Source organism: Anopheles ziemanni, chromosome 2, assembly GCF_943734765.1.
Source record: "Anopheles ziemanni chromosome 2, idAnoZiCoDA_A2_x.2, whole genome shotgun sequence".
NCBI lineage: Eukaryota > Metazoa > Arthropoda > Insecta > Diptera > Culicidae > Anopheles > Anopheles ziemanni.
The window spans coordinates 4957934-5026244 of NC_080705.1; the positions used below are offsets into that span (position 1 = coordinate 4957934).

General features: G+C 46.6%; 9 protein-coding genes across 9 annotated transcripts in view; 3 read left to right on the forward strand and 6 right to left on the reverse strand.

The window, feature by feature from the left end:
- Positions 1 to 7098: 7098 nt before the first annotated feature.
- On the forward strand, positions 7099 to 29239 carry LOC131291882 (developmental protein eyes absent). The gene is made up of 7 exons (XM_058320753.1): positions 7099 to 7179; positions 13023 to 13069; positions 26455 to 27985; positions 28058 to 28253; positions 28521 to 28638; positions 28732 to 28976; positions 29058 to 29239. Exons 1-7 carry the CDS (start codon positions 7099 to 7101, stop codon positions 29237 to 29239), a joined length of 2400 nt encoding a protein of 799 aa, XP_058176736.1.
- A 2144-nt stretch (positions 29240 to 31383) lies between these two features.
- Positions 31384 to 32297, reverse strand: LOC131283163 (testis-specific serine/threonine-protein kinase 4-like). The gene is made up of 3 exons (XM_058312745.1): positions 32170 to 32297; positions 31671 to 32100; positions 31384 to 31602 (listed from the first exon to the last, which is right to left on the reverse strand). The coding sequence occupies exons 1-3, from the start codon at positions 32295 to 32297 to the stop codon at positions 31384 to 31386; spliced, it is 777 nt and encodes a 258-aa protein (XP_058168728.1).
- A 4793-nt stretch (positions 32298 to 37090) lies between these two features.
- On the forward strand, positions 37091 to 38363 carry LOC131281641 (cytochrome c oxidase subunit 4 isoform 1, mitochondrial-like). The gene is made up of 3 exons (XM_058310991.1): positions 37091 to 37158; positions 37631 to 37842; positions 37917 to 38363. Exons 2-3 carry the CDS (start codon positions 37636 to 37638, stop codon positions 38241 to 38243), a joined length of 534 nt encoding a protein of 177 aa, XP_058166974.1. The 5' UTR covers positions 37091 to 37158; positions 37631 to 37635; the 3' UTR covers positions 38244 to 38363.
- A 181-nt stretch (positions 38364 to 38544) lies between these two features.
- LOC131282616 (protein shuttle craft) lies at positions 38545 to 41894 on the reverse strand. Its single transcript, XM_058312126.1, has 3 exons — positions 39344 to 41894; positions 38919 to 39270; positions 38545 to 38840 (listed from the first exon to the last, which is right to left on the reverse strand). Exons 1-3 carry the CDS (start codon positions 41845 to 41847, stop codon positions 38712 to 38714), a joined length of 2985 nt encoding a protein of 994 aa, XP_058168109.1. The 5' UTR covers positions 41848 to 41894; the 3' UTR covers positions 38545 to 38711.
- A 660-nt stretch (positions 41895 to 42554) lies between these two features.
- LOC131282371 (alkaline ceramidase) lies at positions 42555 to 44169 on the forward strand. The gene is made up of 5 exons (XM_058311809.1): positions 42555 to 42641; positions 42747 to 42888; positions 43178 to 43434; positions 43520 to 43657; positions 43721 to 44169. Exons 2-5 carry the CDS (start codon positions 42781 to 42783, stop codon positions 44037 to 44039), a joined length of 822 nt encoding a protein of 273 aa, XP_058167792.1. The 5' UTR covers positions 42555 to 42641; positions 42747 to 42780; the 3' UTR covers positions 44040 to 44169.
- Positions 44170 to 44493: 324 nt separating this feature from the next.
- On the reverse strand, positions 44494 to 45543 carry LOC131282372 (6-pyruvoyl tetrahydrobiopterin synthase). The gene is made up of 3 exons (XM_058311810.1): positions 45303 to 45543; positions 45152 to 45231; positions 44494 to 45081 (listed from the first exon to the last, which is right to left on the reverse strand). Exons 1-3 carry the CDS (start codon positions 45368 to 45370, stop codon positions 44702 to 44704), a joined length of 528 nt encoding a protein of 175 aa, XP_058167793.1. The 5' UTR covers positions 45371 to 45543; the 3' UTR covers positions 44494 to 44701.
- Positions 45544 to 50488: 4945 nt separating this feature from the next.
- LOC131280930 (uncharacterized) lies at positions 50489 to 54051 on the reverse strand. The gene is made up of 5 exons (XM_058310553.1): positions 54036 to 54051; positions 53308 to 53494; positions 51594 to 52378; positions 51175 to 51522; positions 50489 to 51099 (listed from the first exon to the last, which is right to left on the reverse strand). Exons 1-5 carry the CDS (start codon positions 54049 to 54051, stop codon positions 50489 to 50491), a joined length of 1947 nt encoding a protein of 648 aa, XP_058166536.1.
- A 1546-nt stretch (positions 54052 to 55597) lies between these two features.
- On the reverse strand, positions 55598 to 59574 carry LOC131281949 (uncharacterized). The gene is made up of 10 exons (XM_058311704.1): positions 59481 to 59574; positions 59218 to 59413; positions 58607 to 59153; positions 58422 to 58541; positions 58203 to 58329; positions 57943 to 58106; positions 56531 to 56729; positions 56188 to 56415; positions 55867 to 56097; positions 55598 to 55758 (listed from the first exon to the last, which is right to left on the reverse strand). Exons 1-10 carry the CDS (start codon positions 59572 to 59574, stop codon positions 55598 to 55600), a joined length of 2067 nt encoding a protein of 688 aa, XP_058167687.1.
- A 4954-nt stretch (positions 59575 to 64528) lies between these two features.
- LOC131285323 (uncharacterized) overlaps positions 64529 to 68311 on the reverse strand; it is a 5473-nt gene continuing 1690 nt past the window's right edge. The window contains exons 2-10 of the mRNA XM_058314533.1: positions 68226 to 68311; positions 67802 to 68136; positions 67404 to 67615; positions 67176 to 67292; positions 66200 to 66329; positions 65735 to 66115; positions 65067 to 65297; positions 64752 to 64970; positions 64529 to 64683 (exon numbers count right to left, since the gene is read on the reverse strand). The exon at positions 68226 to 68311 is cut by the window's right edge and continues 89 nt beyond it. Coding sequence (XP_058170516.1) covers positions 64529 to 64683; positions 64752 to 64970; positions 65067 to 65297; positions 65735 to 66115; positions 66200 to 66329; positions 67176 to 67292; positions 67404 to 67615; positions 67802 to 68136; positions 68226 to 68311 — 1866 coding nt within the window. The remainder of the gene's footprint in view (positions 64684 to 64751; positions 64971 to 65066; positions 65298 to 65734; positions 66116 to 66199; positions 66330 to 67175; positions 67293 to 67403; positions 67616 to 67801; positions 68137 to 68225) is intronic.

Consider the following 68311-nt stretch of genomic DNA (forward strand, 5'->3'; position numbering starts at 1 on the left):
GCATTCGGCAGCGAAAAGCCCTTCGTAGAGCGGGACGGACTTTCGTCGAGCATAATAATAATAATAACAACAATAACGGCAGCATAAGCCACTTCGCAGCCCGCGCATGCTACGATTTCCCTCACTCGCGTGTTGTGCATGCATCCTTCACACACACACTTGCAGATATCGAAGGAGCGCCTGCACATGCCGTGGTTGGTGAATGTGTGTGAGCGCGTGCAATGGCGTCGACGAGCGTGGAACGAGAAGATAGCGAGAGCTAAGAAAGCTGATCGCCCTGTCAGACCTCAGTTGACATTTAACTCTCCGCCCGAGAGGATCGTCCGTAGGTCGTGTGCGTGATTCGGCGTGTTTTTTTTATGCTACGACCGCCGCCCGTGTGTGAGAGTTGCGTTACATGTCGACGAATTGCGTGTAGCATAAATCTGCACGATTGTAGAACACATTAAAGGGATACATAAGTTTTAGGGCAAGTGCATCAAAGTGATAAATGAAACAGAAACAAAGAAAAACAACTCGGAAGATGATTAAACAAAACCAAAAATCAACTAAAAAGTGATTAAACGTGCAAAAGCTAACGCTTTCAACAAATAGTGCTGCAAAGGTGAATTCAAATTTAGTGTATAAAACAAGACATGCAACTTTTGTTAGGGTTTTATTTCTTCAATCGGTGAACATTGAAAGATCGAAAATTCGATTGAAAGCAACACAATTTGCCCAATCGAGGGAAAATCTTTTCCAAGCGGATGAGTGTACAATTACAACTGCTTAAATCTTTCACAAGGAAGATGAACAGAGATTTTTGTGCTTTTGCCTGTGTGCTTGTTTCGATTGTACGCGAGTGGTGAACGAACCAATGCATGTGTGTGTGTGTGTCAGTGTTGTTGGCAAAAGGACGATTTCAATGCGATCGGGATAAAGCTTTTTTTTCCTGTTAAATAGTCTTTCGCCAGACTCTTTATCCTTGCGCCAGCGCGAGAGGACAACAATAATGATGGGCGGGCTTTGAGGAGACACATGAAACCGATGGAAAGCGATGGCGACAAAGGGAAAAGGACACGGGAACAATCCGCTGTGACAAGCCGCTTCCCGTGCGGAGGATTGCCGTCTGCCCTTTTTCCAGGGAAAAGATAATCCAAATGTTAGGAAAGCATGAGGAATGCGTTCGGAACACAATTTCTTCTCCGGCTTCAAATGGATTGTGCTTGCAGTTGGATGTATGGCTAGTGTGTGTGTATGGCTTTTAAGTGTACAAGTTATGTGAAAAGTCTTAAGAAATGCCAAATAAGAAGATTTGTTCTTCAAACTGTACTTAAAGTACATTAATTTAATATATCTGTTAGTCTAACGAAAAACACAAACAAACATAAAACATTACTATTCAAGACACGTTAATACCACATTGCTTACGTAATACTAACTCAAACAACATGGCAAAACATGACAAATCCCACCGTTTCACCTGTAAGTAGAAAGGGGCACAAAGCTCCCGGAAATCGGTGCAAATTGTCTGACCACGGCTTCGACAGCTCCCCAACGATTGGTGACAAATCGCGCCCTTTACTTCGCTCCAGTCAAATGGGAAGCCTTTGCTTTCGCTTGCGAAACCTTTCCGACAGGCCGACAAAAGGGTAACCGCTTCAGAAGGGCTTCACCGTCGTAAGCTAGCTGAACCTTATCACCGAGCCTACGCAAGCCTGCCCCCCCGTTTGGTGGAGTAATCGTGACAAGGTGGCAAAGCAACCGTGCGTTGCACTGGATTAGCGATAAATGCACTTTAAATAAATGCATTTAATCGCACGTACGCGATGCTGCGCTTGAAGCTATAAACACAAGCGATAAACGGAGAGAAATAAAAAAGAGAATAACTAAATGTAACATTTTAGAAAACCACTTTCGCCAGGTAAATGTAACCCATTCCGAGAAAATACTACACGCGACGTGTCAAAACGCCCCAACAACGGCGATTGTTTAAAACACCCACAACTGACCCGGTTTTAGTTGGGGCCGGACCTGATGTTGTTGGTCATCGGGTCGTGTTTGCATATACACGCTGGACATGGACATTTCGGACACGCACAATGAAAAGCATGTATATACTAATAATGGTTGACACGATTCGAAACGTTTTCGTTTCGAAAAGTAGCATAAGTTGAGGTTTTTGTTTGGGCTCGAACGAATCGAGCACTTTGCAAACATGTTTGTGGCTGTTCGATCAGCTTTGTCTAGGAAAGGATCATGTAGAAAGTGGATTAATACAGCAAAAAAAAAACATGAATAAAAGGTTCCCTTATGCCATATAATAAACATTTGCTCTCTATCAGCAACAGATAAATTGGTCTGGTATTTGTCTCTGCATCTGCAAGTTGTAATCAAATACGCCCCTCCGGACCAGACGACCTATTTCTGAGACCACGAGGGAAACATTGGATTAGAGTACGTGCAAGATAATTACAATGACCAGTTGGCAGTTTTGGTGGAAAGTGAATGATGAAAAATTTATTATTTTGTGATAAGAAACATTTTTGTAATAATGTTTGACATATCTTGTTTCCTAATGTTCTTCAGGTCAGAATCAGAAGACTTTTTGAAAAGATATATCAAGAAACTTTGTGCTAATTAACTGTCTAACATGGGACAGACGGTAGCTCTAAGTATGGCGCCAGGAATGTGAACTTAAAGATAAACCAAAACCAGCAATTCGGTTCCTCCGGAGCCGACGGATTTTTCTCTCCGTTTCGAAACGAAGGGCTTATCCAGTTTTTCGGGTTGAACTCCCGGAAGCGGTTCAGCAGATCCGCTGCTGTTTACCAATATTGAACCGAACTGCTGCCGCTCGACCGCAGTTAATCCTCTCTGTTGGGAAAAAAAGGGAAGCCGCCGGTGGCCGAGGACAAGTAAATCAGATTTTATGAATCACTGCCTTTGATCCCTATTTTCTTCCCGTTCCACTCTCTCTCTCTCGAGAGCAGCTCGCCTGGCTTGGCTTGGGTACCTGGAACTAATCCTTTAGGAAATCCGTTTGGAATGAAAAATACCAAACAACGGAAAACATGCCAACGGGGAAAATCGGGAAGCGAATTTGCCGAACTGCCCGACTTCATCAGACGCGTCCGGAGATAAAGTGGTTCATCCACAGCCTACGGACATTCCTGGCGTGCTTTTGCCGATCCCGACGGCCCGAGACCCTCCACCGGTTTGCTACTGCATTTCCCGCCCACCAGCGTCGCCACCAGACCAGACCGTCGACCAACCCGAACCCGAAACCGTCGCTAGTGAAATTTCACGGTTCACATTTCAAAGCGCTCGCGCTGTAATCGGAGTGCACGCGCGCACGGACCGCCGACGTTTTCCCTCGGTGGTGGCAGGAAGTGACGCGAAAAACAATATTGGAAAAAAGCAAACACACACGCACGCACACCGAGACGAAAGGAGTTTTCCACGTGCACATTTGTCGTCACTCGACGAGACGACGATCAAAGTTTTCTCTGGGGGTGGGGAAAGTCAAGGAGCGACACGCAATTTCCACACTTTTCCCACCTTTGTCAGCTAGCGGCGCCCTAATGATGGGCAGGAATGTCAAACATTTTCATTATCGCCGCCTAATTGTTCGATCGATTCGTCGTAGGGTTCGGTTCTGGTTGTCGGTAGTCTTTGATCTGCGACCGGTTGACGTTCTCTAGCAAATTAGAATCCATGCTTGAGAGATTTTCTAAAGTCCCGTTGAGGCTTAGCTATAAAGAAATTCCAACGCATTCTACTTTAGTCTGATGTTTTACTGTTGATATTAACGATTTAAGAGATTTAAATGTAAAGATGACAAATGATCTGAGGAGTGTGTGAAACACTACAAACATGTTGTGTGTGTGTGTGCTTGCAGGCTGGATTGATGCACCCAGGATAAAAGGGACACACTTTTCCTGCCCATTGGTCAATTGTCCATAATGTGCACTCGACACCGGTAATGACTCAGGCACGAAATGTAAAAATCTTCTGTCGCCGTGCATTATCGTACCGGAAGGATCTTTTTCTCCGATTTCGCCCGCGAGAGCAAAAGGGAGACCGATGCGAAGATCAACCTATCAAAAACTGTCAGCGGGCAAATTTATTATTTCAACAACCACCCCCAACGGAGTGTCATCCTTCCCCGATGACGAATGATACCTCGCGATCGCGATCGATCGAACCGACGTTTCCCACCGAACGGGGGAAAAGCGTAAAATGGGGAGGAGAAGAAACAACGTCCGAAAAGGAGTCTGAGGAGGGAATTCATCTGTTCAGTGCCAGTCAGTTATTTTTGTTTTTTTGTTTTCGCCAGCCCAAGAAAAGAAAACACAGAAACATTGTCACGCTGATGTATGGTGCATATTAATTTGCTCCACACCTCAGAACGATCCGTGGTACTCCGGTCAAGAAGAAGGGAAGATTCTTCCACCGACGATGAAGGAGGGTGGAGGGTGTTTGCTTCCCGGAATTGGGTCCCATTTTTCATTTGTTTGATTTTCGTCTCGATGTTAATCAACTGGAAATCAATTATTTGATGATAATTTTCATCAACAGGTTTCAATTTGTCCACCGGGTCGGCCTCCGATACGGGTCGAGAGGTTGGTGAAGGTGGGAGGGGGTGGATACGGTGGACATGGAGACTCCCAGACGGTCCAGCATCGTGCCGCCAGTCAAACACTGCGACTTGCAGACACGAGGAATGAAGGCTCAACTGTGGCTTGTCTCCAGACGAGTCGTCGACGGCCGCCGGTGGTAGGACCGGTCTTGCGGACATAACCCTACGAATATAGGATAAGAAAAACAACGGCACCAACGAGCGGCCTTCGGAGTTCGGAGAAACTGCCCGGAACGGAACGCGGCGGGCTCGATCGGGTTTTTAGAGGTTAGAAAGCGATCGGTGGTGAAGGCAAACAACGAGCCGGGGCTCCTCGTGGTTGAGGGCAATATCAGGAACCCTCTACCTGGTAGGTAAGCTTGTCAAAGTCCACCACTTAGACCGACGCTTGGAGCTGGCGGCTGGCGGACGAAATCGATAATGTCAGTGACAATGACGACGACAGATTGATTTGAATGTTTTCCTGGGCTGGAGATGTTTTTCGTTTATTTTTATCGATCAGACTTTTTCTGTCCGCCGGTCGAGCAACTAGTCGAGGATCGATAAAACGATCTGCCGATCTACATTTGGGCCACGTAAAATGGAAATGTTTGACAAAGTTTTTTGATGGACGGACTAACAACGAAAGGCTCTCATCAAAGGAATTTATCAAAGTTTGTGTTTTGACGTTGTAAAAGAAAGCACGCGACTATTGGTATGATTTATATCGATTCCGTAACACTTCTTCTAGTTCCACTTTAAGCATATATTATATTGAAACAGATAACCCCAGATGATCGAGACAATCTCCTATAAAAAAGGGTAACGGAAAGAATGTAATGAATACGTTTGCAAGCAATGTGGTCTGATAATCGGTCGAAAGGAAAGCGTAATTACCCATCGCCAACCGCAAGAGTTGACAAACGTCATAAAAAGAACTAATTGCCTTCCGTTCCATCCGGGAATCACCGATCGCTAGTCCCGTTCTCAATGTTACAAAGGATTCTTCTACCAGCTTCCAAAACGGTGGTCGCTGGTTTAAATGTACACCGGAATTACAGTTCAGACTAACGCGACTCACTTCCGATTTCAAGAAGGAGTTAGGAAGCGAACTTCCGTGGACCACCATAACTATCTCGGCCGTTTCGGAGACGATGACGATTCCCAGATTTGGTTTGTTGGATGCTCCAACTCCAACTCCGCACCTTCATTACTTCTCCCGTGTGCCAAAACGGCGTGTGGCGAAATATGGAAGATGACGTTTCCGTTCGCGAGATTCCGCGTCTCGAAAACGGTGGGAACTGTTCGGCGCGATCATAAATTTCGAATGATACATCGGCCCCGGTACCGGCGGTCCTCGAGGGAGACCAATTGACACGCAGTTAGTGTCTGTCACACTGGGTAGGGGTTAAAAATGCAAAACAGTACTGTCGCTTATACGGGTCGCTTCTCCAGCGCAGTGTCTCAGAGTGTCGCCAGACAGAGGTGGGTTCGGGACCGGGGACGATATGCCAGACACTCCGGGCGAGGGAATAGGCACATGATCAGTTGGTTAGATGGTGGCCGGAGGATGGGCGGTGTGTTGAGCATAAAATCTCAAACCAGCGGGAGGTCCCGGAAAGGGAGTCGTACGAATAAAAACAAAAAACCAAAACCCAAAAGTAGCATCTAAGAAACGAGAAACACTAAACAAACCTCGCATTAAAGCAAACGAAACTTCGGCTTCTTTTTAGGAAGAGATGCTGACAAGGTGGAAGACAGAGTGAAGAAGACAAGAAAGAGGGAGAGACAAGCATCGGGATAAACGAGCATCGGAAGATCAGCAGGTTACGCGGCACATGATCTACATTTCGCGGAATCGCCTTGCACCTGAGCCGGGCCTGGACCTTCAACCTGGACGAGCGGTAGTCCCGAGGTCCCGCGTAATTGACAACTCCTCATGGACTGCGCCGTGGTTGCCGGTGCCGTAGTTATGGTTCGTGTGCGTCCGTGTGTTAATGTGTTGCGGTTTTGAAGCGCAGAGTGGATGTTTGGCCAAAGGCCCGTTTGAAGTGCATCCAATGAGCCGTTGCGACGCAGAGAAGAGTTTCAAAGTGAACCGGCAAACCTTTGCGTTTAAGCGCTGACCTAACCTCAAACAACAACAACAACAACGGAGCGGTCCGTGTGCGCGCGCGCGGGGGCAAGAACGGGGGCACACGTCAAATTGTCCATCGGAGTTGGAGCTGGTGCGTGACGTGTTGTTGGTGCGGTTCGAGTCGATCGAGTCGCTCGCCTCAGTCCGCCTCACGAGACGTCATCCAGAAGTTCCGAAGGAGATCCCCCGTCCAGTCTCAGTGCTTGAGTCAGTGTGCATGTAAGTGTTGTTCTTGGAGTGAAATTTTCCCGTCCCGTTTTTTTTTCCGGACCGTGCATCCGCAACTGCCGCCCCGGGGCCCGTGTTTTGTGTGCGTGTGTGTGTGTGTGTGTATCGATTCTTAATGTGAAAATCGTATGCAATGGTGACACTAATGCCTTGTAGTTATATATCTGCCCCCCGGATCTCCATCATTGATAAAATGATAGAGATAGAACCAAAGGTACAAAACTAAACAATCCAAAATCTCGTCCATTTATAAAACGGTGGTAGTGGTTGATAGAGGTAGTGTCCCTCGCTTCACGACTAGCCTTAAACCCCACTAACCTAACGACTTAGAACTAACGTTCTATTCATCCATGGGCTTTTTCTTTTTCCTCTAACCATCCCACTATCGGCTCCAATCTACGGAAAAGCAAGCAAGTATGTGTCTTGTTGTGATCTTGTCCTTATCTTCGGTACGGGTCTTCTCCATCTCTTCTCCGTGTCTCACCTGTTTTCTAACCAGTTTTTATCTATCGATTTGCTGCCGGGTTTTCCTCCTCCCTCCACGTTTCATCTCTTCTCTTCCTCTATCCTCTTTCACCCTTGAGTTGTGTGTGAGATTTTTACGTCGATTTGATTTTACAACTCCCAACTCCCTTCTCGGGTGCTTCGCTGCCACCAACGGGTAGCCCCCAGAAGGAACCACAGGGAAAAAGGAAGGTTCTCGACACGAGTTCGGCAGGCCATAAATTTGTTTAGTTTTATGGCTGTTTAGAGATACAAATTATTTAACAATTTGTTCCCCCGTGGGTATCCTCCACATCCGATGCATCATATTAGAAAGAAAGGGGACTCGAGGGATGTGACGCTCTATGTTCGCCTATGTTTCATCCGATGAAGTTCCAATAAATTGTGTGGTGATTTGGGACTAAATTGTTCATATTGATTTGCTTTTAAACACCCCTCACTGATTTGATTTTCTAACCACATTGAGAGCGTTATAGCTATATCGCTGTAACTGGCTTCAGTTTGATTTATGGATGTTCTAACTATATATTGCTAAAGTTTGAAAAAAAACATGTTTAAGGGCTTAAAAACATTTTAAAATGCACCGTTAAAAATCTTCGCGATTTTCGCCACGGTAAATTTGCATTTCTGCACCTTCGCTGGTCGAAGTCCTTTCGTCTCCTAATAAGCATACGTACACATCGCACCTACATACACACATAGTGCACACGCACACCCCATTGGTTTATGGTTATTTTTCAAATTTTATTTGTCCGATCATTTCTCATTCCTGCGAGGTTCGTTCGCTCGTTTTTCCCAAGCCTCCCAGAGGCTGCCATAATTCTTCCTTTCTTACGTTCTTACGTACACTATCGCCCGGTCTGATCTCTCCAAGCCATCGGTCCAACCCCGGGGAGCTCCACGTGTCTCACTGCCTGTGCGTGTGTGTGCCTGCTAAAATATGCCGTGTTAATGTTGTGTCTTTTTGTTTATTAATTTAATTTACCTTGATCATTCAACCCGGTGGGATTCCACGGTGAATTCCTCGTTGCCTTCTCACATGGGGTGTGTGTGTGTGTAAGGTCCTGTGCTTGGATGCCCAAAGTGACAAATAACGGAGGCCGGGTCTTTTGTGCACGATGCTTCGAGGCCTTTAAGGTTGCATTTTTATCTCCGATTTTGCACGAAATTGTGCATCATCAAACAAATTAGTCTTCACTGGGACGGTCGAACAGTTGTGTTGAATGATGTTCAACATTTACCAGAATAGGAAAAGAAGGAGGCCATACGACATAAAACATGTTTAACATGTTAAATATTTTCTAAACATACACTTAAAATTTAAGACATACACTCAAAAAATTCTTTACGGTCTAAAAAAGCTAAACTTACCTCTAAAATGTGAACATTAATCACCACAAAGTTTTACATCTACCAGTTTGTGTGGATTCTCCAAGCAGCGCTATCGGCAATCAGCCATAAAATACGTCTCGTGAAAATCTCCCTAGACGTCGGGGGGACTTTACTTCTGACAAATAAAATCCCCAACCCAACCCTTGGCGATAAAAACGCAAATCCTATTTCCAAACAAACCCCAACCTGGGTGGAATGCTACAGTTCGGTGATAATGATAGATGATTAGCGCACTAGCACACGCCAGAAAAAGCGTAGCTTCAGCGTTTTAAATTAGTCGGAAAAGAACACCCTGGCGAGGAAACCAACTTGGTCGGCCTGTTGCCAAAGTCCTAAAGATCACTATCGGGGACACTGGTGGGGAATGGAAAAGTGCCGCGTGAAAAATGTGTCCCCGACGCCAGGGAGGAGGAGGTGGGTCAGGGACACGGAGGCGACGTTTGGTGACACATGACGAATTAAATCAAAACAAACACGCGCGCTCCTGCGGGGCGAAAGGGGAAGATAAATTAAAAAATAATATAAAATTAATTATGTTTTAAATTATGTTGCGAGAAGGACCGTCCCCCCATCCCGCCCTGCGCCTGGTTAACGACCCCGCACTCACCCGGCGTACGTGATTTGATCGCCGAATGGAACCCGGGGCGACGTCGTCGTCGGAGCCCGAGAAAAAAGGGGGAAACCCTCGCCGGGCGCGACGGAGAGAGCGAAAAGCAACGAATAATAATATTACCGGCATCCTCGGTTCGCCTTCGGCCACAAGGGGAGAGAAATTCCTGGAAAATCTTTCAACTAATATTTTAAGCAGCGTTTGGTCACTTTTCAAGTAGATTTATTAGAAGTCTGTGACCATTCCACGGAAAAGGTCTACCGGGCGAACGGCCGGGGTGTCAACTTCTTACCGTACCGTCGTGTCCACATTTGCCACACAAGGCGCAGGGTCCCGAAACTTGGCCTGAGTCCTCCTCGGGTTGGCCTGGTTTATAAGCTGCAGCCCGTCGCTTCGGCAGACTTGAAGGCTCGGTCACTTTTTGGTCAGCGAAAAAGGAAAAGCACATGGGAGTAACAGATTCGGTTTGAAAACAAGACGGAAAAGTAAAGAAAAGTGAACCGATGTAATGATTTCCGTCACTTGACACTTTGCAGCCGCGTAAGAGCTGCAGGAAAAACGGACCATCCGTTCGTACAAATGTGCTTCTTTTTTCGTTTTCGGTGTGCCCTTGGTTTGCACGAGTGTGTAAGTTCAAGTGGCTTTACCCTACCCAACCCTGCCTAGCTAACTTCTCCATCCGGATCCGGACACATGTTTTAGGCGTGATAAATGTGTGTCCCAGCGTCCAAGCAACAACAGCGTCTCGGGACGGTTGGTTCATTTTTCCCATTTGCACATTTTATGCTCACCGACACCTTCAAGAGCGTCAAAAAAAAAAAAACAACAGCATAAAGCTGGGGAGCACAAGAACTGTTCCTCCAAAGTGTACCACTGGCGTAATGCACCTCGTAATGGGGTTCGCTTCGGTTGCCGTGTAAGGTTGACTGCTCCTTCAGAACGAGATCGTGTGCTTCGACACGATCTTCGGCATCGGGATGTGGTCCGAAAGTACATCGAACAGCGAATGATTATGTTTGCCATATTTCACCAACCGTTTAAGCCCGCCCGTGTATTGTGCTAACAGTTTGCAACACTTTTCTGTCTTCGAATTGTGCTTTTTATTTCGTTCAGCTTTCGCCAGAAGGAACCATAACAAGATGGGGAATGGTTTTCGGAACGGATTCCGGGTAACGTGTTCTCCAAAACGATCGCCAAAAAATGCCATAAACGCTCATAAGCGAGCGAGAGGAGAGGTAGAGAGCCAGGTCCGCCAGAAATCGATACGAGCTTCTTCAGATTCCCCAACATCAACTGTACGCCGGGCGCTAAACACGGCACTCGGAAGGCAAATTACGATCGAGATTGATCCTCTTCTGGTTGTGTGCATCGGGTGCGCGAGATAAATCGCACGTTTCTCAACGCGAGTAGCAACCAGCACCAGATGATTCCACTGTCCCGCAACATCGATCGATCGAAGCAACCATTGGAAACATATAAAAAAAAACGACAACGAGCCTCGTAAAATAAACATAACCCAGCGCGAGAGCGCATCCGGAACCGTTTTGGAGACGGACTCCGCTGGAATGTTGTCAATAAAAATTAACCAGCAAACAACAACATAATTCTTTCGCCCATTAATTAGCTTTTTATAGTTATTATTTATGAGCATTATTTATGGGCCTTTTTTCTACCCCTATTTGTGGTCGGTTTTTTTTTGGGGGAAAGGTGTTCAGTTGGTGGAAGTTCTTACCTGGTTCGAGTCTGCTCGGAAATCAGCTGAAGATCGACTTCTCTTAAACCTTAAGGTCATATCTGTTCGTACCAACAAATCCATCGTCCATCGTTTAGTCACTTCGAGGAGTTCTACAAGTCAGTTTGAAGGGCATTACTTTTGACACACGACAACATTCAGTAACGGTATAATTTTATCGTTTTCCCTCACAGTTGGCGATGTGATCTTAGTCGACATCGACTCGACTCCGTTAAGCAATCTAGAGACTCATGACAAGTTGAAGCTTGAACAGGCAGTTGTGGAAGGGAGTCGACAGTAATCGTGGCGATATAAAATTCGTGTCGGCCGTCGACCAGAACACGATAACGGGGTTGATAAGTGTGTGCGCGTTTTAATGACATCCAGAAGTCACCCGGGATAACCGCGATAATTTACAAGGGTGATGCATTTCCACAGTTCTGTTGGACGAGGTAGACGCTCCGATAAGGTCCTTGGAAGGAGATGAAAGAAGGAGATTACAGGCCCATTATTTATGTGAGTGTGTGTTTGAATTTTACAATCTCTTCTTAACACATTTTTACATACAGTTTTTGTGTAGATGCAACTTGTTCCAAACGAATAATTAGAACAGGCTGGGACTACTCGCGTTTTAGACGCTTTGCCTTGGTTCGTGCCTTACAGAGACGCACAAACCAACAAAAAAAATCGGAATCATCGAAATCTTCGACCTCGTGTCAACACATGCGCCGTTTCTGCGCCGTTCCACGTCGATCGGTTTTTTATGCGTTCCCCCACCCGCCCGTGGCCCGCGGAACCTTGTTGACACCCATCAGTTGTCGCCTTTTTTATTTTTACGACTTTTTGTTCGATTTTGAGTGAGGTCTGTGTGATGTTGGATGTGTTTCTTCTTTTCTCATTTATTTTCCCTCCGATCGTTTTCTCATGATCATGCCCCGCGTTCGGCTCGGAATGGAAAAATAAGGAGGAAAAAAAGGGAACCACACGCGGGAAGCCCTTAAATCTGTCAAGTGGATCTTTCGACCGGCGGTGCATAAAATACGATGCAGGCGAAGGTTCGAATACCCGGGAAGCCGTACGACATGGTGCTGTTGCTGTTGTTGCTGCTGCTGCCGATGCTACTTCTGTCCCACGGAACAAGGAAGCGAACGCTCCGCTAGGTTTTTCCTCCCAGGAACTTGCTGGCCATATCGTCGTCGTCGCCCTCGGAATCCCCTCGAGAGGAAAGGCGGAGGGACCGGGCGATCCGATGGCATCTTCTGCTCTTATCGTGCCATTGGAGGAAGCGTTTAAATAATTTGTTCCCGTTTAGCGTTTTACGAGCCGCTAGGGCCCACCGCTAGATCGTCGCTCCTTCACGGAAAACGATCCTCCCCTGGGGGTGGTGGGAAAATCGGTGGGAAATGCGAGAACGGGTGGCGAGCTTTTTCGTACACGGCGACCCAGTTCCGACGAAGGAAAACTCGTTGCAGATAAATTACGAGCTCACCGACACCGGGGTTTCGGGAAAACACAGGAAGACACAGAGGGCCTGATAAATCACGATCGCTAAGTAGAAGGACCATGCCGCGTTGTAAATATTGAGACAAACGCCACACACCAATCATCATCATTATCAGGTTCCTTATCTTCCTTCTTGTTTAAATTGAACGATCTTTAACGAGATCATTTCTCTCACGGTGCTTTTGGGGAAACTGTTTTAACACTTACCAAAAATATTCTTTCGCTTCCGTTAGCATTTCTGACTCACTCCTGATAACATTACATTTATTTTCTCCTCCCTCACGTCATTTTCTTTCTTTTTCCCCTCCCGCCGCAGGGAAAACGATCACGCACTGAAGGACCCGAAACGACGGAACGTTCCCGGTAAGTAACAACCGTTTCTTTACGAACCACGAACCCATTTCGCGAAAGAGATTGTTTTTTAATTTAAACGCGAGAAGGAAATGATCTGCAGATCGGTTTAATGGCGTGCGTGATTATTTACGGTAAGAAAACGGTCGGGAAACTACACGCACGTTACGATATCTCTCCCAACATCCCAACAGGAAGGGGAGGTAGTAAAGCTGCAGTCCACCATCGCGCTCGATCGTAAACTCCCTGGCATCCCGGGTTTGTGGTCGTAAGAAATGTGCGAAGTGACGTTTAACTGGCGAGTCGTACGATCGGAGGGGAGGTTTAAGGAAGGATTTATGGCCCAGCTGGGGTTGGGCGCTTTATTTGGCACACCGGTTCGTTTCGCTCGTTTCATCGGTGCAGATTTGCCGGTTGGTTAGCTGACGGGCGAGTCAATAAAACGCCGACAAGTGCGTTAGAATGCAGTAAAGTGCGTTTGTGCCTTTGTGGGAGGAAACCGTGTCGATCGTCAAAACAAGACATAAAAATTGCTGCCACGGTATTACAGAAAATATCGGTGACGATCTTTGAGGGGAGGAAAACACAGAAGGAGGGAGGAAATATGCCAGGGAATAAATTTTTAAAGTCTGTTTTATGAACTAGCAACAAGTTGACAGAAGGATTGAAATGAAAACCCGAAGAAGGAATCTTGTCTAATAAAATTAAATTACGTTTAATGATATTTCTACCCTCAAGTCTATTGCGATTTGTAGGAAAGAATATGATAGGAGACAAGAAGAAACCCGTGTGCGTGCGTTGCTCATTGGCAAACCAGGTTCAGTCGGGGATGCGATCATCGCGATCGAAACACTCCGGTGATCAATTGGTCGCCAAGAAGCTCTCCACCTAACGAGCAATGATCAATAGCATTAAATCATAGTTCAGCGATAAAACCAGAAACGTGTTGAGCCACGGTTCGACAAGGCGCAAACGAAAATGAGCCCAAACGAAATTTACGATGCTCCCAAACTCATCCCGAACATTTCTCCTCATCGCGGGAAAAGGCAGCGTGAACGAGTCGAGCCCGAGAGTCGACCACGGAGGAGTTTGCGCGCGTTCCCGTTGGGGAACCAACCGTGGGGAACATGAATAAAACATAATCCCAATCGAAGGCCCAATCGAAATGGCCATTCCGGATAACGGAGGGCAAACGGGAGAAAAGAGGAAGAAAAAGATGAAACAGTGGACAAAAAAGACGAAACACCAAATCTAAAATAAAACAAACAACCAAGCTGTGACAATGGCCATCGTTGACAAGACTTTTGTCTACGGCGGAATGCGCGCAGATCGCCGGGGGGGGAACCGGGCGTCATCTGTATGCAGATGAAATGGCTTCAGCTCCCCCCCCGGGCCTTCGCACCCTCCCCCTACCTTGTTCCACGCGCGCGCGCGTTTTCCGATAAAGTATCTCGCTTAAACGGCTTAAATATTTAGATATATATAAACCGGCCACAAACACAAAACTATACGCTACTGCCCTGGACCGTATCGGATGTGGGATCTCCAATCTGGAAAAGCGATTCGGTGCGATCGATTAGCGATTAACGGCTCTCTGGCGGTGGTGTCGAGTTGATTCCGAACACCCGATCCCCGTCCGTTTCGGTGGGTGAGGGTTGTGGAGAGGTGTCGAAACGGATGCCCAGGGTGGAGATTAGTCACCGGGAAGGAATTTTCACACCAAGCTCCCCGAAGAAGCCCCGAACTCCACTGTTTACTTTGCGTGAGTCACAAGAAAAACGACGAAGGATAAATCGCAAATAAAAAATGGAAAGAGTTTGTTCTCTTGTGAAACAAAATAATAGTATTTAAATTGAATTTAAAACAACAGTTAAAATGGGTAACAAACACCTGATGGATGCCCTGCTTAACTCTTCACGAATCTAATAATGCTCCATCATAATTATGAAGTAGCAAGAAGTAAGCGACTAATGTTCGCATTAGAACACGAGACGAGAAAAAGAACCTTGCGCCGTGACAGCGTTTTCTCTAAACCCTCCGCCCTCGGAAACGGTCGCTGTCAGATCGTCAAAAGATAAAAGCAAAGCCGTGCCGCCGTCGGCGTTCGTCAGTCCGCAACCCATCTAAACCCATTTTCACCAGACGAAGACGAGACGAGAAAGGAAGCCGGCCGTTTTTGATGGACTGCTAGTTTTCGTCTAATTAGATTATTATAAATACCCGTACGCCGGACCGCAACCCGGACGCAGACTTATCCCCGGGAGCTAAGTGATCACTTTGGCGACCGGAACGGCATATGGTGGCCTTGGTCCTAGCTCATAGCGTCAACTACTATCGAGGGGCCAGATTTTATGCTCCTTTTTGGGTGACGAGCATACACACGGAAGAAGCAAGCCTCCGGTTGATGAAGATCGCAGTCAACATGTCTGGATTACCGTCCGGACGATCGTTTACGATCTCGTTAGTAATCGGTGGTAATTTGCGAAATTGTTGATTGTGTCACTGTGGCGTTCTGGGCTCGGGGGAGGGGATTAACTTCGAATGTTTGCCGGGGAGAGATTTACTGACGGCCGAAAAAGACCACTCCGAGTCGCTCGTGGAAACATCTAAATCATGCCCGATTTATCGTCCAGCCCTTGGTCGAAGCGTGGTCCGTTCCGTTGACCACATGTTTTTTTTTCTCTCGGACCGTCTTCGTGCTCCTTTTGCTTTGCCAATAAATTGACGACAATTTGTAAGGAACGATATTGATGTCAGGTTGAATTAGGATGACAAAGAAGTGAAACAATCCACCTCTCACCTGGACGTTCTTTTCGTTTGGTGTGTGTGATCCACCGGACGATCGATAGGGTTCCATGCGAAATAAAGTAATGCTGTGGAACGGGAAACCTTGAGGACCACCGATGGTTTGTGGACACGCGAGCCTAATGGAAACGGACGTTCGGAAACCCCGGGCGCGAATTCAAAACAAAGGAACTCTCGAAGGTGCGATGAAAAGAAGAGATAATGTTGGGGAGGTGGAGGGGAGGTGGTAGGAGGGGGATAAAAAATAAGATATACCCAGGAAAAGACACACTGATGATGAAGATAAAGATTATGATTTAAGACATTCAGCAGCGGTGGAAAGAGATATTCGAAGAGAGTCGCGTCTTCGACGACTTCCTCGAGGTGAAGCCTCCGGCGCCTGGGAGAGGGGGGTGGGGAGGATAATGGACCTTAGGCAAACATAGCAGCGTGTGCACCCTGGTGGGTGGTCCGGTCGGTCGGTCGGTCGAACACCGAAAGTGCCACGGAAATGGGGAAAATTAAATTCACACCAAGTGGCACGCACAGCTCGATCGCTCGATTCCTTCGGGCTCGTGACTTATGGACACCCAATCCTGGCTGGGCCCCTTACCCTGGTGGCTTGGTGACTTTTTTCCTGCTTCTTGTTTGCCTTTTGTTCCCTCTCTCCCCCCCCTGATAGCCCATTCCGTTGGATGGATCGATCTGTGGAATATCGAATTTTATTATGATCCGAACTGTTGTGGAAGGAAGATTATCTCTATGAACTTATTACTACTTGTCGAGTAAAAAGCGATAGTCTTCGAAAGTGCAATAAAACATATCCGCCTTTCTGTTCTTATTTTTGGTGTGAATAATATGTTGTTTTCTAAGAGTTTTGAACGACTTAAGATAAAAGTTCTTTTTGCTTACGATTCTGTTACAAACATAAAACTACGTTATTATAAATTCATTCACATTTTTTCTTATATTTCAAACGAATTTTCTCTTCATGCTTTGTTATGTTCGTTGAAGAGAAACAAACATATTTCTTTTTAAATCATTTTCTAAAAATAAATTCGCTATACATGGTCTTCCCGCTGGATCCCACGTGATTAATGATGTCAGTGAAAAACGTTGACGTTGCAAATTTTGGCACAATTCACATATCCCGAGCCAGAGGATGCGCCAACAAAAATGCTCCCCAATTAGGTAAGCTTCAATAGCAACAAAAGTCATTTAGCTTTCCGCGAGCTCGACAATTGGAACAACGCCTCGTTTCGTTCCAGTTTCGCAACATACTTCACATTTCCCCGCCCCGAGACCGACATCCGGACGACGGAGTGCGGATTTGGTTCGTTTCGTGTTTAGCTTGCGGAAAGGCGACAATTTGTGGCGCATTAGTGCAGGGAGTCTGTGCCGTTAGGGAGTCGCCCTAAACACCGCCCGCCTGGAATTAGCTGCGTCTAAATTCATGGCGGACGTAGACGAAACCATTAATCAACTGGTGGAAAGATAAAGAAACGCTTCGCCTAAGTGATCCCGTCCGGCATTTCAATATAAGGTCATGTTAAATAGAGTAGTTATTAAAACACCACCACCAGCTTGAGCCAAGCGATGGTACGGCAATTTGAGGGAACATTTGTGATCCTCCCCGTTTTCCCGAAGAGTCCACGGGGGTAAAAAAAGAGCAATCTGTAAACAGCACCGTATTGCTCAGCTGGTCCTCCGACCGTCGGCGTTCCAGGAACGTATGGTAGCCGGGACAACGCGGATGTGTGATCTGTTTTTTTATGGCGCTTTACCGAACCAGATTCAACGCAACGCAATGGAATGGAGCCGCCGGGTTTTTCCTTCCCTTCGTAAAATGCATTGCATGGCCCGACGGAAAAGGATCGAGTTTCAATCTGCGCCGGTTGGTACGCGCCCTTGCAACTTCGTTCGGTTCTGTAGAATACTGCGAGCGAGCTCCCGCTGGTTTTCCCTTCGTTAGCTCACAACCCGCGATGATGAAGGAAAACTATTCAACGGAAAATCAAAAAGAACAGTTAACCGGGGCTGCTTTTGTGAGTGCGTATCGTTCGGTTAAATGGACAAAAGGATGGTGGGTACATTGAAGGAACGTTTACTTACAGGAATAAGGCACCTGTAGCTAGGGTTAAAACTAAAAGAAGTAATCGTGGTACAAAAAAATATCATAAACTAATTGCTTTTCAATATGAGTCTTAGAATATTTAAATGGAATCCAATGAAGCAGCAGTTTAAGAATATTCAAATGAATAATGAGTATTAAAATGAAGTAGACACATTTAACAAAACAAGTTTAAAGGCTTCCAGCTGCACAAAAGCCATCAAAAGGCAATAAAAAGGAAACATCTCTTAAATTCTCCGCATCTGGTGTGCATTTACGAACAGGATGATGCAAAACACAGAGTGTCACAGAGTCCCAGTGGATTGACCATACTTGTTTTTTCATCTTCGCTGCTCCGATGCTGAGATGGACAAATTTTCTGGTCACTCTCCGAGGGTGTGGATAATTGCTGGTACGCTCAAATAAATCACCAACGCTCGAGAAAAAAACCCGGCACGGATCGAGAAGCGTGATCCTTACGCACCATTTCATTTGAATTTCTCGCCTTGAATTTTTGTCCTGTTCCTCGCTGGTAGGCGCGAGTTTCAGATTTCCCGGACCTCGAGGAAGACCCGCTTTTGGAAGGGAAATTTGGCCCGCAGAATACCAAAAACGCATCCCCGAGATGTAAGGAGTCTTTTTTTTTCTACTAGGCTACCACCACTTAACACTTGGCGTAATCCTTCCCACACACATACCGAGCACTGGGTTCGAAAGAAGGACCTAACCCTCTTTAGGACGCGGGCTTTCCGGCCGAGTTAGTTTACTCGCTACGAAGCGGACCCGGGCGTGAAGTGGCCGACTTTTCAGGCCTCTCGTGCTCTTGCCTCAGCCAACTCACAGTTTACCAACATGTGTTGCACAAATGCGCCGATGTTAAAAGGAAAAACGGGATGTGTGCGGCGGCGTGAATGGAACAAGTGGTCTCGCTCGAGGGCGCCCTTGAATCGGGCCCGAGGACCGAGATCGCAGACGTTGTGCAGTTTGTTTGTGGGTCGCATCTGCATCATCTTTTTTTTCCATCGGACAGAAGATGCAGTAGAAGCCAAAGAAGCAACCAGTAACGTTCCATTCTATTTGTACTTCCTTTCAATTTTGCCCGTACCAAACAGAATGCGCAAAAAAACACACAAACCCACCGTGGGCCTACGACAGCCCCGAAAGTCGCTAGGGTTCTGTGTGGCAGCCTTTTTTTGTTCCTGTCCAGCTGGCTTTACTTAGGCAGAAGCGCAAATAACTCATCTGCATCCAGCGGGTAGCGGGTTTCGGATGCCGACGGACCGTTCCGTTGGTAGAAATCTCATTTCTAGCGAAGCACAAGGTCGTTTTGGCGAAAAGGGCAATGGGAAGGAATGTTGGGAAAAAATGCCACGCACGTGATGTTCAAGATTCGCCCAAGAAACGTCCGCGCACAGTGAAACATTTTCTAAATCGGCGCGCGAAGAAACATTTGTTAAATGTCACGGAACGGAATTTATCGCCTCGCAATTGGTTCTACATAGGATTCGGTTTTTATGAAAACTGGGAACAAGATGACGCCTTTGAGCTACACTCAATATCAAACGAATTGGCCCGATATGTAAACAAACAAGACGAGATTTCGAGTAGGATATTACACTTTTCCGTTCGTTAAATGTTTTCCATGGACCCAATCCACCTGCCTCCCAAAATGGGGTCCAATAAAACTCTTGCTATGTTTATGTTTGTTTCAAATTTCATCGACACTTTGCTGGAGCCGCGGGGAAATAGCTCATCATCGTGCGGTCCTCAGGCCACGTTCTGCTCGTCAAACGTCGCGATGAATCGCTTTCTTACCCACTTTATGCGTAAACATTACAACTCGATCGTTAAAAGCGAAAAAAGCCGGCTCCAGATTGTCCGTTTGTACGAGAGTGATGAAGAAAACTCATCGGCACCACATAAAATAAAACCAGGAGCAAGGAAAATGGTAGAAAGAACCGTTCGGACAAAACACTCCAAGATCGTTGTGTTTTTTAAGAAGCCAAACGTCACCAGTTGTTCACCATACTGTGCGCAAGTCATTTGCTTCACCAAACTCTAAATCCAATCGTGTTTGTCTCTAGTCGGGGAATTTGATTCCAAAAGCCGTAACTTGTTTATTTTACTGTTGCCACATTCCGGAACAGAATGCCGCAATTGACGCTAAAGACCCGAGTGCGTGCACCAGCTCAGAGGGGCGACATTACGATGTAATTATTATGTAATTCTAGCATTATTACGATGGCGTAAGAAGTGCGCTGTAGAGAGGGAGAGAAAAAATAGAACGCACTCAATTCCGGCCGCCCTATAAATAGGCTTTAATTCATTCATTCGCCCGGAACACTGTTGGGGTAGAGATGCGCTCGGGCCATCAATTTACACCCCCACCCCCGGGCGAGGATGCATCGGTGCATCGATGTCACTTCCTGGCGTTTCCGCATCGCGTCACATCTTCCGCTGCTTGACTTCTTTTTATTTTGGTTATTTTATACGCACCGAGGCACGCTCTTGCGGGAAGTGATATTAAATTCGATACCTTCCCGCATCGGATCGTTCCTCTCGTTGCTCCGTGGTGGGGCTTCCGGTGAGCCGGTATCGTAACCAATCCATCCAACTACCTTCCGAATGGACAACGGAACGAAAATAGCTCCCAGTGCTTGCCTGTGCGTCTGCATTTCTTGCATTTTCTTCCCCTGTTATCTCGTTTGTTTGCTACCATTGATGGTGCATCATGTTATTCGATCTTTATGCGTTGGCTTTATGCGTGGAATGCAACAGGAACAAGCCAACTGTTGTGAAATGGAACCGAATCGAAAAGGTAAATATAACCATCAAAGTGGAAGTAAAACCGAATCGCACAATTTGATGGTCTCTGATCTGATGATGAGTTTGTTTATGTACAGTTCAATGGTTAAATTTTAAACAACACTTCCATGTGTTTTAAAATATGAGAAAATTACATATCAAATGATAAGATACTAAAGGATACAATAATGTTGGATTCAAAACTTCGGATGGTATAAGCATATAGTCAGATTTTACAACAAGTATTTATAGTTTAATAGCACATAAACTTCCATTCTTGGATCTGTTAATGATTAAAGCAATGTAATGGTTACTTATTTTGCCTTCTGTGCTTTTAACAATCTGTCTAGTCCTTCATCAAATTTTTGACAAAATTGCTCCTAAATATCATAATCATTTACTTTTCTTGTTATTGAAATTGAAATTCAAATTGTTTTTTCTTCTTCTAGATGGTTTAGTAGTTTGTTGGTATTTTAATCGATAGGATAAAGCATCATTCTCCATTTTCCACTTCAAATATTTCAGTGCAGAAGTTATGTGTATGTGTGTTCGTGCCTTTGATAGGAAAATCGAAGAAAATTCTCTATCTCTGATTCGTCCGCATCGTTGGCGGTTGCTTTTCGTCAATCGAATCATGCGTACAACCAACCTCGAGAAAGCGACAAACCAATAAAACCGTGAAAATGTTCTACCGGGCAGGCGTGGAAGTGTGAAAATAGGCACCAATCGCGTGTCGTTCCACATTGGGGGGGGGGGGATACGTGCGTATGTTTACACTCAAACGCACACCATCGGACGAAATTATCCTGACGATGATGTTGATGATGATGATGACGATGGTGGTGGGGAAAGTTCGCTTGTGCTTGAGTGAATATACTCCGAAGGGTGGAAAATTCATGGAAAAAGTATGTTGACCCAAAAATGCATCACCAACCCTCCCTGTTGTTGCCGACTCCAAAGGCTGCAGAGGGTTGGCTTGGGGGAGGAGACAAAAAAGAAAAAGGAAACATTTGTGTACGGATGGGGAGATCTCGGAACTGAGGCTTTGGTTTTCCACCGACGTCATCACGAATGCGACGAATCGATGACACGAACCAATCCGCTGCCATGGCGACGCCGACGATGACGATGTTTCTGCCGATGGGAAAGCGTAAAATATCACATTACATCCCTTACGTCGACCTGGGTGGGGGGGTGGATGGGAGCGTGGCTGGCGAAAACTAGAGGATAGTAGGCCGAGAACATAATGATCTCGTCTTCGTTGCTTTAATTTATGTTGTATCCACACTCCCGACGTCGCGTCGCCCTTGCCTGAAGGAAGTATACTTCAGGAAGTTGGGGAAGTAATGCGGAAGAAACGAACGAGCTCCATTTTGTTCGTACACAAATCGGGGAATTTCGAACAATAAATAAAAAGCACCCGGTAAATCTTTTTTCCATTCCCGATGACGGCCGAGACGGGGGATGTTTTGTACCGATTTCTTACCATCTTCAGCGTCACATTTCCCAAACGACTTATTCCCTCCCCGAAAAAGGCAGACGTCCAGAACTCCCCGTCATGAAACATAACCCTCCCAGTCCGGATGTTGGACGCCGGGCACGAATCTGTCCACGTTCTGTTCTCGGCGCTGCTGCCAAATAGGGTGGGCAATTAAATTATCTGGTTAACAAACATAAATGCTTAGCGTCACCGCGGTGTCGCCTTCGTCGTCTCCCCGAAGAGCGAAGGGAGCCCTCGAGAGGCGCTGCCAAAAGATGTGACCGTTTTGTCCGTCCGTCCGTCCGCGGACTCCCAAGAACGTGACTTTCGGGCGCGAGGCAACTGGAGGCAGCAAATCGGGACACAGCGTATCGGGATCGTAAATCAAACCGACACCGTCGCGGACACCTCGGCCCTGTCGTGTGCGTGTGTGTGTGTGTGTTTTATTTTATTGCTGCTTTCCCGCTTTCTTTAGTGGCCACTCTAAAACTCCGCTGGTGGCATCTCGGAAGCGAGCCCCAAACCAGCGAGGGCCCTCGCTCGCTCAATAAAGATGTTTGGTCAATTGGATTAGGAAGGATTATTATGATTATGTGCTGCCACCCTGTGGCCCGTGGCGAGTGGGAAATAAAAGGCACGAAATATGTTACGGCTCGGCTGAGCCAGCAGGAAATAAAACGTTTTCCCGTTTTCGGTTGTGCGTATTATTTTGTTTCCCCTGCTTTGTCGTACTCGAGTTTGTTTCCTTAATAGCCAACACGTGCTACAGTTTAAGCTGTTGTCAGCGAAGTTTCATCAGCGTTTTCCTCCAGCGCCGTATTCGGCAATTGAATCGAGTTTATTTGATGGAGGTTAAATTAAGAGGTCCTCCATTCTGCCCGTTAAACATTGATTTGTTGGTTCTGATCGGAGGTGACAGGATTTACATTAAAATGTTCCAATCGTAAAGATAGCCACGAGTTCTAGGTGGCCGCCGAAAGAAAAGCAAGACAAATTTAATTCATGGAAATCACTTTTTCGAGTCATCGAGAATCGAACCATAAAAAGGAACTAAGATGGATTGTAGTAATTTTATTTAGGAGAACTTTCTTTAAAACTATACCACGATGGACTCTTAAAGATTTCAGAAGACCCTCTAGTGTTACGCTTGGATGTGCTTTGTTTATCAACTTCATGCTTTTTCACATGAATAATTTAACCTAGTTTTGGGTAGGGAAATTCATTCCAGATATATTGACGAAAAACAGACCAACCACAACTAAAACAGTACTAGGTTAGATGTAAACATGATAGTAGCGTTTCGATTACGTCCCCACGCCGAACATTTAGAACACGAACGGTTGAGTTGACGACCACCACGGCTCGCATAGGACCGCATGATGATAACACCCACCATGTTGATGCCCGTGACCGTCCGCGGGACAGCGTGGGGTGAGAAAATTACCGAACGGAAACACTCCATTTCCCGCGGTGCCGTCCGACGACCGCTGGGCTGGCAATTCAAATTAGCTGTTAGCGCTCCAGCGTTCGGCGAGCGAGTTCGGACGAAGATGAATGTGTGTGCCGGATCCCCCACCGTAAGCGGGTTTGCGACGGACAGGAACCTGACAGTTGGCGGACGACGTATTACGACCACCCGTGTGATGATCCATTAGGGATGATCTTGAACTCAACGTCGATCTATTAGTTCAGCTACGACTAGCGTGTCTCCAATATACTATATTCTCCGAATAAGTTTGTTTAAAACAACACTAAACATCTTTTTGACATCGAGCGAACAAAACAACTCAGATGAACAAAATCCCTTTTCATTCTGTCAACAAAGTAAGCCATAATAGCACGGTCGACTTTGTTTTTCATTCCTCGCGCATTATCGTGACTTCTTGTTGTTGCCATTAAAACTACAATTTGGACAGTTTTTCCCCCTGGGGCAGTTTTTCTACGTCGCCCCAAACTGCCGTTGAAGCTTAAAAATTTTCTCACACTTTTGCTTTCTGCTGCGGTTTACAAAAATATCCTTCGTTGTGATTTTCTTCTCTGCGCACACTTTTGCAGCCTTTCTCGCTGCGTTTGGATTCATTGTCGAAAAACGGGAAAATGTTAACCGATTTTCGGTGCTGCACCCCGTGTCTCGGGGAGCACTTTTCGTCCGGACGGGAACCCATCAGCTTCGGTGGAGTGTTTACTAATGGCAATTTGTACAATTTGTTGACGAATGGCAATTGCACCGTTCCGGGCGCTGCTGATGAAGCTCTGTCCGTGTCTGTTTTTAAGGCTTCCTTCCCGGTTTGGTAGAAAAACATGGTAAGTCAAGTAGTCCGAGGGGGCGCAAAGTAGGCTGTTGTTTTTTTAAGATCGTTCAAGAACCGTTTCCTGGAATCGGGAATGCTAACCGCAAACTGCTGATAGAGGAGAGTTTTATTTTTTAAACGATATATTTTTCTTCACGCTCACAAACGTCACCATTCAGCAAATTCCCCGTTTGCCATTGAAAAAGGAACCGATTTGTGCTTCCTTTCGTCGCGCGGCAAGTGGCTGGGAACATAGATCCAGACACACTGGTTGTGTGTTTAATTTTTCCAGTTGACTCTTTTTGTGCCACCCTTAGCGCTCGATGTGCTCGAGTGGGCAGAAATTCGAGTGTCGACACTGTCCGGCTGCAGACGGAACGCACATCTCCATCCTGAGTATCGTCTCCACGGGCTTAACTTTTTTTTTTTTCAACTACAGAACAAACCTGTCGATGTTAGAACCTTCCCCCGCCATTGCTGGAAGGGGACTGGGGGTTGAGGGGTACATACGCCACGGTTTCGAGTTTCCGTGCCTTCCATCCGGGAAAGGAGGTAGGAATCGGCTTGCAAATATGTCGTTCCGTAACGGTACCCGCGGACACCTACAACTGGCCAAGGGCACGGTCAAGGGGATACGTTTCCAGTCCCCCTGGGCTGCCACGCGTCGACCCATCCTTGCCCCGTTCTCTTGCCCTCGATTGCACCAGGCACATTTATTGCACACATTGTTCCCTCTCGATCGCAATGGAATGTGTCAATCCTTGGCCTTGATTTTTCATCGTCCGGCCGTTTTTAACTGTGTGCCGCACGCTAATTTTATTTTTCTCCAACGACGGAAAAAAAATTTCCCAACAGCAGCGTATCGTTTAATGGAAAGTCTTCTTTCTAAAACGAAATAGTCATTTACCATCATTTTTTTATATTTAAATTTTTGAAACATTTTAAAACACATCCACGATATTTTGCGATGTCTCACTACTAGAACTCACTCACATGGTTCGAAGTTCTTGGTGATTAATTTATTAGGCCACCTTCCCTCGTCGCGATCGGTGGGTAACGTGTCGGGTTGGCATCATTAGAGGGAAAGTGTGAAATTACAATAAAATTAATGTCACCCACTGACGAAGGGCGAACCACACGTTGCAGCTGCGACGGTTTTTCGGGAAGGGTTGACCAGGGGGGGGGGGGGGGGGGGGGGGAATGGAAAACCGATCTATGCTACTGCTGCGTACATGGCGGTTTTATTTATTCCTGCTTCATTCGTCCATGTTCGAGCCGTGCGTTGTTGGAGTTGGAGCTTGTCCTACGTCGCATATACCGGAGCAACAGCCGAAAACCGCAAGCAATGAGTAAGAAGCTACGTTGGGTTTTGAAAAACGACCATCGTGGTTGCGGGTGCGTCATAATAGTAGGCTTTGTTTTCGGTATGACACGTCGACCCACATAAATCAAAGCCTGCTAGACGCTCCGGTTGGAAGGTGGTTGCAGAGGCGAAAAAGGGGGAAAATTGGAACCCGCGTTTTATAGCGTGCTCATCGTGAAGGAAAAAACAACGGTGGAATTTGGAAGAAAAATTGTCCACATCCTGATCCAAACCTTGCGTCCGAACGTTCTAACTACTGTTCCCTAACCCGGTGGAAGACACGCACGCTCATGCGAAGTCGTTGCAGAGCTAATTTGAAGCAACCTAAACACACTTTGTGTAAAAAAATAAACACGTCCTTTCTTTACTCCACACCGGAGTATTTGGTGTAAAAACAATTGTGATTTATGTGCTATCCCTTCTCGCTTACCCTTGTCAGAGTGTAGGCTCTTCGGCTTACCGTAAGGATTTGTTCCCGCATAAACGAAATTTGAAGCCTTCCCGAAGGAGCCCACTGCGTACACGTATTAATTGAGCTTTTCATATTTTTCATTTCCTACGCAGTATCTACAGTAACCTCTCGGAGCCACTGGTAGCTGCCGGAACGGTACCGACACTGGAAGGCATCGGAGGAGGACCAGCGCTGGCTTTGAGCTCCCCGTTCCACTACCCCGTTGGGTCGACGGCTACGAATCACGGGAACGCCAACGGTGGTGGTAGTGGTGGTCTGGTGGCAAGTTCACATTCCCTTTATCACCACTCACCGGTTGGAGGACTCAGTGGAAGCGGGAGTGCGACGGGCAGTGGTTCGTATCGGGGAAGTTCTGGCGGTTCGGTGGCGTTACACAACGGCCTCAACTTGACGTACGGTCCACCGGGCGCAAGTGCTAGTGCAGGTGGTAACGGGGGACTACTTGCAAGTCCTGGATCTCTCGGGAGTCGATTGAACAGCAGTGGCGGAAGTAGTGGAAGTAGCGCGAGCCATTCAACTATCACCTCCGGTTTGGGAACTGGATCCGGTTCGTCTTCGGGTGGGGGATCGCTAGTGGATGGGTTGTCCTCCCTCGGCACCGGTGGCCCCACTGCTGGCTTAGGCCAGGTGACGTCCGGAGCCACGACGGCCACGCTGGGCACCAGCGAGCTGGGAATGTCGCACTGGCTGAGCGACGGTACGGTCAAATCGGAACTGCGCAGCCCCGGACTTGACGGAAGCCTTGCAGCGACACAAACCACCAACCTGCCCCTCGGTGCCACCGCTGCACACGCCCACCTGGACGGGTCTGGGCTATTCTGCGCCAACCCAGGCGCCACCGCAGCCGCAGCCGTCGCCACGCTGGACGCGCTACAAAGTTCCACGGTCGCCGCTTCGGCGAACGTGTATGACCACAAGTCCGACTACTACAATTACTACAACAGTATGCAGCAGTACACACCGGCGTTCTACTCGTCGGCGTACGGCGCCACGGCCTATGGGACGCGGACCACGACGAAGATACCCTCGCCAAACACGTACCTTACGTCACCGTACGCTGCCGCCGCCGCAGCCGGCAACAACAACTCCGCCCAGCTCTACTCCTCCTACGGCTACTCATCGTCATCCTTCGGCCAGTTTGGTGCGGGCCAACAGGACAGCTACAGCTACTACAACGATCAGTACGGTCCGTACTATGCCAACACGGCCAGCTACTCACCGTACGTTAGCTCACCCGGATCGAGCGGCAGTCAGGCGGGTGGATTCCATGTGGCGGCCGGTCTTTCCGCGGAGAGTCCCTCGGAGGCGCACGCAACTACACCAAACATGCTGGCACACTCGCACTCCCCTCAGTCTCCCATCTCCATCTCACCGACGGCGATCGGTGCCGGAGGTCCCGGTGGTGTGGGGAACGTGGGTGCAAGCAAGACGACAACCCCGACAGGGAAGGCAGGACGGGCGCGGGGTCGACGGCATGCACATCCAAGTCCGACACGTAGTTCCACCAGCGAACCTGGCATCAGCGAGAAGGCTCCGGAACGAATTTTCGTGTGGGACCTCGATGAGACGATCATCATCTTCCACTCGCTACTGACGGGGTCCTACGCTGGGCGGTACAATAAGGTCGGTATCGGAGACATCTTGCCAGATCAAATACGATGGACCAACTAAAATCTCTTTAACATCTGTTCACAGAACCGCGACCATCAGGTCCAACTGGGCTACCGGATGGAGGAGCTCATATTCAACATGGCCGATGCGTACTTTTTCTTCAACGACCTGGAGGAGTGCGACCAGATACATATCGACGACGTAGCCTCGGATGACAACGGGCAGGATCTCAGCAATTACAACTTTGCCGCCGACGGATTCCACAATGCCACACCGCAAGGTAAACATCGTTAGACAGCGTCGAATATTTGAATGCATCAGAGGGATGGGTACATCCGGTACGCACCCCCGCCGTAGCCACTCCTCGACATCCTAAGTCAATATTTGAGACTGCCAAAAGGGAGAAGGGTGGCAGGAAATCGGCAAAACGGGAACCACTCAGTGTAGTTCATCATCATTTTTGTCACCGAAATCGATGTGAAAGGGAAGGGAAGTTTCTCTAATCGTGTTTTCTTGTTCTGTGGGACCATTTTTTTTTCTCTCTCAGCAGGAGCTCCACCTAATGTTTGTCTAGCTAATGGTGTGCGTGGCGGCGTCGACTGGATGCGGAAGCTAGCGTTTCGCTATAGGAAAATTAAGGACACGTACAATACCTATCGCAATAAGTGAGTATTTCGCGTTTCCGGTGGATCACTAAGCATAATCAGTGTGTCAAGCAGCTGACATAAACCATTCCCTTTTTTTGCTTTCCCTCCCAGTGTTGGAGGTTTATTAGGTTCCCAAAAACGAGACCACTGGTTGCAGGTACGCTCGGACATTGAGCTTGAAACGGACAGCTGGCACAGTTTGACGCTAAAGTGCTTGAACATGATCGCCCAGCGGGAAAACTGCGTAAACGTGCTAGTGACCACCACCCAGCTGGTACCAGCCCTGGCCAAGATACTACTCTACGGTTTGGGTCAAGTGTTTCCGGTCGAGAATGTCTACAGTGCGAACAAGATAGGTGAGTATTCGAAATACCGACGACGAGGTTAGTGAACGCATGTACTAACGTCTCACCGTTATTCTCCCCCCCCCCCCCCAGGCAAAGAACAATGCTTCGAGCGGATCGTCACGAGATTCGGCCGCAAGAGCACGTACGTCGTCGTCGGCGATGGTCAGGACGAGGAGAATGCAGCCAAAAACCTTAACTTTCCCTTTTGGCGGATATCGAGTCATAGCGACATCCGGTCGCTACACACCGCCCTCGAGATGGGCTTCTTATGAAAACTTTACCACCCATCCCGCGTGGTTCCGGAGCTCATAATGGCGGCAATCCGCGTACGCGTACTTCCAGCACACCAGTTGGCGCAAAGCATAAAGCAAAAAAACCAAAAAAGACACAACCGACAGCTCAGTTCCTCGAGACGTTCCCGTCCCTCCTGTGGTGGCTGATAATGGGGTTGAGGGGTTTCCGGGGAACGGGAAAGACATCGTGAAGCCAGTATTTATAATTTGTACACAGCACACCAATTGTTGTAGGTGTACAATAATTTTCACCCAGTATCCCATCAACTCCGTCACGAAATCTTTAAAACGAGAACAAAAAACTGAACAAATATCAATATGCTCAAAACTTTGAAAATAGATTCACACACACCCACAAGTAAATGTAAAGTACATGGCGGGTAACTTTTGCCAGCATTTATCGCAGTTTTAGAGAAGTTGCGGAAATGGATGATAACGTGAAGCGCGTTGTCGGTAAAGCTTCACTTTGTTGTAGATAATGGATCGTTCCATGATGACACTAAGCCAATATCCCAGTGCAAATATTATTTTCTCTATGAAACGACTAATCTTTAAAATGTGTACAATTTAAATGGAATAAGACATACTCGAGCAGAATTGAAATGGGTGAAACAGTCCAAATGTGAGTGGATAGATTTTATGCATGTTAGATAGAATCGCGAAGTTGTTAGTAAAAGTAGAGTATCAAACAGGAAGGCTAACGGTATCTAAACGAATGCATAGATATTCATGTACTGATACAATATATCATTCTCAAATCGTCTGGCTACTAACTTCCTACGACACGCAACAACATATAAAACTTTGATCACTCATCTGTGTACATACCTCGTCTGAACGTGTTCTTCTTTCTCCATTTTCCCCCGGCTACATGAGAAAAAAGCAGCTGTTGTTTCGCCTGCAACGAATAGCGATGGAAGATAGCCATCGTTCATAATTAGCCGTAGATTGTTGTAGCTGTGAAATATAGAGCAAATTCATTACTGAGGCGAACTGAGGCGAAACCGTGCGAATGTTGGGCCGTCGGATAAGGGCGTGGAGGGAAGGTTCAAATGCTGCATGCGAATATATCTATGGGAAGTGTAAATATTCACAAACGTTTACTCAAATCAAAATAATAATACACTAGAATAAAATTTAAACGCAGGCACCATCATCAGCATTGAATTGTAAGTGTTGTACATTCGTTGCCGTTTCCAACGGACGTGTAAAGCACATGAAAGCTTGAAGGATGTATAGTATAAAAGAAAATAAAGAGCAAAACATGTATTACAAAATTTCCAACATTTTATTTTTTAAGTAGTTTATATATTTGGATTCTTCCAAATCTGTTTATCTGTATGCACATTTTGGATATTCTCCTATAATACTTTGGTTGTCAACGTAAAAATTCGAGGAGACGATTAAAGGAATGAAAGTTCTCCCACCAATTAATTTGAAAACCAATTAATTTGAAATATTCATCCGAGAAGCATGTGACATGCTTGAAGTGAAGGATGTGCCTTAACATATTGGGGGTTTTCGTTTAATCGTTCCACGGTCTCACAGGACTTAGCATATCCCGTTGATGTCTTCTGAAGTGCTTCCTACACCCGGGGCCGGATACACTCACCTCGTGTTGGTAGTAGTCTGTTTTGGGCACCTGCTAAGCTTGAATTAGATCTTGGGTAATTTTTTATGTCTCATGCGATTCTAGGAGGAGTTGTGACCTCCACTGAGGACAATGATCCGCACCCATCCACCCTTGGATATCCTAATGGTTCTTTTCACGCGTTTACTATTCTGCTATTTATTTTTTAATATTTTTGTAATGATTCTTGAAGAATGACAAAAACGAACCACCCATAATAAAACTTAAAGTAACATTCGTATGGAAACTGATTTTAAAATCATATTTTAGTTATCAAGAATGCTAACCTTTTTTTTATTTTTCCACACACAAAAAACCTTAATGTATATTAAACAAGAATCAAGTTGAAAACCGCATCTACTATGATTTGACTTCCTCAGCTCATAGTGCTATTGCTGAATTAGATTGAATGAGTAAATTGTACTACTCATTATACATAAAGGATTAATAATTTCATGCGGCATGCGTAGCCGAAATATTTGGCTACCTCTTGTTAATGCATGATGCTCTTTTTCGAACCCAGGATCATTTTGCGAGTAGGATCGTTTTTAGCGCTGGCCAATTTTTCCGGTTTCATTTGAAGCCAATCGCATCTACGCATGTGACTAGCGTTGATGCGTTTTTCAGCAAGAATGAAGATGTCTTTAAAAAGCTTCTTCACTTCGTTGCTTACCGTTACATTTTCTGGAAAACTATAGCCCTTTGATATGATCTGCAATATATAAGTAAAATAAAAAGTTACATATATGCTTTGTAACCGTGTTGACTGTCCATACGTACCTTCAATTGATCGTTCATATTTCTGCAGGTGGCGTAAGGATGCCTGCCAAACAACATCAGGTACAGTACTACTCCCGATGCCCATATGTCGCACGGTTGCGGAGCGTATGGTCTGCACATGATGAGTTCCGGGCTGGCGAATGCGTAACTCCCACAGAAGGTTTCCGATAGCCGCAGCTCATCCTCATCAGCCACCTTCGACAGGCAGCAAGCAAAACCAAAATCTATCAGCTTTATGGTATCACTTGCGTCCAAAACGATGTTTTCGGGTTTTATATCGCGATGAGCGATACCACATTTGTGTAAATACTCAACAGCACCAGCGAGCTGAGCGAAGTAGGCTTGTGCATTCCTTTCCGGAAGGCACTTCTCTTTCTTTATCAATTTCAACAGTGAACCATTTACGGCATAGTCCATTACAATATAAATCCTAGCGGCGAGGGAAGGTGGATAAAATTGGGCAATACATTCAAATTTTGAGATCAATCTCATCACTTACCGGCTAGTTGTCTCGATGAAGTCATAGAACTTTATTATGTTGGGATGCCGGACCTTTGTTATAATTTCCTCCTCACGGCGAATGAATTTGGTGAATACAGCTTTCGGCTTACTTCGTTTTAATATCATTTTAACTGCCACCGTTTTCTTGCGATTGGAGTCATATCCCCTCTGTAGGTTTTGGAAATTGATAATTAATGGAACATATCATATTGGTAGAATAGCAAAAAGTGTATATCGAGCAGTTGTGTGAAAATTAGCGAACCTTGACATCAGAAAAGGCTCCATAACCGATGACTTTATCCAACGTAAATCCTTTCGAGGCAAACACAGGATGTAGAGCTGAGAACGTATTCCATTGTTCCTGCGTCTGTAGATTCCCTTCAACACACGCCATTTTTCTCGCTTTTATCGTTCTTTAACTATTTCCAATTGTTCACAAGTGCACGACCGACACGACCAGTTCGACTACAGTGCTCGTTGCTAAATGATTTCTGTAAAAAAAATCCAACAATGGGTAAAAGTTATCAAAGCCTACTACGTACATCAGAGGTTTTTTTTTGTTCTGCTGTTCTACTTAATCTTGGGTGTGTAGGGTGTTGTTTTCCGTAAAGACTAAAGTTATAACAGTTGTGCGTTGATAAACGTTCTGTTTTTCATCTGATGGCGTATTTAGAAACTTGGATAGCTGCCCAGGTAACCGCGAGCTGTCATCTTTGGAACATTCAATGTTTATACCATGTGCGAGAGCGAGTGCGCACGACTCACGGAAGCAATTACATAGTGCCTCTCCCTTTCTACCGCATCACACAACCATTTTGTAAACAAAATCAGAAGCAAGTTGCAAGCGTCCTGCACTCCGGAAATTTTGATTTTATTAAAAGTGGTGTCCATAACTAGTGAAAATGGCCGACAATAACAACTTTCTAGGGCAGCTCAAGCGTTCTGGTAATTTGTACAAGGCAAATGCCAAAAGAATTGCTCAGGAAAGCCAACATTCTTGTGGAACGGACCGTAAGTGTTTGTGCTTGTGTTGCTCCAAATGTGAATGGGAAATTTAAATGTACGATTATTTGTTTTAGCAGCTCCTAGTACCAGTGCGGGTCAGCTAGAGATTGATGACAATTCTTTGATCGTCTTCGATCCGGTTGATTCAGAAGAAGAAACGCGTTCCGGAGACGATCAGGGCCCAGATGAAGCCTCAAGTATCGATGATGTACCTGATAACGTGAGTAGTGGAGATAGCCATGGTGAAAGTTCCTCGAAGTATGGCGACATGACGATGGAGGAATGTATAAGGTTTTTGGCAGTTGTTAAAAATCTATCACATTCGATTGTGAACATGATACTTGATATTTTACGAGAGAAGACTACACATCAGCTACCGAAGGATGCTCGTACTCTTTTGAAAACTAATAGGACCGTCGCGAACATTGTTGCAGTGGACGGTGGTCGATATTGGTACAAAGGCGTCCTATGTTGTTTGTCCAACCGATTCAGGTAACAAGATTGAAATACTAGCCGAATGCTCATGCACGTATCGTGATGTTGAATTATTATTTATTTCCAGCAATGTGACTTTACCTACCACGATATCTTTAAACATATCTATCGACGGGTTGCCACTACATAGAAGCGGGCCGGAAACGTTTTGGCCGATTCTTATAAACATACATGAGCTTCCACAAGAGGCTCCGATGACGGTGGCAATCTTCAGCGGCTCGACGAAGCCTCCAAGGGTTGAAGAGTTTCTCCGACCGTTAGTGCAGGAGCTTAACGAGCTTTTGGATAACGGAGCCATCATCAACGAAGTGCAGCATGAGATAAAAGTTCGTGCAATTATAGCTGATGCACCGGCACGAGCATTTATTAAAGGTGAGACCCTCTTTCTCTCTATATGTTACTTTACTTATCTTTCTTACGTCCGTTCTCAGGTGTGACGAACTTCAATGGAAAACATGGATGTTTGAAATGTACTACCGAAGGCGAATATAATCCAAATTCTCGCACGGTAATTTTCGTTGGAGTTGATAAGCCAATTCGGACCGATGTTTGCTTCCGGCAGAGAGCATACGGCCAACACCACAAAGAAGACTCTCCGTTATTAGACCTAAAATATTTTAATATGATTGAAGATGTAATTGTAGCGGATCGTCTGCACCTGATCGATTTAGGTATCATGAGGAAACTCTTGAAAGGTTGGGTGTTCGGAAAGTTAGGTTCGCCCAAATGGTCTGATGAGAAAATGCGCAGTGTTTCGCAGGCGCTGAAACTAATTCGTCTTCCATCAGAAATACATCGCAAATTTAGAAAGGTTGAGCATATCAAATATTGGAAAGGATCGGAATTTGCTTCCTTTCTTCATTACGGTGGTATTGTGGTTTTGCGGAACAACATTAGCCCAGCTGAATATAACCATTTTTTGTTACTCTTCTGTGCTGTGACGTTGTTGTCCTCCAGAGTGTACCGATCAAGTTGGCAGTTTGCTGGAGATTTATTGGCTAAGTTTGTTTTGCAGTTTGAACACGTCTATGGAAGACAATATATGACCAGTAACGTGCACAATCTGCAACATGTTTATGATGAAGTTAAGAATTTTGGTGAATTAGGCACATTCTCCTCCTACCCATTTGAAAACGAGCTACAACATTTAAAAAACCTATTAAGAAGTGGTTGGAGAAACTTAGAGCAGGTTATAAATAGATTATCAGAGCTAGACCATTTCCAAGCTCTCCTTCGGCGCAACAGAACAACTCCAACGAAAACCTTTTTAAAGACGCATAGAGATGGAGTTACAGTTTATTTTAGGTCTCATAAACTAAAACCAACAAAACGAGATGCATGGTTTCTAACTAAAAACAATGAAGTTGTTCAATATTGTACGGCAACACAGATATCATCAACGATCTTAATTGAAGGCAAACGGGTAATGGATCCTACCGATGTATTTGATGATCCCTGTGAATCTACTGGCCTAAATATTTGCCTCGGATTGGTGGCCTCACTGCGGGGAACCAATATACAAGTAGATGCCAGATACATTAAATGCAAGCTTGCGGCCATCCAAGTAGATGAAGAGGGTCAACATCTATTTGTTCCTTTACCTCATACGTTGATGGAATAAGTTTAAAGTTCAAACACAAACAAATATCGAAAGAATAATATAAACGTGAAACATGTAAGGTATTCTAACATGCATAATAAAAACAAAATACTGTTTTTCGCTTTCTTAATGAAAATTTGTTTTAATTCGAATTTGCAAAATAATTCTATTTTGATTATAAAAGGAACATGAATTATTTATATACATAAAAAAGTAGAGAATCATATATACATGCAAAAGAAATCACAACAAGTTCACATTAATTCACAGGAAATTCTTAAAACAAAATGGAGATAAAAAAAAATACTATTAAAACTACTAATAAAAAACTATGGCTTAAACCTAATGATCCTGCAGCAGGTTTTTCGGGTGCCCTTTAATTCTAAACGCGTTTTAGCATTTTTTAGCTTCCTCTGCATAAATCGCTTCACTTCATCATCGGGAATGTCTCCAGCTAACCGGGCAGATTGGACCATCAATTCCAATATATTAACATGAGCAGATATGGAGATTTTAGGCCCGTTTTGTCCTCTGCCGGTCCAACTACATTTTGTAAATAACTCCCGATCAAATAGCAGGTCGATCGCCTCGTGCAAACGATTTTCGGCTTCGCTTGCCCTAATCGTCGAACAAAGCCAATTCGTCATGTCGCTTCTAAATTGGGCATCTGCTATCAGCTTGCTTTCGAGCTCTTGGAGTTGTTCTGGAGACTCCATAGGTTTGTATTCAAAAGTGCTGGGAACGATACTAGCACCCCCCAAATTTCCCTGTGAGAGGGCCAGTTCATGCATCGTTCGTTGGAGGGCTATTGTCCTACCCTGCTGATGCACAGTTTTTTTCAAAGAAGTTTGGTTCGCTTCTAAATCCTTTACTTTGCGTTTCAATTCGTTATGAGCAGCCAACAAATTATTAATTCTATCATTTTGGTCTATGTTTCCTAGGGGCGTCTGCTGTACCGAAATTTGTGTATTTGATGTGGAAGCTTCTGTTGGGATGCACGTCGGTGCATCACTTGGTTGAACATTATTTTGATTTTGTATTTGGTTGGAACGGCTACTTTTCCAGCCAACTGGTGCTTCTGGTTGTTTTTTGGTATAACTGTGGTCAGCCATTATCTGTTGAATGGATTCGTTAATATATATTGAGCATTTAAACTACCAGTCGTCGAAGCGGTGCGTGGCTCAAGTGGTTTGATGAACCGACAACAACATACCTCGTCTTGTACGGCGCAGTTCGAGCCTTAGAAGCAGCAATCACCAACACACACGTAAGTAAAACAACAATACTTCTCATAAAAAGATTTCAAAAAATGATGTTGTACTCCACTCTAACAGGTTGGCTCCCAATAGCTGCAGCTGCATGCAACTAATAAATGACAAGCAAGACCGGTGGAAATACAGCGGTTGATCCCGAAGAGTACGAGATACGATTCAGTCCAGTGAAAATATATATATATTTTTTAAAATTGCCGTTTTTTTTATTTCATATCGCTATACTTTTTCACCGGGTACAATCGTCGGCAAAAATGGCCGCCTCCATGAGTTGTCAAAACTCAAACGGCTGGGTTACAGTTCCTAATGTAGCGGTTTATTGGAAGGTGCAAAAACGTTCTAAAGATCAGACAGAATGTTCTAAAGATGCTTATCAATTGTTAGTTGGGTGCATTTAATAGTTTTTAACGAAAAATATTTTGTTTTTTGAGTTTAATAATTTTGTGATGACCTAGTTTTCCACTAGAGGACAGCACTTTCCACACGATGCTCCGGAATTAACCGTCGAGCAAAGAGTATAAACGTAAAACGTCATCAAACGAAAAAAAATCTTCGACAAATTGTCACGAAAAACAGCAAACTTTTCATTCTCGGTCGGTTTGTGAAATCGCTAGAGGTGAGTTGTGTTTGCCCGTACGTAAAACTTCTAAAGTCCCCAAGAAATATAAAAGTGTCGCGAAAAGTGTCTGAAGTAAATTTACACCGAGTGGAAATGGGTTTATTGCAACGCGAGAATCCTTTCCGCCCCTCGAAGAAATATGACCGCGTTTGTAGGGTTATGATTTCGTAATCATTGAATTTTGCATCAAAATTGCGAGTGGTTAGAGAAATATGGGGTTCGAAATGGTTTTTTCGTTTCGGCAGAGTTTCCGCATCAGTACAGCAATCCTTTGTCTGTTGCAGTGTGTTGAAATCGGTGTAATTTGCGCATTACATAACCATTTTCTTCACTTCAGTTCTCCACCCCTATCAAAGCAGTCATATGGTTCTACTAGACAGTTTGACAGTTCACTCCGTCTAGGATTCTTGCGTAAAGGGAGGCAGCAAAACCCACATTTGATTTGTTTTCTTCACTTCACATCCCCCAGGAACGATGGCCAACGTGAACCTTGCTTCGGTTGTGCTCCGAAATGCCCTGCGCACGAAGGTGGGAGTGCGTCAGTCCCACGACATGATCTCGCAGAAGATCGGCAAGCGGGAGGTTGTCGGACACGGCTGGAACGGCCTGCCGGTCTACGCCGACCGCGTTGACTTCCCAATGCCGGCGATCCGCTTCAAGGAGGACACCCGCGACATTCTGGTAAGTTGAATCATAAACCCCGCCGCTCCCCCTAAAGCAAATCGCTAATCGATTTTCTCCGCACGTCAATATAGGCTCTGCGCGAGAAGGAGAAGGGTTGCTGGAAGAAGCTGTCCGTCCAGGAGAAGAAAGCCCTTTACCGTGCGTCGTTCTGCCAGACGTTCTCGGAGATGAAGTACCCCACCGGCGAGTGGAAGGCCGCCCTCGGTGCCATCCTGATCGTGTCGTCGATGAGCCTCTGTGGCATGCTGCTGCTGAAGGCATTCGTCTACGATCCGATTCCGGAGACGTTCGATGAGGAACACCAGAAGGCCCAGCTGAAGCGTATGCTGGACCTGAACATTAACCCCATCCATGGCGTTTCGTCCAAGTGGGACTACGATAACAACAAGTGGAAGTAAGCGGTGCGGCTTTTGGTGTCGAATTGTAAAGCTTAAAAGTAATTAAAATCCGTGATCGGCCCATCGGTTCCGGTCAGCTGTTGTGCGCGCGCTTGTTGGGCTAATAAATATCAGTGAACCCTCTAGGAAGTCCAACGTGTATTTTTTCAAAACAGTTGCGTTGTTTCGGACGCGAAACAAAGCGATTTAAATTTAGATTATCAATGGATGATATTCGAATCGCTTATGCAATGCATAAGGCAAAGGAAAGAAGTGATTTTGAACAAATGAAAGAGGCACGCCTTATTTTCCTGCATCGAAATCCCCGCAGTTTGGAGACATTTTAGTATATTTGCATGAAGCGAGGATGAATTAACTTTATAAATAGCCGGATGTTTATGTTAGTGTGAAAAGATAGAAAAACGAAAACAGTATAAATAATTCTGTATCGATGCAAGGTTAGAATCTAATATTAGTAGCGACTTTCATTCATTTGCTGCTTGACGCTGCCGACGCACCAGACGGTCGTCCCCAGGCATTAAGATTCGGTACGACGATGCGCCGCTGACCGTTCTCCCGCTGTAAAACCTCCATCAAGCTCATACTGGGAAGCCAGCACTGTAAAAAACAAATGGAACGTACACTTTAAAAACAACCTTTTTCGTTATAAAGCAAACAGGCCAGTAAAATGCATACCGTAAACCGATCCGCAGTAGCCACGATATTCCGATTCGGTTCAGCATCGTATGCAACCGCTTCGACGCCAAACATGTGGCACATTTCCTGCACGACCGAGCGCTTCTCTCGGTTCATCACCGGGAACGAGTACGAGCGAGACTTTTGCTTGCTTTCCTTCGCCAGCTTGACCAACTCGGTCAGCTTGTCGTGTACCATCTGCACCAGGGCCAGGTCTTTCTTGGCGTAGCTGCGCAAGAACTCCGAGTAGTTTGGCTGCAGTTTTGAGGTTAGATCGGGGTTGCGAATTTGCAGTGCCAATGCGAGCCTTCGGTTACGGTCCAGGAGCTTGCACTCATCATTACATTCAAGGCTAGAGAAAGGAGAGATAAAGGGAAAGCATGAAGCATCATCAACCCATGGCCCAGCGGCCGTCTTTTTCTTACGTTCTATTGTTTTTCGGTCTGATTGGGCCCAAAATGTCGCTCAGCTCAACCGATCCTCCGCGTTGCATTTCCTGCACGGACGACGCCAGCTGTGTCGATGCAATGCGCCGATATTCTTTGGAAAAATCGTGACACGAGCGCTGCTGCTTCCGGTTACCGCACTCGCATGTCACATCGACCATCACACGGCAGGGCGTATCCGGACATTCACCTTCGTGGCAGGTTGCATTACAGAGGTGCCCACACGATTCCCTCGTTGCGGTGCAGCTTTGCTTGCACACCACTCCGTCCTGTTGGCAGCTGTCCTCGTGGCATGCCCGGATACACTTGTGTCGCCCACAGGACAACGGTCGCGCACAAGGCATACCACAGCTGAACGATTGCTGATAGCACGGAATAGTCGCACGCTGTTCGTGCTGGCCGAAGCAATACTTTGCCGTTAGCACAACACACGGTGGACACTCCGCTTCCGAGTGGCAGTTGTGAAGCGCGGGATGATCGCAAACGTGCCGCCTAGCGCAGGGTCGATCGCAGGCCGGCTTTTTGGTCCCGCAAGGCACCGGTGGGTAGATTATGTTGGCGCCACAATCACACGTCAGCTCGTCGAACGAAACCCGGTGACACGGCTGGCAGTTGCCCTTGTGGCAAGGTTTATCACACCGATGGCGCCCACAGGACAGCGGCAGGGAGCACGTTTTCGGGCAGATGTGATCAAAATCGATGCAGCACAGTTGGTTGCATTTATGCTTCGCGCAGCTCCTCCTGCGGACGCAACGTTTTTTGCAACGCGCATCGTCCGCCCGTGTCGTAAGGTCCTTGCACTTCATCGGTTGGTCCATGTTGCCACAGCGACACTTGACGGTGGTGGACTTTTTGCACGGTGGACACTCACCCCGATGGCAGCGTGCGTCACAGCAATGATGTGCCCCCGGCGGACCGCACGCCAACTTCTTCCCACAGTTCCCCGTGCAAGTTGGGATGGGATCAAGGCAGGACGTTCTACTACCCGCCTCGATGGGCTGTCGACCGCACGGACAACTAAGCACCACCTCGGGGCGGTCCATGCAGGGAGTACAATCGCCCTCATGACACAGCAGTTCGCAACGATGGTTCCCGCAGCTCAACGGACGATCACAAACCGCACCGCATCCGTAGACCGTTTTCTCCAGGTTTCCTTTCGTGCACGCCACCATTCGGTCGCACTTGCCACAGTGGCAATTGTGCTGGACCTGCTCTTCACACGGATCGCAGTCTCCACCGTGGCACCGTTTCGCGCACCGATGTCGATCACAGTTCAGCGCCTTATCACAAGTCGCGTCACACAGCAAATCCTCCTTCCTGCTGCACAGGAGCGCTTTCTCCAGCCTACCACATCCGCAACGACGCTGCACCGACGCCTGACACGGCGGACAAGGCCCAGGATGGCATAGCAACGTGCAGGGGTGCTCGCAAAAGTCTCGCCTACCGCAAACCTCGCCACAGGAGTGCGCCAGATCTTCCCTATTGTAGGTGGGATTTTTCTCCTTCCCACAGAAGCAGAGGTACTCGCGGGGAACTGTCTTCAGCACGTTCTGACACGCCGGACAGCGCCAGCTTCCATCGTCCGACTGCGAACTGGTCGCCCAACGTGTGACGCACGTAAGATGCAGTATGTGGTAGCAGTTCCCGCAGGACCACGTCGATTGCATCGGCTTAACGATCTCGCAGCACACCAAACACTCCAGCCGGTAGCATTCAATTTCGCGCATCAATTTTTCCCGCTGTGAACACTTCGAAAGCGGTTTAACCAGGTTCTCATCGACCGCGGGGGCAGCGGGAACGTTTTGCGCTAGACGATCTTGATCATGATGGTGGTGCAGTGTCCTTTGATTTCCCCTTTGATGTCTTCCGCTGGCGTAACGCGACGATGATGCGCTTTCTCCATTCATTGTCGACGAACGATCGTCGTCATCGTCGTGGTCGTGCATCCGTTGCAGTCGTCCACTTCCCGGTATCGGTTGATTTGCCTTCCACTTCCCACGCCCAACGGGACGATCGTCCCGGGTGTGCCAACCATTGCGCGGTTTCAGACTTTCGTTGCGTCTCGGGCGACTACTGCCAACACCGAAACCGGCCCGACCGGAACCATGCAAATGGTTGGATGGGCCCGCGCGACCATTTTCTTCTCGATCCTCTCGATCGATGGCCGAGGAGGTAGGCCGTTCGCAAACATTGTTGAACACCGGCGGAGCGGTTGCCAGGACGTACGATTCCAACGGAGCTGCCTGCGGCGTGGCAAAGGAGGATTGATACTTACGGGGCACAAATTCGGCCGCCGTCGGTGTAAGGTTGGAAGCGATCACATAAGGCGAAAACGGTGGTGGCGCCGCGCCCGAGGCAGGCTGCTGGCCGTTGCTGGTCGGTGGGAAATACTGTAGCTCTAAGCGAGCGTTGAACTGGGACACAAATTCATTGAAAGCGGCGCTTCCTCCAGTTGAAGCACCGTTTTCACTACCCGATGCCATCTCGGCCTGTTCCCCGTCGCCCGGGGGAGGCCCGGTAGCGGCAGGAGTAAACTCCAAACCTTTATCCCCTGTCGACGCTCCTAGAGATTGAGGTTTTGTTGTTGTGCGCGGTGGTCTGGAATGCGAAAAATGTGGACAATTGCAAGCGGTGATGAAATGCTGAGGGAAAGATGACTTGACGACAATTTCAGGTTAAGCACAGGAAGGGGGCGGTATCTTTCGGGCGATATTAGCCGATGCCCGACCGTTTTACGTTCACAAACGGAGGGAAAGTGCGGAGCGGGGCATTGAGCATACCTTGCAGATGTAATAAAACTAGATTATTGGGTGTTTAAAGATTTATCCAAGAAAATACACAATAGATCACAGAATAACTGCACTCGAGTGGAATCCTCGAAGAAGACTCGAACGATTGTCAAATATGGTTTGACAGCACGAATTCGTGACGAGTTGGACACAAGGATACGTGAACCAGGAGGTTGAAACAACAGGCAGGTAGTACGTGAAATATTCAATCATTGCTAAACATTTTACAATGAAACTCTTTACTTTCTTAAAATTGAACTCTCCTACACAAAAAACGGGAAATACAAGAACAAGTTACCACTGATTTGTAAATTTAAAGGGAAACTTCAGGCTTCTGTCAAAAAGGAGAAAATTATAAACAAGCGCACCTGCCGTCAATTAAAGGGTAAATAGGAACAGCTGTGCGTTTTCCTTCCAGAATTGCATTAGAAATCGTCTCGAGCAACAGACCGTGGCATAGAACTACGCAGTGGACGTAAACAAAGAAAGTAGGTTATTTAACACCAAGCTGAAATCGAACCGTTCTACTTGATTCAACGGTATCGAGTCTAGTTTATCATTGATTCGGAATAATTTTCGTTCGTTTTCCGCAGTTGAACGTGTTGTACGATTCATGGTTAGTTTAGTATGTTGCAAAGCATGACCTGGGAACATCTAGAACGTGGCAGTTCACCAGTGGATTGGTGCGAGGGAAACTATCTAGTTTCGCCAGACATTGCCGAGTTTGTGAATACGGTAAGATGGTGCAAAATGTGGCCTTCCGCTGATTCCGCGTGTGCCGTCAATTATTCGTGCAATTGGCAAAACAAAAATGGTATGCGCAATGGTTTTCATTACATAATGCTTAATTACCTTCTACTGCTTCGTTCAAGTAGCCGCCTTTTCTCTTACACGCGACCCTTTCTCGAATTTCTGTACCATTACCATTTATCACTTTGCATAAATTAATCCACTGGTATGTGTACACATAATGTCATTCTGTTTGATAATTTGTGCTTCCTGTTTGCTCGTACTATATTTGCAGATTAGCAACGTATTGTTTCTTCTTGGCCCACCGTTCCTTATCTACCTGTTTAAAGACTACGGGAAGTTCATACAACCGGCCATCCATCTGATCTGGGTCCTGTTGATTGTGGTCGGCCTTTCGTCGGCATACTTCCACGCGACACTCAGTTTACTTGGCCAGCTACTCGATGAGTTGACCATTTTGTGGGTGTTTATGGCCACCCTAAGCCTGTTCTGTCCGAGGCGACATTTTCCGAGAATCTTCAAAGGATCTAGGTACGGGAGCGAGACTAAACCGAACACGTGTTTTTGAGACACGTGGTAGAAGTAATTGTTACTTGACATTTGGTTTCGTTTGCAGGAAACGGTTCTGCTTATCGATGTCGATATTTTCCATCGCTGCCACAGCTCTCTCGTTTTGCCATCCTGCCATAAATGCGTTTGCACTCATGTTTTTGGCCATACCAGCAACGTACCTTTTGTATAAGGAATTGAAAATGTAAGTAGCGCCTTTATGGTTAAAAGCATTCATCATAAAAAAGTTCTCTGAAACTATTTTCAGTGTCAAGGATGAGCGCGTGTACCGTTTGGGTGTTCGTAACACAACGATCCTGATAGCTGCCATCGTATGCTGGATCAACGATCGTATGTTCTGCGATACCTGGTCGTCGATGAACTTCCCGTATCTGCACGGATTTTGGCATATTCTCATTTTCATCTCCGCTTATCCGGCATGCGTTCTGTTTGCTTTCTTTTTCGTCAACGACGAACGCCCCGAAAGCCGACCGACGCTGAAGTACTGGCCACGGAACGATTTTGAGCTGGGAATTCCGTACGTGTCCATTAACTATGCTAAAAAGTTTGATGACGATGAAATTTAAATCGTCGTCAACATATTTGCAAGCCAAATCATTACTTTCTTGTGAGGAACAGGGGAATTACATATTTGTCCACACTGCAAACGAAAGGTATTTGAATCTCGTATATTTACCAAAAAACCACAGAACGCTTACAGGGAGGGGATGCACTATATATAGATTGCACGCTGATTTTAATCAAATAGTGAGAGAAATATCGTTTGATAATCGACCCAGTAGAGCCAATCAAACATGTCAGCATAAGAAAGATTTTTCTCAAGTTAATGTAAATATAGAAGGCTTACCAGGGTTATTTGCAAAACAGTGAGTGATACTAGTAATATGGTTTTATTTGCAAGCAATAGCGAAGTGATAGAATTTCGCTCATCAGAACCTACTTTCAGGTGCATAGATTTGTCGATTACTATTTAACAGTTTTAATAAAATATTCAAAACAGCAATATTCTCTGCTTTGTGATAATGCTTTGAAATATCCCATTTTTATTGAGTCCATTTATCATAGTCTTTCATCTTCATTTGATCGTCATGGAGGGGGTCAGATCCGAGGCTTCCTAATTCATAATACATTTCATATGCAATACTGCAGTAAAAAAAATCCGAAAGAGGCAACAAGTTCACTTTTTCTACCATAAATTTCTAGAGGCTGGCGATGAACAGCTGCGTATTTAGCTGTCCGAATCAGATGAGAGATTGGAGGAGGTTTCCGACGACGCCGTAGGGCGCACATTCTTCGGTGCCTCTTGATGATGGTGATGTCCTGCTTCGTGTTTCTCGCCGCGATAGACAACAGAATTTTTATCTGTTTCATAGATTTTGATTTCGTACAGCAGTTCTGGAAGTTTCATGATCAACTTCAAGCTGTCCCATATAAAAATGGCAACGTTCTCGGTGGTGCTGGGGAGATTCTTAAAGTACGGCACATCCTTGTCCAGGTTCAGGTGGTCCAACTTTTTCATGATGGCATGGTCCATGTACTCCTTCAAATCGGTTATGTTTATCACCATGCCGGTCTTCGGGTCCACCGGACCGCGGACTGTTACCTCCACTACAAAGAGAGATCAAATTTGCCTGTTTCCGTTTGTCGGAAGAATTTCAGCTGCGAGCACCTCACTTACCGGTATAATTGTGGCCATGTCCGTTCGGATTGTTGCACTTGCCGTACACCTGCCGGTTATCTTCGTCGTTCAGGAAAGGACTGTGTATGAGGGTAGTTGGTGAAAAAATGTGTGCTTGTTCGGAGGGAAAGTTAAAGTACAACGAACCGACCTATGTAACCGGTGACACGCGCTAAAACATTCCTTTCTGGTCAGATAGGCTAGCGGACGGGGTGGCATGTTTTCACTGGGAATGTAGCTTTCTACAAGGCAGGTAACGTTAGCTGTTCACGCAAAACTACACCAATTCTATCCAAAATTGCCGATTCAACCTGTTGATCGTCGTTTGGTGAGTCTATTGTAGAATAATAACAACTTTCTAGTTTGTAAATGTGGTATTTTGATTAACAAAAGTTAACACTTGTAGTGTTGGCAGAATCGGGATTCGGGTGATTCGAAGATTGGATCCCATTTGAAGGATTCGGATCAGATTTGGTTTGTTTGGGATTTTAATCATCTTGATCCGAATTGATTTGGTGAACCAAATTAGTTACGTTGCGAGTCGATATAGAACTACAACTTTCAACTTTCATAAATTGCATGCCAAATGAACCGAACTTTTGATCAGAACGAGTGTATGTGTTGTTTGAATTAACTGAGAATAAGATTGGCCATATACTGTTTTTCTATCGTAAACCATTCAAATGATTTAACAAATGACATCAAAAATCGTCAAATTCGATGTGCACGCATGATATGACGGATCGGGATTCGGATTTAGCGATCCGGATCAGAGGAGTTGGAATAGTAAGAATCAAGTCCTTACAGGGATTTAATTTTCACATCACTAAGAACTACATTAAGCTACTGGAAGACGATAGCAATATTTCACTGCAAGCCCGCTTGGCGATTTCGAGCAAATCGTGCTAAAAACGTCCTACGTGAAACACAAATCGAGCAGTTTTGTATGGTGAGTAGAACGAAGTAGGATGACTGCTCGAAAATGTTCTACATATATATCTATTGCCTTATATATCTATTGCTTCATGAACAATAAAAAGGATAATATACCGAATATTCGATGCAGTGCATGATCGCGCGCCAGAGGCGACTACTCCATACAAAAAAAATTTCCAATTTCCTTTTACCATAAACAATTTACATTTACTTGTTGAATGTGGTTTTGACATGATATATGGACAAACCAAGCAATTGCTTGTGATAATAAAAATATTAAAACAGTATTACAGGACTCTTCCAATCTTGGTCGGAGAGGAAAGCTTAACCAAGGACGACATATGCCCTTGCGGTTAGTTCCAGAGAACCAATTATTACTGTAGGACGTTCGCGAGAATGCCTATCGGCAGGTTTTTGCTAGGAAACCACTGCCTATCGGCATGTTCTACATTCAAAGATGGGTCACTTTCGGTTCCGGTTACAGGACCGCCCGAATCCCGGCTCCATGCACCGACCCTTTCGATTAGTGGCAAACTGTTGCGGCCCAAGGATCTTTGCAACAATCAGGACACTACCACTTGGGTCCGACCGTTGCGAGAGGCAACGATTAGATGAAAATTGTTTGCAGATGATTTCCGGTCCCCTTGCGAACATTCCCTGACCGCGAGAAGGCGACGACGGCCGACCGGAGGGGTTTGGCGAGGGTTTGCTCCTTGAATCAGGTTTCCTGCTGGCAGAGCAATTTTCTCGATAAACGCTCTTACGGTAATTTTATGACATCCGGTTGGGTGTTTTTTCGCCGCCCTTCCGTGAATCCCTGGCCTCTCCCGCGTGACCGCACATGCACCAAATGGGTTGTAATTCAATGTGGTTAACCGTTCAGCACTTACTGGGAGGCCTACGGTCGTCGGACGGTGTGCCCGACATCGTTATCATCGTTTGCCGCCCGGTTATAATCACGTTAGCCGGGGAAAGGTTTTACGGGAACTATGTTTCCCAGGACGATGGTGGCGACGTCCTTGGTCGCTTCGTAGTCATTTATCGGGTGCAAGTCGAGTTCTCTTCTCACCCACCGTATCTTTCAAATGCCTTCTAATTGTGTACGGCAGCGAAAGAAGCCGCTTACAATGTTGGTTTTTTAGGTTTGTCTTTGCCAGGTTTAATATGCTCTTAATAACCACCATCGGAATGAATGGGTTTCCGGTATAAGCGAAAAGATATAATTGATGTTTGAATCAGTTGCCGATAAACGAACCTAAACTATGATCCAATTTCACTCTCGTGAATCAAATAACGCACACTTGTGGGTGTTAGTACTTCAGTTTGTGGGGTTCCTCCATTTAAGATTTTATCGGCAAATTTAAGTAGCTTATTTCACCAGTGTACCACTGAAAGCCCTGATTAAGATAGTGTTCATGATAAGCGGAACATATTTTTCAAGTGCCACAGTTTGCGTAAGACTCTTAGGGGACTTTTTCCCCCGCAGATTGAAGTGCTTTTAAAAGATCCCAATTATGATTCACCATGGAGCTGATGGAGGGTTCGGAATCTATCTCCTTTTTTAGACCCGAGGTGAAAGGATTCCATGAAGCTTCTTTTTGGGGACACTTCTAAAGAAAATGTGTCAAAACCTCATTCATGATCAACAAGTTTTTTTTTCTGCAAGGAGCTGTTTTTCTAGCTCCCATCGATTAGAAAGATGCAAAAACAGACGGTCGGCACCCGAAAATGAAAAGCTGAAAGTTCCATGCAGGTGTGAGACTGCCCAGGTTGGTAAACATATTTGCACGCGAGGGAAAGTAAAATTCAAAAACCGAAAAGGGATACTTAGAATCGGGTGAAAATAAACCAGACTTTTCGTAGGGGAGCACCGGAGTTTCGACTAAAAAACGAAAGAAGAAAGTAGCTGAAAAGCAAATGAGTCCTCTGGCTCATCTTTGGCACCTTTTGGTGGTAGGATGCATGCATGCTGGTAGAGCTTTCGTTCAACCTGTTCGACGAAGGCTGCCTTTTGAAGCACGAAATTCCAGCTGGTCAACTGGGCAGACCGGGGGCGACTTTCCGAAGTGCAAGAGTCCTCTGCGCAAGGTATCATCACGAGGTATCAACACCAGGTATGTTGCTCTAACCGAGGCATACCTTTGGGTTTCGGGCAAAACCGTTTGCTCTGGGACGTGCAATGGAACGAGAAAAGCACCGTAGGATGTCGGTAAACCAGACTTTCAAGAGAAGACTCAAACGGCATGGCAAATAGGAAGGGGCATTTTATTTATGCATACACACCCCGGCCACAGCAAAGCGATGCGCCACCTGGCCTTTCTGAGGGCACAAAGTAAGCTATGAGAGTTGACTATGCGTGCCGGATGCCCTTTCAATTTCGGTTGGTACAAAAATGGTACTTTATTTAACAAATTTATGCAATTCATCTTTACAACACCAAAGTAGTTTTCGTCAAGGAAAACCCAAAACCAAAAATTTAATTTCCATTTGATTTCCACGCTGTAAAACATTCTTGCGCAACGTGCATTCAATGTGTCTTATTTTGTCCTCGTTTATCCAACCTTAATCTGGACGCTCGGAACGGAAGTCAGGAAGGCGAAATTAAATGCTGGTACGATTAAAAGCGAGCTGGGATTACCTTAGTGTACGATTTAAATCTGCAATTGTATCCGGAACGGTAAGCTCGCTCGTTAATATCATTATCATTAAGAAGCTTTACAGTGACCTAGCACTTCCGACAATGCTTGGAATGATTTAAATTCACTCCTATCCCAACGTAGTTCTTGGGAAAGGGAAGAGCGACACCCGTGTTGTTCCTTTTTCTTACTTGCGTTTCCCGTCCGGAAAATCTGCTGTAATCGCGAATCGCCGACCTGGACGAATGAAGCCGTTCGGCAATCATCAGCAGTTTCTGGTGGAACTGGAGTGAATCTCACATCCTGCGAGACATGTGAGGCATCGTTTGTTGCTTGTCGTTTCAGAAGATCCACTTGTGTTCCCATCACGGGCAAGGGAAGGCAAACCGGATCGTTAGTTCAGCACACCCTCACACACAACACACTTGAACAATAATAGAAACGTGCGAGACACGTCCTCCACGCGGGCCCGGCTCGGGAAGGGCGAGTAATGTCTCCGAAGGAAAAGCCAGATAAGCGCTTCCGGTGGGCGTGTTGCTGAAGTGGGGGGAGGGTGTGTTGCGGTGGGCGCATTTGTGTCCCGCTAAACGGTTTACCCGTCGGAACACAATGGCACGGCACGGATGTCGTTTTCTCGCGACACCGGAAGCGCGGTCCTATCGCGCCATCTCTCGGCGCGTTGATGAAAGCAAGTGCATTGTAATTGAAATTTAAAACCCTCGCTTTCCAGCCGTTACCGTGTTCTAATGTTCTCGGGCGCGTGCAGGGAACGGGGACGGGATTCATCTTTCAAGCGTTGAGATTTTTCATCTCCTTCGATTCTTTTCCTTTTCCCTTTTCACTTTTTCGAGTGGCATTGTAACCTTTGACGCGCTGTGGGTGTACTTACACTCAAGTGGCATTTACACGCGCACGACGACGACGCCCATGTCGGGGCCTCTGATGGGATGGTGATGTGCCTTCTGATGCGACTGATATTCTGCATTTTTGAGAGGTTTTTTTTAATCGTCGGAGGAACCCGGGGTCAATCAGTCCTCTGCTATGTTTTTATTAACCAGAGAATGATCTGAGTTGCGTATGGGAGAAGTTCTTGATAGTGATCAGTCTATCAACCATCAAGGATAATTGAAACCCTCTCGCTAAGGGCGAAGAAGTCGTCTAGGTCGAGAAGAGAATCAAGAGAGTCTCTTGTCGAGTCTCAATAGCCCCTTTATCATTGTTCTGAATGTGATATAAACGGAGTCTGTTCATAATAATCTTCATCAGTATATGACGCGTGCTTGATTGAGGTTTGACTAAACTTAAGAAACCTTGTTTTACTAATAGAATGTGATAATGTGACTCCAAAATAAATAAATACAAATTGGATAAGCCATTTCATTTTTCATACTTGCTTCGGTTGATCCTTTTATTATTATTTTTGCAACTTACAGTTTCACCTTTTAAATGCCTCCTTTCCAACTTCTTTAATTTATACATTCATACACGTAAAGCTATACCTTCTTTGATTGAAAAGCCTACTTTTCTTCACGATCCGACACACAGATATAAGACATGGTTTCAAGCTGATTACACAGCGTTTGATCATCAAACGGCTTCAATGTCTGATGATGAAATTTTTCTTAAAAATAATTTATTATTCATTTAACCCCTGGAGTATAGTACTTAAAGGTAACGATGGCAAGAATAAATAATGCTGTAGCGTTGGTATCACAATCGTGTGGTTTTCGATCGGCTGCTTTTCCCCCCCGTTCCTCATCCCTCCTCAGAGACCATCCGTCAGCAGATCCTCCACTGGCGGGGTGTAGCTGTTGCACTTGGGGAAGCCGGCCGGCGGTTTCACCATCTGGTCCGTTTCGCCGACCTGCAGCACCAGCGCCATACCGACCGCCGTGTGCCACTCGTAGTGACAGTGCATCAACCAGAAGCCGGGATTGTCCGCACGGAAGCGAACCCGTGCGTAACCCCGGCTCGGAATGGACACGGTGTCCTTGCGGGGCGGAAGTCCGGCCGCGTTACGCTGCCGAAGTCGCTGGCGGGCGATCTGTTGGGCGATTTCGACCGTGATCGGAACCCGCCGGTCCTGGCCGAGCTCCATCACGAACATCTGGTAGCCGTGCAGGTGGAACGGGTGGTTTAGGTCACCGACGGAGGGCGTTAGGTCGAGGATGTACAGCTCCACGAGGGCGCCCTGCTTGATCTTGATCCGGTGGATGCAGGTGCAGAGTTGGCGGTCGGCGCATCGGGCAGGTCGGTTTTCGCTTGTGCAGAACATGCTTTCGTCGATCTGCTCCGGTTGTGTGAGGAGCGGGAAGGGTGGATAAGCAAGGCTGATGTTGTTGATGGCACCCTGTAGCATAATGTCAGCGTGGATATCTGAAGAGTTAAAGAGAAATCATCTTAAATAGAACTATAAGTCTTATCACAAAAAGATTCCTCAAGAATACATACTCATAAAATGTTCATATGGACGCCGCTCGAACATATCGTTAAAAGAGACAGGATAGTTATAGAAGCCAAGTGTAAACTGATGATCCGGAAGTCCGTTCACGACCGCTTCGTCCGTGTCGTAGGCCTGTAGGTCGGTGATACAGTAGTCTTCAAACTCCGGTTGCCCACAAGTGGCGTTCGGATGGTTTATCGTTGCAGCGTTAGGGAACGGCTTCTCATAAGGCGGCGGAGGCTCTGTCGGGAAGGCTGCATCAGGCAATGGTGTATCGGTGTAGCTGAGGACGGCGTACTGCTCGAGTTGAAGCTGTTCACATGGTCCAAGGGCTCGTAGGCGTACCCAGTAGGTATCTGAAAAAAAAAAACGCATAGAATAAGAGTTGGTTATGCCTCAATCGCGACGAAAGTAAAGTGTTTCTTACCTCTAGCACCTTGTGCATCGACAATGAAGTCATACCGCTCACCGGAAGTGGTGACCAGTGTGTCCACCTTGCGCGGCTGTAGATGGAACGAGTCGCTGGCGATGATCTCCATCGTGTGATCTTCGATCTGTAGCTGAAGTGGGCAAACGTGACTAGCCGCGTTGATGAATCGGAACCGGAAGCGTGCCCCCCGACGTACGTAGAACACCTCCAGCGGTGTCTGCGTGGAACCTCGGAACGTCCCTCGTCCGTTGATGAGTAGGTTCACCGGCATGATTCCGCCGGCCGATGGAAGCCCGGGCATAAACATTTCCCCGTCGATGTGCATCCAGTCGGACCCCAGAATCACGTGGGCCGGTGTGTCGTAGTGGTAGAGGTCACCATTTGGGTCATCCTTGCGGGGCTCACGTATCACAAGCGCACCGTAGTGGCCGTTCACCTTGTGGTGTCCCGAGTGCGAGTGATAGAACTGAGTTCCGGGTTCGGTGGCGTGATAAGCGTACCGGAAGGTGTTCCCGAATCCGATCGGACATTGCGTGATGAACGGAACGCCATCCATGTGGGGCGTCGCACGCTGATGTAATCCGTGCCAGTGGATGGTAGCGGATGTGCCAGCCATGGCGTTTGTGATATCGATCACGAGTAGATCCCCTCGGCACACGCTGATGGCTGGCCCGGGGATTTTCCGGTTGATACTCATAACACCTCGCTCGACACCATCAGCTGTGATGCAGGCCGGATGATAGCAGTCCTCCCGTTTACCTTTAGCGCAGTCCCGACAAGCACTGGAGGAATAAAAAGAATGACAAGTGAGCTTTACTTCCAGTTCTCCAATGGAACATTCATTCATAAACACCCGTGTTTGGTCGTGTCATAAGAAAGACACTTCTGAATTCATTGAAACCGGTTAAGTGTCACCGTGTTGAAGTATCACTTGAAGTGGATCACTGCCGAATGACCTGCCGGGGTCTCGAGAATACTTCACGCGACTATTTCAAGTGGGTCAAGTCGTACATTCCGAATGGATTCCCGCTTATCCGTACCATATCATTCTAATCCCGAATGATTATGGCTAACTAGTAACTGTAATATTTCCTGCTAGACATGTTGTCTGGATAGAGCATGTAATCGAATTAAGACCTTAATGCCGCTTAGCCTACATCACGAATAAAGGTATAATACTTTCTCTCGATAACGTTGAACAAGGCGTTCCTTCCTCAAGTGCTGCACAACTAATCCAGCTGGATGTTGCATTTTTAGATGTAGTCATATTTTTATGACCTCTTCAAGTTCGAAGTATTTTTATGAGACACTCTAGTTCATCAACAAATCACCCTTGGCCCTGGACTAACTTAGTAGCACCCAGTAGCAGAGGATTTTCCCATCGAGGTAATGTTGCACTTTTAAACTAAAAAACCAGCTATATCTTCCCCACATCGAACATTGAGCGGGTCGTAAACCTATGACGCCAGTTCTGAGATAGTTTACGATACGCTGGAGTTCTCTCGGATTCCTATCACTATGCACACGATCTCAGCTGTTCGTATCGCCTAGTTCTGTGGGGCTTTGCTGCGTGTTTGCATCTATTCTCCGACGAAAACAAGGTGACGATATACATCTCGCACGTAGAAGAAGTGTCTCGGTGGACTCCGGAACTTCAGGAAGATACACTTTTGTTGACTTAGACGCAACAACAACTCGGCTTATTACTTACGGTCCCATCACGTGGTAGTGTTCCATCGTCCAGGCAAAGTGGCAAATCCGTGGCTGCGTGTCGTCACACTGACGCAAACACTGTTCACCCGGAAATGATCGCACGTCCAGTGTTCCGTTTGAACGCTCCAATGCCGTTTGTAGCCATGTTTGCGCTTCTATTTCGAGGCAGCATAGGGCTACGATTACTGTCAAAAGTGAGGATCGCATCACGTTTTTCATCCGCTTTCGGGGTTACACTGAATCACAAGAATCGTCTGGTCTAATTCACACCCACTAGAAGTTCCGACCTTGGCCCTAATGATCGGGCAAAAGTAAATGCGGTCCCGTTCTCGATGCGAACGTAGGTGCAACTGACAGTACTGTGACCATTCGCGCCCGCTGGCGCAAATATTTATAGCGGAATGCCGTCCGACTCGAGAGGCAATAGAAATCCGCGGGCTTTATGGCTTGGGAATTAGGAGCTTTGGAGATAGCCTTTCGTATGTCTTGTACATGTGTGTCTGTGTGTGTGAGTCTATGCGGCCGAACACCTTCTACCTCACTGTCAAGATCAACCGGGCGTCTCCATAATGGTCGTAAAAAAATAGCAAAAAAGATAATTCAATAATTTGCCCTCTTTTCAACTGAAGCGGGACAAAAACCGAAATCGTCTACTGGATTTTCTTGGAACTGTTTTCCATCAGAAAAACATGCCAGACGTACCACGATTCCGCGATATTTGCTTACATCTTAAACTGTTCATCTTTATCTTCAGAAAACAAAGCGTGGTTCAACATCGCGGGGGAGAACCGTTTGTAGACATCCATTCCAACTGGCTGTTGTAGTTGAACAAAAACAGAACAAATTGTCCAGACCAACGTGAACAATCAACACTGCGGTTTACCCAAACAGCCGTCGGAGATATATCCAGATTGTAGCGTCACGATCGGTTTGACTAAAGATTTCGCTAGCTGGGCATTTTGATCCTACGTTATCCCTCGTTAGCAACCGACCCAAAAGGGAGGCGACCGGCCAACGTCACACAATCACCTCAGCAAAAGCGGGCAAAGATTCGTGGAACTTATTATAATCCAAGTTGTAGTATACTACAAGGCGCCGCGCCGGAGGGAATCGCGGGTGAATTGTTGTAGGGGGTCGGAACGTAGAGCAGGTAAGTGGACGGAAAAACGACATAAAGATTATTGTTCACTTCCAGGTACAGCCGGTCACCCGTGGAGCGCACCGATGAGCCGACGGCCATCAACAGGCCTCTATAGTCGGCGGAACGAGCTGCAGATGCAATGAGATGCGAAGAAATTAACGAGCTTAAAGGATTGGCGGGTCCGGTTGCTTCTCGAGCCGGAAACCGTAACGAACCAGGTCAATAAGGTTCGTCACGAGCAGGAGGAAGTGTTTTTTTTTCCACCAGCGACCATGTGCTATGATGGTGATTGGAGAGTGGAATATTTAGCTTTCCGTAAAAGATTGCTTTGGGTCAGAATTTATTGGGTCTATACTCAAATAGAGCGGAATTTTGTTCAATAGAAACCTAGCTTGACACAGTTTTTCAACGAAAAGAAAAATAAAACTCTTACAAAGAGGTTGAATAGGCAACTTTACTTGTCTCACTTAGGTTACTTTTATTGTAACCAACTTTTAGAATCAAGAGACAAGGAAAAAATGTACGCAAAAACTGCCCCGAGCGACGAAGGGAGGTTTCGTGAAACGAGCAGAATGTTCCGCTATTTTTGCTGCTGCCCCATTAATGATCTTTTCTTCTCTTCTCGGGTTTTTGTTTTCATAACTAATACAAGAAAGAAAAGCAGGACATCGTGGCAAAGTAGGTTAATGGACGCAAACATAGGAAAGTTTGATAACATAATGCAAACAATTCGCGTGCTTGTTCCTTCACCCTGCATTATGTTGTGGATCTTTTGAAAATTTTCCATTATTTCCGGGGCACGTTTCTTTACCCAACAGTTTTCTTAAACAATGCTCTTTTTATTTGAAAATATTCTTTTAGTTTATTTTAATTAAATTAATGGTTATAGAATCAGCTGTAATACAATAAACGATGGGAAATGTACCTTAAAGGTAAGGGTTTTTAATGGTAAAACATGCAACACCAAATTTATGCTAGCCTAACATGAACACACTCTCCTCCCATCAAGGACATGACTCAATGTTCGTTCGTGACTCGCCGCAAACAAAACCTTTTTTAAACTGTTGCCTAATGTACATAGACATCCGGTTTGATGAACTGCTCCTGGGTGTCGTGGTTAACGGGGGGGGCGGGGGTGGAATTTTTATCACAGCGCAGGACGGGGGGAAAACACGTCCGGTTTGTAGCTGCCACAGCGTGGAAAATCATCCGGCGCTCGCTTCATCTGCTCGACCTCGCCGACCTGCAGCACGAAGCTCATCCCGATGCCGAGATGCCACTCGAAGTGACAGTGCACCAACCAGAATCCTACACGAGGGGGAATAAAAAAAACAACACGGAAGAGTGATAAGCGTGAATGTAGCGATTTAGGAAAAACCATACGTTATGGTCGGGAAAGGGAGGAGCGAGAAGTACCTGGATTGTCCGCCCGGAAGCGTATTTTAGTGTAACCGCGGGACGGCACCGAAATGGTGTCCTTGTACGGCGGGTTGTGACTGGGTGGCATCGTCCGGACGTGGCGCGTGACACGCCGGGCCACGAAGTCAATCTTCTCATCCGCCGTCCGCAGCACCGGCAGCTGACCCATGCCCGTCACGATGAATCGATGGCCGTGCAGGTGAAACGGGTGGTACAAATCGCGGATAACTGCAACGGAAAACGGTGGAGGGGAGGGAGTGTTATAAGCACTGGCACGCACGCACACCGTTGCCTCGTATCGTATCGTATCGTATATACCTTCCGCATCGTCGATCAGCGACATCTCGACCACGTCGTTCAGGGCAACTTTGAGCCGGTGGAGGCAGAAGCAGGCCCGGTGCGGCTTGCAGCTGGCCGGCTTGTGCGTTTCGTTGCAGAACGGCGTGTCGCCGGTAATCAGTTCCGGTTGCGTGAGCAGCGGAAAGTCCGGAAAGACCATGCTGATGTTGTTCGTGACACCGATGTTGTTGAGCGTGAGTACGACCGCTAAAAAGTGAAGTAAAAAGCGAAAACCGACAGAAACAAAACCCATGGTTATAGGGACGGGTAAAGGTAGGCCGGGGGAGGGGGAATGTCCCCAGAAGCCTGTGCCACCACTTACTCATGTAGCGGACGTAACCCTGGTCGGAGAAGAGGATGTTCGGGTCGGCGGTGAACGTGTTGAACAGGATGCGGAACTGCTTGTCCGGGGCCGCATCGATCAGGCTGTCGTCCCGGTGCGACTCGTACGCCTCCAGGTCGGCCACGCAGAGGTCGTCGTCGTCCGGCACGTAGCAGGTCGCGTTCGGGTTGTTCAGAACCTTGCGCCGACGATGGAACCGGATGAAGCCAACGAAAGGAACGTTAATAACTGCCCCCTCCTTCCGCACGGTGGATCGAAAGCGATTAAACCGTGGCTAATGCCACTCTGGAGTGTACTTTTACTTCACGCCTAGAGTGCGACATGCGAGTGACTCTCATCCCGTCGAATAGCAAATTCTCATAATCGCGGACACGGTTTTGTTTGCCCGTTCTTCTACTTTCTTTCAGCGGCTTCATGGTTGTTCAATTCCGAACCACTTCAGCCCGGTCCAGAGCGCCTCTTGAAGCCGAAGGTGAAGCCTAAGACCCTGCCCTTAGCTTGTGCTTAGAAAAGGGGACTTCCCTGCGTCATGGCTTCCGTCATTTATATCGACAAATACGAACCTTCCCGGAAATTACTTTAATCCCGCTTCTGGCAGGCAGCCAGTGAGGCCACGATTCGGACAAGGTTCTTAAAAGGCAAGTAAGGGCTACCTTCGAACACTTGTGCGATGATCAAGTGAATGGGATTGTTTTGTTTGAATTTTGCTCTTTGCTCACTCATTTGCTATAAGGCTTTAAGTTAAGCTCTTTTCTTTTGACAATGTTTATACGAGCACATGTTGAACCAGCTGATGGGAACATGATGAATTTAATTTAAAAATTCTTTCCCTACATTCATACATTGATGATAATGCGTACGGCTCCCGGAGTTGTCAGGCAAATGAAGCACATTATTCAAGAGGAACCAAAAAACAACCATGTTGCATGTGTTTAATTTAGCCGAGCCAGCTTCAAACAACTGAGCTCCAACGCTTGGACGCGAGAAACATGAGACCTGTTCGAAAAGGACGCTCCGGGAATTCGGGGTGATAAGTAGGCGATGATGATTAAAAGCGCCGACGAACGAGCCGGCGGGGTGAAGACAAATGCACCGAATGGTGGTGCCGGTAATGAGCATAGTATGGTTTTTGTGGTCCTTTTTCGGAGCACCAGGGTTCGGTCACGCTAGCTGATAAGGGAAAGGTACGGACGCGGACCGTGTTCCTGTCTTAGATCAGTTTCATTAGTTGCGGACCGTGTTCAGTACCGAGTTCAGCAAAAAAGGGTAGGAAAATTGAATAGAAATTCGTCGTAGAAAGGCATCTTCCCCGGGCGTGGGATGCAACGCACACCTCAATGAAGTGACAGGTGCGGGTGTAGGCGTTGCCTTCCGATGAATGAGTGGCTTACCGTTCCCGAGGGAAAACGTTCGCCCCAGGTGGGCGGCCTCGGTTTCGGGTAGGCTAGTTCCTCATCCGTTACGGTGTGCTCGTCTGCGTAGGACAGGATGGCGAATTCTTCCCTTCGCTCGATATTGCAGAACCCGATGGCGCGGACGCGCACCCAGTAGTTGCCTGTAAGAGGAAAGAGAGAGGACCAAATCGGGCAAGTCAAACATACGGTACTGGTATTTCCTGCAAACCTACGTGGGTTGCCTTTCTTTCACTTACCAGGTTTCTGATCGGCGGAAAGGACGAAGTCGTACCGCTCCCCGGACGTTGAAATGAGTGTGTCTATCATCTTTGGCTTTACCGCGCCACCGTCCGTGGAGATGAGTAGCATTCGATGATTTTCAATCTGGATTCAATGACACCAAATGAATAACACCCGTCGTTATTGGAATTCACTAAGACAATTTTAATTCTCCAGATATTACTAGACACACTTACCTGAAGTTGGAACGGACAGAACTGACTTCCACTACTGATTAGTCGGAACCGATACCTTAAACCCTTCTTCACGCGATACACAGTCAGAGGTGCTTGAATTTGTAACTCTTTCTCTACATCCTGAAAAGAGTTATGAAAAAAACGTTTACTTTGACATAAACAGCTTCTAATCGTCTCATCCTTACGTCATAATGGCGCCCCCGACCGTTGATAAGGATTGAATCCATCTGTACGGTACTACTCTGAAGTCCCGGCACAAACTTTTCGACCAAATCGAGCGTCCAGTCCGAAATAACTATATGATGCTCGCTCAGGTCATGATCGTACAGATCCCGGTTGATGTCGGTCGGCGACCGTACTACGAACAGTCCGTAGTGTCCATTCGCCTTCTGGTGGCCGGAGTGTGAGTGATAAAACTGAGTGCCAGCTTCCGACGCGTTGAATGCGTACCGGAAGGTGGCACTGGAAGGCACGGGGCACTGTGTGATCATCGGAACACCGTCCATCCAGGGTGTGTCCGACTGGTGGATGCCGTGCCAGTGGATCGTCGACTCCAAGCCCTCCATGTGATTCATCAGGTCGACCACGATCATGTCGTGCTTGCAGACGTAGATCGTTGGTCCCGGAATCTGGCGGTTCAGCGTGAGCACGCCTCGCTCCATCCCATCCGCCGTGACGCACTGCGGATGGAAGCAGTGACTCCGATTGCCCCACCGGCAGTCACCACAGGCACTACGGAGAACATGACCCACGGTCAGAGGACTTACTTCTGGAACGTAAGCTGTCAGATACTTACGATCCCATGGCGGCGTAGTGTTCCGCGATCCACTTGAAGTAGCATATCCGTGGGACTTCGTTCTCAGTGCAGACGCGATCACACTCGGTACCATCGTAAACCTTAGCCTGGAAGATAGGTTCCACACGCTGATCACTCCACGCTACCATCCGCACCAGAACGGGACCCTCGTAAACACGCCCCACACAATGTAATCCTTTAAAACAAACAGCAATCAACGGTAATCCTTGGATCCTATATTGAACCGGACTTGGAACACTCACTCGCATTAGGGTAGGTATAGTGGCGCACCAGAAACACACAGCACACAGCAAGCACCAAACACCAGATGGGGAAGTACTGACACCGTCCGGCCATCCTGACCCGCGGACCGATCACTAAGCAATGGCGCTCTGGATCGGTGCGTCGATTTTCGGCAGGGCAACGTTTTGCAGCTTAGCGCAACATTTTATAATTCTTATCAAACATTGTTCACACCCAGCCCCGGCCAGTGAACGGGAGCTAATCTTAGATCGTTCCCTTTTTTTTGGTCTAGCTGTTACTGAATGCTCACATCACATTCAAAGTCTCACCGAATCTGATGGAAAAGGAAACTGACCTGCGTCTCACGGTCGGCAATGCTTCGTTTGTTAGCCAACAATCGGTTTAGTCTGTTGATTCAATAAAAAGGTCCTAAAAAAATGAACCCGTGTCTGGTTCGACGATAAGAGTGTTCATGCATGTTCACTTTAATTGGTCCGAGTTTGTGGTTAGATTATGCTCGAAGCTGCCGGAATGTCTTAATTACGTCAAATGTGAGTGATAATTGTGCGACGAAGGGGACAGGGACGGTACTTTGTGGTATCGAAGGAAAGAGTGATGTTACAAAAAAGTCAACCGGTAACAGTCTGTGTAATTGATTCGATGCAATATCCTCTTGAGACATAGGAATGCTTTAGAGCACAGAGATTGGGTGCATGGTGGTCCTAATTGTTACATGATGCTCCAGATATAGGGAAACCCGGCACGTTGTGGACTTCAAAGAAACCGAAGAATTTAATTGAGTTCGATGCATCTGAATTTGTTTCCAAGAAACCTTTGATAGTAGAAGGGCTCAGTTGGATCGAACACCGACAACAATTTATTTGAAGGATTCATACTATACAAGTGCAAGACATAAGGATGCAATTAAAACGTAGTTCTGACTACATTGAAGTTGCTTAAGTTTTCAACTTTTTATTGAATTTCCGTTCAACTTTTTAATGAGAAAAGGTGTTTTCTAATTTCGCAACAAAATGGCGCCTTAATCCCTACATTAGGTAATTGTAAATCACTTCAGCATCATCCCCGGTATGCTTAACTTTCAATTTGCGCCCCTTATAACAGTGCCACAAACCTTCCTCTAATCTTTGCCCTCTGACGCACTCAAAAGGAACAAAAACCAATACCAATACCCTCGGAAAAAACACCCTTCCACGTGTGCCGCATATTCAAGGAGGGCGACGACGCATCAACGGCACATATGTTGCTGTAGGTTCTGTCTAACGGCGCGCCATATCAGTGGCGAGCGGAACTCGACAAACATTCCTGATTCTTTTAATTAATTTCATCACCACCAGTGCCGTCATGTATGTGTGTGAGTTTCTGGGGGTATACTTAGAAAGTTTTCGATTGTGACACAACAACACCAGAACTTCTTCCAAACGGTTATCTCGCTTTGGTTCACCGACGGAACGAACTCGTCCTGCCTTCTCCCCGGTTTCGTTGCCTGTCGTTGTCCTCCGGGGGCCAGGACTTTGGAGATAAGTTTTTGCCCTACCTCCTGAGCAACACGAAAAGTTTACTGGCACAACATTGCGCTGGCTATTTTACTTTGACTGCTCCGTACTGTAGGAACACATACACACGTGGAAGCAAAGCGTTGCTTATAGAAGGGAATATAATTAGTATTAGAACGACCAAAGGAATGTTGTGCGTTGTGCTAAGAGAAACAACTTCTCGTGCTTATGCTGGGAAAATATTTAGGTAAGCATTGAACGTTCCGGTGCCGTACGCCGGTGGCCACCCTTCCGCAGGTTCCGACTGTGTTATGATTTGTTTGACTCCCCTTTTTGGTGGACTCTTTTGCATCCGCTTTTCGGCTGGTCGTGTGCGTGCTCATTCCTTATTCCTTAAGTGTAGGAACTTGTCATGAATTTGAATTTCACACAATTTGGAACCGAATCGCCCCCGGGGAACAATCTGTGACAGCGCCGTGGCCGTGCGTGTATTAGTGCTTGCAAGGAGTTTCCTAGTCCCGAGCAACAACGATGACGATGTTAGTAGCCGGCGGATTCTGTTTTCGCGCCGCACCCGGGGATAATCATCAAACGGGAGGCATGTTTACCGAATGCATTACCATTTATGCTAAATTGAAGCCGCACGGTAAATAAGCGCGCTCGCAAGCAAACAGCAATCCGCAAGCCGCCATCGGGTAAGGCGCCATCCATAGGGTAAGCTGTTGGCATACACAATTAACACATGTTTTCCTTCGTGTTCAAATTCTTTTTTCTCCCTTCCGGAAAAGGACGAGAGCGTGCCCTTGGCTGGCCGGTCGCCGACGCGAACCCTCCGCTCGCGATTGCTTATTCCTCCCGACCCGGCTTCCGCGGGCAGGAAGTTGTATATTTGATTAAGTAGGTTGATCGGAGGGAGTGCCAGATTTGGCTTTCGTGCGGGTCGCGATTGCATCAACCCCCTTTTTTTATCCCCCTGGCGGATTCTGAAAACACCCGCCCGGTCCATCGTGGCAGGAGATCGCCCGCACGCCCTCGTATGATTTTATAAGATTACGCCGATGGTTTCTGCGGTTTCTGCAAAGTCTTCTGCGGTCGCTCGCTGCCGGCACATCACCCTCGGAACACCCGAGCGAGCGTCATCCAGTCCCGGGTGTCCCTGGCGTAAATTTGTTCCACCATCTGGAGACTCGGGGAAGCGAACGCCAAACCACAAGGGACCACCCCAAGGGGGCACAAGAAGGAAAAAAACACACATCCAACTTCAGTGCAAATTAGTTCCAGGCTTGATTCGATTAAAAATTGTGGCTGACACTCCTGGTGGAGGGGAGGAAAACGGGAAAGGTCCTTCGGTGGTTCGTACCGAAGGCAAATACTGGCAGATGGGAAATGAGCACTCGTTGTGTTGTGTGCTTGTTAGCTCGGGATGACGGATTGATATCTTCTTGTGCGGATGTTTTTCCTCCACGTTTATATCAACTTTCTCTTTGCCGATGTTTTTCAAACATGTGCGGGAAAGTACATGATGCATAGTTATGCCGATTGAAAGTTTTCATAATTGAGGGGAGAGTAACGATAATGGCGATTATGATGAGGAAATATTACTCGCACAAAAATTTGTTACGACTCGGGAGAACATTTTCGAAAACATTCCAACAAATTAGTCACGGGATCAAACCAAGCAATGTGATAAGCAAAACTTTGTATAATTTTTTACCATTATCATGTCTTGATGAGGCAATTTTTTGCAAGACAACAAGCCGCTCAAGCACATTCACAAATCTCGAACCCATCAAAGTGCGTCTACGGAGGGGCGCACGTGTTTTAAATCAAACCTCAAACATCGCTGTACGTAAACGCGTCACACGGGACACTTAAGGAGCCGGTGTTCATAAATTATAGAACACTCCCCATCTGTGCTCTCCGGGTTCGTACTCGCGGTTCCGTTCCGGTTGGAAAGTCACGCAGAATGCAAATGTTTGCTTTCCGGATAACTTTTCATACCGACGATGATCCCTCTCGATGCCGGTGACCTCGTGTGTCATCTCGCTCAACGTTGATTAGGGTTCCCCAGAGGGCCGCTGGCGTGCGCTGACTTTTCCCTGTCACCCGGTAGGCATATGTCGTCCTTAAATTGCTCCGCAAACACGTACGCACCGGCCGAGTGCGTGTGTGTATTTATGTGAAAGCAAAAGGAGTGCAATGCGTGTTGTTTTTTTGGGGTCTGAAAGGCTTGATCCCACCGGCTCTACCGGATATCCCTGGTTGGGTTGGAAAGCATATTCAAAGAGCCAATTAAAGAAATTACATAAGCTAGCTCGGGTCTGGGTTTTAAATCCATTTGAGGGGTTTGCGATTGAGAAGGCACTCCCAGTCAGTTCAGGGAAGGTTTATTTGATTATGAAACGAACAGAGGAATTTGTGCAGTGAAAGCGAAAATAAACGCACGGATGAGAAAAAAAGACATCTGGCCCGTTTCAATGGAAGGATCTTCTATTTATCCTTGGCCATTTGCAATGTCTCCGCTGCTAAAATAATTTTCCGCTAGCTAGAAAATGTGTCTTGTCTAAACTGATGTATTTCATGCAAAATGCGTTTAACATTTCGATTGAATTTGTTTCATTATTCTGATGAAAGCGCGGTTCCACAAGAGTCAAGTGAATAAGTAAATTCCTCTTACCATGTTTGGATGACGCTCGAAGTATATTTTTCCTAACAAACTGTAGAATTCGTTGGTAAGGTTCCGCTGTAACCCATGGGTTTGGTTGCCGTGGGAAACAAAAATAATGCTCTTATTCTAGCCCTTCCTCCGACAAGTCGTAGTGTCCCGTGGGCAGCTGAAAAAGCTGCCATGGTTTTCACAGCCGTGGGCCAAACCGGTCAAATAGATATGCCAATCAGTTTCGGTTGATTTATGGCATGTGAGTGCGATAGGATCGTTAGCCGGGTGTTCTATCGCAGGATACGACAGTTTTGGTACCTTATTGAATAACCTTTGGAAGCGTACCAAAGCAAACCAGATTATTGTATTTTTTTTATAGCGGAAAATTGGTTATATTAAACGAAAAATAAATAAATAAAGGATACAGGATACTTCAAAATGCAAAACGTTACAAGCTTATGTGTTTTCTAGAATTTAAAAGTAACGCAACCGCTGTAACGTGTATAGCAGTTTGCCTACCTTTAGGATTCGAACGTGTAACCCTTGACAGCGCAATGCTGTTTTTCAACAACAAACCGGTTTCAACAACAACAAACAGATTATCATTCAAAATTCATAAACTGGTGTTAAAGATCAAATAATTTAAGATCAATACTTACGTATTCATAGGCAAAAAGATTTTCCGATGAATATTCTCTCATAAGGTAAACACCAATCGGTGTCTTTGGAAGAATTAACTATTTATTTCCTACCGCCTAGCCTTAACACAGATTCACGCCGGCCACAAATCCATAATTTAGTACCGAGCTGGGATAAATTTAATGCTGCACATTGCCATAAAACTACGCATACTTTTGACTTCACGTTCAATTTGTCGGAAAATCCGGAAGCCGGCTCAGAGCGTGGCGCCGTCGAGCGGCGGTTGGTAGCTGCCGCAGCGTGGAAAGTCGGCCGGTGGTTTGAGCATCCCCTCGATCTCGCCAACCTGCAGCACCAGCCCCATCCCGTTGGCAAGATGCCACTCGAAGTGGCAGTGTATCAGCCAGAATCCTGCAATCGAAAGGAGAATGGGTTAGGTTGGCGTCGGGAGGTTTGGTGTCTAAGAAAGAGAGACCCACCCGGATTGTCCGCCCGGAAGCGTATCCGCACGAAGCCACGGTTCGGGATGGATTGGGTGTCCTTGTAGGGCGGCGAGAGGGCGTTCGGTCGCCGGACGGTGCGTAGGTTCCGCAGGTACGGGATCTGGCCCGTGGTGATGTTGCCCGGAAACCGGCCAGTATCGGTCACGATGAATCGATGGCCGTGCAGATGGAACGGATGGTAGAACTCTTGCCTTACTGTGAATCGAGTGAGAGAGAGAGAGAGAGCAAGCGAGACCGATTGGAGGTTGGGAAATCGATTGGGGGTTTGGTGGGGGGAGTTGAAAAACCTACCTTTGGCGGTATCGTACAGCACTATGTCGATAACGTCGTTATGCTGCACTTTCATGCGATGGGTGCAGAAACATAGGTGGTCGTCGTCGCAATAGGCCGGCTTGTGGCTGACGTTGCAGAACATCGTGTCCTCGTCCAGTATTAGCTCGGGCTGCACCAGCAGGGGGAAGCTGGGTGGCTCGAAGCTGATCATGTTCGTTGCACCGATCGTGTTGAAATCGTCCTTCACGGCTGAGTGAAAGAGAGAGAGGGTGAGTGGCGGGGTTTGTTTAATCACCGAGGTTGTTTATGAATTTATCGTCTTCATTAGAAACCCTTCTTATGGTTCGGCAAAGGAGGCCGTTTCAATGACACATTAATAGAGTCTTTGCGGCAAAGAGAATTTGTGGGAGAATGCATAAGACTCATTTGCCAGGGAATCGACGGCATCACAGACATTATTAAATTAGTTCCATTGCATCCTCAAACCGACCGTGTGCTTATCGAGTTGAAAAACGACAACGAAGAGCACTTCGGATCCTGCCTCGGTATGGCGAGCAAACGATGAATTGAAGGTGATTTCCAAACATGCATCAAGCTATTGGCGTGGCAAATGATTAAAGATGCTCCATTTTCCGATCGTCTCCGGAAAACTCCTTGGGCGGAGTTTCACTTGCACATTCACTCACTTGCAAAATGCGCGGACCCGCGTTCGGCGAAAAGCACACTATTGTTCGCCCGGATCACGTGAAAGCCCAGGTAGAAGGTCCGATCCGCGGGTGCATCGATAAGCTCGTCGTCCCGGTACTGCTCGTACGACTCCAGATCGGCGGCGCAGATGAATTCATCGCCCGGGGTGTAACATGGTGCCGTCTGGTGGTTCAACACGATCCCGAGCGGGTACGGCTCGTCGTACGCCGGGACCGGTTGCTTCGGAAAGGCTAGCGTCTGCTCCACCGTCAGCCCCGGGTCCATGCCTTCGTCGCCCGTGATGTACGACAGGATGGCAAAGTCTTCCACCCGCATCGAATTGCAGAAACCGATGCCACGCACGCGAACCCAGTAATTACCTGAAGTGAGAGAGGGTAAAGGGAAGAAGGATTTCCGTTCAGTTCTCGATGCTCCAGAAGTGGTTTGTGGCTGGGCTGGCGTACCGGGTGTTTGATTGGCCGTCAGGACGAAATCGTACCGCTCGCCCGATATGGCGACTAGCGTGTCCACCGTGTGCTTCGGCTGCACCGCGCCTCCGTCAGTCGAGATGATTAACATGCTGTGGTTCTGGATCTAACATCAAATGGGATAATTGAATGTTTGCATCTGTACTTTCGTTACAACAACATGGAAGTGGTAAAATCGATGAGCTTTTGCATAAGTCTAACATATAAACGGTACTATTTTATTCAAGAAAACACAACACAAGGATAAGACAGGTCTTGAGATAAGAAATGGCGAATAAAAGTTAAAATAATACTAAAGAAACTGCACAGGTGCAATTGAATGCAGGAGACGAAACAAAACTAAGAACATTTGTAAAAATTGTTTGAACATAAAAAGGCACTAAGAATAGTTCACGACATAAGTAAAGTTAAAATAAAACTAAAGAAACTGCACAGTTGCAATTGAATGCAGGAGAGGAATTAAAAAATAAGTGCATTTGTAAAAACTCTGTAAACATAAGGAATGCCCTAAGTACAGTTCATGACATAATAAATAAGGTCATGGTTCATACTCAAATTTTCCTCAATTCCCACCTAAATTAAATTGAACTGAAATATAAAATTCAAATGAATTTATGTACATAACTTAATATGCAGGTAACCCCATACCTTCAATTTGCATATTCGATTAATGGCCTTAATCGGCTCCCCTAAAGTGGAGCAAAAGGGAATCCGTGCTCGAATAAAAAAAAAAGGTGTTCGGAAAAAATAGAAATTGCTAGCAATTTGGTTTCATGAAGAAATATTGCTCATTTTCAAATTACTCAAGCAATTATACAGGAATCGTGGAATGAAAAGGGGATAGCAAAAATTGTTGAAAAAAACGGCACTCGACCATAATGCGCTGGAAGCGAACGATGCTCCACATATCCTAACGCAATTACAAATTTTACCAACTACTTCTCGAGCGTACCTGCGTCTGAAATGGACAGTACTGGCTGCCGCTGCTGATCAACCGGAAGCGGTACCGCTTCCCGTACTCCACCCGGTACACCGTCAACGGTGCCTCCATTCTTGTGCCGGTCGTTTCCTGCATCAAAACCCAGAGAGATGGTGTGGATAATTTTCGATAAATTTTCATTTACAGCACGTGTCCGTGGAAACGTGGGACGGGAATGGGAAGGAAATTCATTATTCATACATTAAAGTACCGCCCGCGACCGTTGATCAGGACGGAGTCGACGCGCATCGACTGGTTCTGGAGGCCCGGGACCCACTTTTCCACCATGTCCAGCGTCCAGTCGGAGATGATGATCCGATGCTCGCTCAGGTCGTAGTCGTACTGGGCCCGGTTTAGGTCGTCCGCCGAGCGCACGACGGCCATCCCGTAGTGGCCATTCGCTTTCTGGAAGCCTGTGGACGGGGAAGGGAGGCGAAATTAAAAACTATTCCGTCCGCCTGCTAGATCGGCGAATGTGTGCTAGTGCACTGTGGGCCGTTAGTTGGACAAATTTGTAGCTGGAATATTTTCCTGATTGATTATTTAGAAACAGCGTTAGTTTTATTTCATTGAACAAAAACAAATAATGTAAAACCAACCTGAGTGTGAGTGATAAAATTGCGTGCCCGCCTCGACGGCCTCGAACCGGTAGCGGAAGGTGGTCGATTGGGCAATCGGACACTGGGTCACCATCGGCACACCGTCCATCCACGGACTCGCTTCCTGGTGAAACCCGTGCCAGTGAATCGTGGAGCCCGCCCCTTCCAACCCGTTCTCCACGTCCACCACGATGGTGTCGTGCTTGCAGACGTGTATCGCCGGGCCCGGAATGCGCCGGTTGATGGTGAAAACTCCCCGCTCCAGGCCGTTCCCGGTGACGCACTGCCGGTGGAAGCAGTGCGTACGGTTGCCCTTCTGGCAAAGCCAGCACGAGCTGCAAAGCAAAGTGGACAGTGGCGTAATTGAGGACGAAAGTTTTTGGACCGGACCGTGGGGAGGCCTTTTCCGTGCGCTAGTACTTACGATCCCATGGTGGCAAAGTTTTCCAGCCTCCAGTGAAAGTGACAGGCGAGGGGTGGGCCATCCGGGACGCACTCCCGGTCGCACTT

Bases quoted from the DNA above. Each gene is read 5' to 3' on its own strand.
- LOC131282616 (XM_058312126.1), bottom strand. From the start codon at position 41,847: ATGGCATCGGGTAGTGAAAACGGTGCTTCAACTGGAGGAAGCGCCGCT. The intron at 39,271-39,343 runs GTAAGAAAAAGA...TCCTTTCTCTAG, and splicing joins AGACCGAAAAACAATAGAAC to CCTTGAATGTAATGATGAGT. The intron at 38,841-38,918 runs GTATGCATTTTA...TGTTTTTTACAG, and splicing joins CTACTGCGGATCGGTTTACG to TGCTGGCTTCCCAGTATGAG.
- LOC131282371 (XM_058311809.1), top strand. From the start codon at position 42,781: ATGTTGCAAAGCATGACCTGGGAACATCTAGAACGTGGCAGTTCACCA. The intron at 43,435-43,519 runs GTACGGGAGCGA...TTTCGTTTGCAG, and splicing joins AGAATCTTCAAAGGATCTAG to GAAACGGTTCTGCTTATCGA. The intron at 43,658-43,720 runs GTAAGTAGCGCC...AACTATTTTCAG, and splicing joins TTGTATAAGGAATTGAAAAT to TGTCAAGGATGAGCGCGTGT.
- LOC131280930 (XM_058310553.1), bottom strand. The intron at 51,523-51,593 runs GTAAGAAACACT...TTTTTTTTTCAG, and splicing joins CGATGCACAAGGTGCTAGAG to ATACCTACTGGGTACGCCTA. The intron at 51,100-51,174 runs GTATGTATTCTT...TTAACTCTTCAG, and splicing joins TCCATATGAACATTTTATGA to ATATCCACGCTGACATTATG.
- LOC131291882 (XM_058320753.1), top strand. From the start codon at position 7,099: ATGGTGACACTAATGCCTTGTAGTTATATATCTGCCCCCCGGATCTCC. The intron at 7,180-13,022 runs GTACAAAACTAA...CTCCCGCCGCAG, and splicing joins TGATAGAGATAGAACCAAAG to GGAAAACGATCACGCACTGA. The intron at 13,070-26,454 runs GTAAGTAACAAC...TTTCCTACGCAG, and splicing joins GAAACGACGGAACGTTCCCG to TATCTACAGTAACCTCTCGG.
- LOC131282372 (XM_058311810.1), bottom strand. From the start codon at position 45,370: ATGCCACCCCGTCCGCTAGCCTATCTGACCAGAAAGGAATGTTTTAGC. The intron at 45,232-45,302 runs GTCGGTTCGTTG...CCTCATACACAG, and splicing joins GCGTGTCACCGGTTACATAG to TCCTTTCCTGAACGACGAAG. The intron at 45,082-45,151 runs GTAAGTGAGGTG...CTCTCTTTGTAG, and splicing joins ACATGGCCACAATTATACCG to TGGAGGTAACAGTCCGCGGT.
- LOC131281641 (XM_058310991.1), top strand. From the start codon at position 37,636: ATGGCCAACGTGAACCTTGCTTCGGTTGTGCTCCGAAATGCCCTGCGC. The intron at 37,843-37,916 runs GTAAGTTGAATC...ACGTCAATATAG, and splicing joins AGGACACCCGCGACATTCTG to GCTCTGCGCGAGAAGGAGAA.
- LOC131281949 (XM_058311704.1), bottom strand. From the start codon at position 59,574: ATGGCCGGACGGTGTCAGTACTTCCCCATCTGGTGTTTGGTGCTTGCT. The intron at 58,107-58,202 runs GTAAGTGAAAGA...TTCCTCTTACAG, and splicing joins TTCCGCCGATCAGAAACCTG to GCAACTACTGGGTGCGCGTC. The intron at 55,759-55,866 runs GTACTTCTCGCT...CCCCTCGTGTAG, and splicing joins CTTCCGGGCGGACAATCCAG to GATTCTGGTTGGTGCACTGT.
- LOC131283163 (XM_058312745.1), bottom strand. From the start codon at position 32,297: ATGATATTAAAACGAAGTAAGCCGAAAGCTGTATTCACCAAATTCATT. The intron at 32,101-32,169 runs GTAAGTGATGAG...CCTCGCCGCTAG, and splicing joins TTCATCGAGACAACTAGCCG to GATTTATATTGTAATGGACT. The intron at 31,603-31,670 runs GTACGTATGGAC...TATATATTGCAG, and splicing joins ATATGAACGATCAATTGAAG to ATCATATCAAAGGGCTATAG.